General features: G+C 43.6%; 1 protein-coding gene and 1 long non-coding RNA gene across 2 annotated transcripts; both read right to left on the bottom strand.

The window, feature by feature from the left end:
- Positions 1 to 45,400: 45,400 nt before the first annotated feature.
- Positions 45,401 to 46,390, bottom strand: LOC116356193 (uncharacterized). The gene is made up of 2 exons (XR_004204670.1): positions 46,056 to 46,390; positions 45,401 to 45,677 (listed from the first exon to the last, which is right to left on the bottom strand). It is a non-coding gene; the product is annotated as an uncharacterized LOC116356193 (long non-coding RNA).
- A 1,776-nt stretch (positions 46,391 to 48,166) lies between these two features.
- trim67 (tripartite motif containing 67) lies at positions 48,167 to 71,395 on the bottom strand. The gene is made up of 10 exons (XM_020455576.2): positions 70,553 to 71,395; positions 64,876 to 64,971; positions 64,040 to 64,162; positions 60,948 to 61,058; positions 57,679 to 57,832; positions 56,502 to 56,662; positions 55,989 to 56,127; positions 54,447 to 54,750; positions 52,679 to 52,841; positions 48,167 to 50,792 (listed from the first exon to the last, which is right to left on the bottom strand). The coding sequence occupies exons 1-10, from the start codon at positions 71,309 to 71,311 to the stop codon at positions 50,742 to 50,744; spliced, it is 2,061 nt and encodes a 686-aa protein (XP_020311165.1). The 5' UTR covers positions 71,312 to 71,395; the 3' UTR covers positions 48,167 to 50,741.
- Between the last annotated feature and the right edge of the window lie 694 nt (positions 71,396 to 72,089).

Below are 72,089 nucleotides of genomic sequence, written 5' to 3'. Positions count from 1 at the left end.
CCAGTGAGCTGAGATAAGGTGGGGCTTTACCTAGCAGAGACTTGTAGATAACCTGTAGCTAGTGGGGGTGACAAGCACCATTTACATTATGAACAAAGAAAGGTATTTAAAACTGCATACTATGTATATTCATTTATTAATTATAGTAGGACTGTTATAATTGTATTTAGTATAATATGTTACATTAAGTTACATTATGAATGGAATAGCGGTCGTATAATGTCATAGAAATTAGAGGATGTTATCATACGTCTTGGAGCAGAAATGGTACTATTTGTCTTTTTCTGAAACCAGGTTGCTTGTTGCATTCTATCAACAAAGAAGAATTGTGGGAATGGTTAGCAAAAATGCTACAGTTGTCCCCGAAGCGATTTGAACATAGATGATTATGGATTACGCTGACCGATCCTCCCCGACCAACCAAACAACTTTAGTTTCTGTCTAAAGTAACTAGACTATTAGTAGGTATCATACTTGGAAATAAACACAGGACCTTGTCTTTCAAAGATAATTCATAAAAATCCAAATAACTTCACAGATCTTCTCTGTAAAGGGTTTAAACACTGTTTCCCATGCTTGTTCAAAGAAACATAAACAATTAATGAACATTCACCTGTTGTACGGTCGTGAAGACACTAAAAGCTGGTAGGCAATTAAGGTCACAGTTATGAAAACTTAGGACACTAAAGAGGTCTTTCTGCTGACTCCGAAAAACAACAAAAGAAAGATGCCCAGGGTCCCTGCTCATCTGCGTGAACGTGCCTTAGGCATGCTGCAAGGAGGCAAGAGGACTGCAGATGTGGCCAGGGCAATACATTGCAATGTCCGTACTGTGAGACGGGACAGACAGTGGCAGACCACGTGTAACAACACCTGCACAGGATCGGTACATCCGAACATCACACCTGCGGGACAGGTACAGGATGGTAACAACAACTGCCAGAGTTACAACAGGAACGCACAATCCCTCTATCGGTGCTCAGACTGTCCGCAATAGGCTGAGAGAGGCTTGAGTGATGGGCACAAACCCACCGCCGCTGGACCAGACAGGATTGGCAAAAAGTGCTCTTCACTGACGAGTCGCGGTTTTGTCTCACCAGGGGTGATGGTCGGATTCGCGTTTATCATCGAAGGAATGAGTGTACCACCGAGGCCTGTATTCTGGAGCGGGATCGATTTGGAGATGGAGGGTCCATCATGATCTGGGGCGGCGTGTCACAGCATCATTGGACTAAGCTTGTTGTCATTGCATGCAATCTCAACGCTGTGCGTTACAGGGAAGACATCCTCCTCCGTCATGTGGTACCCTTACTGCAGGCTCATCCTGACATAACCCTCCAGCATGACAATGCCACCAGCCATACTGCTCGTTCTGTGTGTGATTTCCTGCAAGACAGGAATGTCAGTGTTCTGCTATAGCCAGCGAAGAGCCCGGATCTCAATATCATTGAGCAAGTCTGGGACCTGCTGGATCGGAGGGTGAGGGCTAGGGCCATTCCCCCCAGAAACTTGCAGGTGCCTTGGTGGAAGAGTGGGGTAACATCTCACAGGAAGAACTGGCAAATCTGGTGCAGTCCATGAGGAGGAGATGCACTGCAGTACTTAATGCACTGCAGTACTTACTTAGTATCTGGCCACACCAGACACTGACTGTTACTTTTGATTTTGACCCCCCATCTGTTCTTTGACACATTATTCCATTTCTGTTAGTTACATTTCTGCGGAACTTGATGAGGAGAAGCGAGAAGGATCGGAGGACCAACACGCAGCGTGGTAAGTGTTTGTCATTTTAATTGAAAAAACTGAACACTACAAAACAACAAAATGACAACCGTGAAGCTAATAAACAATAGGGCTGACGCAAACACTACACATAGACAATCACCCACAATGACAAAACAGGCTACCTAAATATGGTTCCCAATCAGAGACAACGACTAACACCTGCCTCTGATTGAGAACCATATCAGGCCATACACAGAAATAGACAAACTAGACATACAACATAGAATGCCCACTCAGATCACACCCTGACCGAACAAAACCCATAAACATACAAAGCAAACTATGCCCAAGGTGCAGACTCCGGCCGCAAAACCTGAACCTATAGGGGAGGGTCTGGGTGGGCATCTGTCCGCAGTGGTGGCTCTGGCGCTGGACGTGGACCCCACTCCACCATAGTCTTAGTCTGCTTCTGTGGCCTCCTAGGAACGGCGACCCTCGCCACCGACCTTGGACTGGCAACCCTACTAAAGGGCCCCACTGGACTGAGGGGCAGCTCGGGACTGAGGGGCAACTCGGGACTGAGGGGTAGCTCGGGACTGAAGGGTAGCTCAGGGCTGGCTGGCGGCTCTGGCGGCTCTGGCAGCTCCTGGCTGGCTGGCGGCTCTGGCAGTTCCTGGCTGACTGACGGCTCTGGCAGGTCCTGGCTGACTGACGGCTCTGGCAGGTTCTGGCTGACTGATGGCTCTGGCAGGTCTTGGCTGACTGATGGCTCGGGCAGGTCCTGGCTGACTGGCAGCTCAGGACAGACTGGTGGCTCTGGCAGCTCAGGACAGACTGGTGGCTCTGGCAGCTCAGGACAGACTGGCGGCTCTGGCAGCTCAGGACAGACTGGCGGCTCTGGCAGCTCAGGACAGACGGGCGGCTATGGCAGCTCAGGACAGACGGGCGGCTCTGGCAGCTCAGGACAGACGGGCGGCTCTGTCAGCTCAGGACAGACGGGCGGCTCTGGCAGCTCTGGACAGACGGGAGACTCTGGCAGCTCTGGACAGACGGGAGACTGGCAGCTCTGGACAGACGGGAGACTCTGGCAGCTCTGGACAGACGGGAGACTCTGGCAGCTCTGGACAGACGGGAGACTCTGGCAGCTCTGGACAGACGGGAGACTGGCAGCTCTGGACAGACGGGAGACTCTGGCAGCTCTGGACAGACGGGAGACTCTGGCAGCTCTGGACAGACGAGACTCTGGCAGCTCTGGACAGACGGGAGACTCTGGCAGCTCTGGACAGACGGGAGACTCTGGCAGCTCTGGACAGACGGGAGACTCTGGCAGCTCTGGACAGACAGGAGACTCTGGCAGCGCTGGAGAGGAGGAAGGCTCTGGCAGCGCTGGACAGGCGGGACACTCAGGCGGCTCAGGACAGGAGGAAGGCTCTGGCAGCACTGGAGAGGAGGAAGCACCTGTAGGCAGAAGACGGAGAGACAGCCTGGTGCGGGGGGCTGCCACCGGAGGGCTGGTGCGTGGAGGTGGCACTGGATAGACCGGACCATGCAGGCGCACTGGAGCTCTTGAGCACCGAGCTTGCCCATCCTTACCTGGTTGCATGCTCCCAGTAGCCAGGCCAGTGTGGCGAGGTGGAATAGCCCGCACTGGGCTGTGCTGGCGAACCGGGGACACCATGCGTAAGGCTGATGCCATGTACGCCGGCCCAAGGAGACGCACTGGAGACCAGATGCGTAGAGCATGGCACCTGGCTCGATGCCCACTCTAGCCCGGCCGATACGAGGAGCTGGAATGTACCGCACCGGGCTATGCACCCGCACCGGGGACACCGTGCGCTCCACAGCATAACACAGTGCCTGCCCGGTCCCTCTCGCTCTCCGGTAAGCACGAGGAGTTGGCGCAGGTCTCCTACCTGGCTTCGCCACACTCCCCGTGTGCCACCCCTCATTTTGGGGCTGACTCTCGGGCTTCCAACTGCACCGCCGTGCTGCCTCCTCATACCAGCGCCTCTCTGCCTTCGCTGCCTCCAGCTCTGCTTTGGGACGGCGATATTCCCCTGGCTGTGCCCAGGGTCCTTTTCCATCCAACTCATCCTCCCATGTCCATGAGTCTTGTGATGCTGGCCGCTGCTGCTGCTACCCGTTACCACGCCGCTTGGTCCGGTTGGGGTGGGTGATTCTGTCACGGCTGTCTTCGTCCTCCTCATCTGACGAGGAGAAGCGAGAAGGATCGGAGGACCAATACGCAGCGTTTTACAGAGTCATTGTTCCACGTTGCTCTCTCACAGGAAATGATGAAGGGTCTCAGTCGGTAAGGGTACCTCCCTATTACACACACAACTCAGCAATTTAACAGACACTCTCCCCTGACATAAAGACTCTATCTTACAATATTTTCTCATAAACCTGAGAAAATGGCAGTATCTATCTGGTAATAATAGCTCCTCCTGCCATCTGTCAATGAGGAGACGAATAAACTGTGTGCAGACACATAACAGGAAATAACAGGAGGTTGGTGGCACCTTAATTGGGGAGGACAGGCGAGTGGTAATAGCTGCAGCAGAATAAATGGAATGGTTTCAGATACATCAAACTGATGGTTTCCATGTGTTTGATGCCATTCCATTCACTCCGTTCCAGCTATTATTATGAGCCGCCCTCCCCTCAGCAACCTCCACTGCAGGAAATTAATTTGAGAAAAAAAACGTGTTTCAATTTTGCCACACTACTTTTCTTTCTCACCTCACCTCATTTTCTCCAGAAGGAGGAGAGAGAGAGAGAGAGAGAGAGAGAGAGAGAGAGAGAGAGAGAGAGAGAGAGAGAGAGAGAGAGAGAGAGAGAGAGAGAGAGAGAGAGAGAGAGAGAGAGAGAGAGAGAGAGAGAGAGAGAGAGAGAGAGAGAGAGAGAGAGAGAGAGAGAGAGAGAGAGAGAGAGAGAGAGAGAGAGAGAGAGAGAGAGAGAGAGAGAGAGAGAGAGAGAGAGAGAGAGAGAGAGAGAGAGAGAGAGAGAGAGAGACACATGGCAGGGCAGTCGGAGAGGTAGGCTACAGTTAATCTGGGCTGTAAATACCCCCAGCGAAAGGACATTGGCTCTCCAGTTGGGCACAGCAGATTAGCAGAGGTCTTTTAAACAAGCGCAGGTCTCCACACAAGCCCAGAAGTATTCGTTTCATCCTAGGTTCCGTCTGATGTCCTGCCATGTTGGAGTCATGCTTGAATGATGAATGAGGAGATTACAATTAGACAGACGTCTGCTTTTACTGTATGAGAACTTTTTCCCACAAGTGGCAGCCAGTGGCGTGTATTCATGGAAGCCAGGCTTCCCAAAAAATGGCCAAAAATATATTTTTTTAAATACATAATTCATCTTTAGTCTCTCTCTGTTTTATAATTTTCCTTCAATTCGTAACAGGCTGAATGTATTTCACAGGAGAAAGCATCCGAGCGAGTGAAACAGCAGGCCTCTGTCTCTCGACGTGTAGGCCATCTAAATCAAATCAAAATCAAATCAAATTTTATTTGTCACATACACATGGTTAGCAGATGTTAATGCGAGTGTAGCGAAATGCTTGTGCTTCTAGTTCCGACAATGCAGTAATAACGAACAAGTAATCTAACTAACAATTCCAAAAAACTGCTGTCTTATACACAGTGTAAGGGCATAAAGAATATGTACATAAGGATATATGAATGAGTGATGGTACAGAGGAGCATAGGCAAGATACAGTAGATGGTATCGAGTACAGTATATACATATGAGATGAGTATGTAAACAAAGTGGCATAGTTAAAGTGGCTAGTGATACATGTATTACATAAGGATGCAGTCGATGATATAGAGTACAGTATCTACGTATGCATATGAGATTAATAATGTAGGGTAAGTAACATTATATAAGGTAGCATTGTTTAAAGTGGCTAGTGATATATTTACATCATTTCCCATCAATTCCCATTATTAAAGTGGCTGGAGTAGAGTCAGTGTCGTTGACAGTGTGTTGGCAGTAGCCACTCAATGTTAGTGGTGGCTGTTTAACAGTCTGATGGCCTTGAGATAGAAGCTGTTTTTCAGTCTCTCGGTCCCAGCTTTGATGCACCTGTACTGACCTCGCCTTCTGGATGACAGCGGGGTGAACAGGCAGAGGCTCGGGTGGTTGATGTCCTTGATGATCTTTATGGCCTTCCTGTAGCATCGGGTGGTGTAGGTGTCCTGGAGGGCAGGTAGTTTGCCCCCGGTGATGCGTTGTGCAGACCGCACTACCCTCTGGAGAGCCTTACGGTTGAGGGCGGTGCAGTTGCCATACCAGGCGGTGATACAGCCCGCCAGGATGCTCTCGATTGTGCATCTGTAGAAGTTTGTGAGTGCTTTTGGTGACAAGCCGAATTTCTTCAGCCTCCTGAGGTTGAAGAGGCGCTGCTGCGCCTTCCTCACGATGCTGTCTGTGTGAGTGGACCAATTCAGTTTGTCTGTGATGTGTATGCCGAGGAACTTAAAACTTGCTACCCTCTCCACTACTGTTCCATCGATGTGGATGGGGGCGGTGTTCCCTCTGCTGTTTCCTGAAGTCCACAATCATCTCCTTCGTTTTGTTGACGTTGAGTGTGAGGTTATTTTCCTGACACCACACTCCGAGGGCCCTCACCTCCTCCCTGTAGGCCGTCTCGTCGTTGTTGGTAATCAAGCCTACCACTGTTGTGTCGTCCGCAAACTTGATGATTGAGTTGGAGGCGTGCGTGGCCACGCAGTCGTGGGTGAACAGGGAGTACAGGAGAGGGCTCAGAACACACCCTTGTGGGGCCCCAGTGTTGAGGATCAGCGGGGAGGAGATGTTGTTGCCTACCCTCACCACCTGGGGGCGGCCCGTCAGGAAGTCCAGTACCCAGTTGCACAGGGCGGGGTCGAGACCCAGGGTCTCGAGCTTGATGACGAGCTTGGAGGGTACTATGGTGTTGAATGCCGAGCTGTAGTCGATGAACAGCATTCTCACATAGGTATTCCTCTTGTCCAGATGGGTTAGGGCAGTGTGCAGTGTGGTTGAGATTGCATCGTCTGTGGACCTATTTGGGCGGTAAGCAAATTGGAGTGGGTCTAGGGTGTCAGGTAGGGTGGAGGTGATATGGTCCTTGACTAGTCTCTCAAAGCACTTCATGATGACGGATGTGAGTGCTACGGGGCGGTAGTCGTTTAGCTCAGTTACCTTAGCTTTCTTGGGAACAGGAACAATGGTGGCCCTCTTGAAGCATGTGGGAACAGCAGACTGGTATAGGGATTGATTGAATATGTCCGTAAACACACCGGCCAGCTGGTCTGCGCATGCTCTGAGGGCGCGGCTGGGGATGCCGTCTGGGCCTGCAGCCTTGCGAGGGTTAACACGTTTAAATGTCTTACTCACTTCGGCTGCAGTGAAGGAGAGACCGCATGTTTTCGTTGCAGGCCGTGTCAGTGGCACTGTATTGTCCTCAAAGCGGGCAAAAAAGTTATTTAGTCTGCCTGGGAGCAAGACATCCTGGTCCGTGACTGGGCTGGGTTTCTTCCTGTAGTCCGTGATTGACTGTAGACCCTGCCACATGCCTCTTGTGTCTGAGCCGTTGAATTGAGATTCTACTTTGTCTCTGTACTGGCGCTTAGCTTGTTTGATAGCCTTGCGGAGGGAATAGCTGCACTGTTTGTATTCAGTCATGTTACCAGACACCTTGCTATGATTAAAAGCAGTGGTTCGCGCCTTCAGTTTCACACGAATGCTGCCATCAATCCACGGTTTCTGGTTAGGGAATGTTTTAATCGTTGCTATGGGAACGACATCTTCAACGCACGTTCTAATGAACTTGCACACCGAATCAGCGTATTCGTCAATGTTGTTGTCTGAGGCAATACGAAACATCTCCCAGTCCACGTGATGCTGTCTGGTCCAAATGAGTATTACATCGTTGCCGCCCGTAGCATTGAAGGTAAGGGAAGCCAGCAAGCATCTGGCCTCCCTTGGTAAAAAAAAAAGTATAAAAATGTGCCAATCAGCGTTGAGCTCAACTGTGAATGGTCCTGGCGCACCAACAAAAAAAGTGCCAAGGGAAGCCAGCTTGGATTTGGCGTCACTCCTATCAAATCCCATTGAGAGCATACGTCATTGACAGGAAAACTAGAATTGTTGCATCTTGTTGTGTTGTTGTCCTCTGGTGGCTAGCTAGCTAGCTAAAATTGTCCCTTTCCTAAATTAGCCATGGATGGAGATGGGGATTTGGACTTGTGGTTTTACTTAATTCTTCATACTAGCCAATGATTATAACAGTGATTCTGATCCAACCATTAATTCATATATTGTTATGCCACTGGCCTGAGAGTATGGAAGTTCAATATGTAGCTAGATGTAGAAAGCTAATGTTAACTAGTTAACGTTGAGCATCAATGGAAGTTAGGCTAGCAAGCAACCATTTTAGCCAGGTATTCTAGGGCAACAAAAAATAAAAGTGTGTACTGTATGGCAGCATTTCTCTACAAGTACGGTGAGTCATGTTTTTCTTCTTGCACAAATGCGCACACACATGAACACACATAGAAATCAGAACCATGGACAGCCACATATTTAGCTTACGTTGATTGGACTAAATAGTTTTTGTTATCTTTTAGTTGTCACTGTATTAGACTAAGAAGTGATTTAATGATGTTGAAATGTTGCTGGAATAATAGTCTTTGTGACCTGTGGTTACTCTCTTTGGTTCTGAATCAATAGCTGTTTAGTGGTGTGAAAATGTCAGAAACATTAAATTGCTTGACCATGCTGTAGGTAATGTAAATGTCTGTTACATGCAATATGTTTTGTGGACGTTGCTGGACAGAGGTTATTATCCGTGTTTGCGATAAAACAAAGGTGTGGTTTAATTTATTCTGCCACTGTCTTCTTATTGCCTCTAATTCAGTTAGATACATGCAAGAGTGTGCAAGGCGGTAATGAATGTGTCACTGTCTGTCATTTTGATTACTCCAATTTGTCTCTCGACCTATGCACCTACATTATAAACTTTCATTCGTAGGCTAGGTTGTAGCAACCTCATGACGGGTATAGGGTAAATTTGAGTATCATGTAGTAGCCTAAAACTATCGATGTTACATTGAGCTGGGTGAATGGAATATGAAATACGAAATAAGGCCAAGATCATTAAAAAAAATTGTCCTGCCTAATCTTAAACGGCACTGATCGCCGCTGATATATACAGTGCCAGACACACCGACTCATTCAAGGGTTTTTCTTTATTTCGACTCTTTTCTACATTGTACAATAATAGTGAAGACATCAAAACTATGAAATAACACATATGGAATCATGTAGTAACCAAAAAAGTGTTAAATTAATCTAAATATATTTTAGATTTCAGACTCTTCAAAGTAGCCACCCTTTGCCTTGATGACAGCTTTGCACACTCTTGGCATTCTCTCAACCAGCTTCATGAGGAATGCTTTTCCAACAGTCTTGAAGGAGTACCCACATATACTGTCCACTTGTTGGCTGCTCTTCCTTCCTTCTGCGGTCCAACTCATCCCAAACAATTTCTATTGGGTTGAGGTCGGGTGATTGAGGAGGCCAGGTCATCTGATGCAGCACTCCATCACTCTTTTTCTTGGTCAAATAGCCCTTACACAGCCTGGAGGTGTGTTTTGGGTCATTGTCTTGTTGAAAAACAAATGATAGTCCCAATAAGCACAAACCAGATGGGATGGCGTATCGCTGCAGGATGATGTGGTAGCCATGCTGGCTAAGTGTGCCTTGAATTCTAAATAATTCACTGACAGAGGTCACCAGCAAAGCACCCCCACACCATCACACATCCTCCTCCTTGCTTCATGGTTGGAACCACACATGCAGAGATCATCCGTTCACCTTCTCCGCATCTCACAAAGACACAGCAGTTAGTGCCCAAAATCTCAAATTTGTACTCTTCAGACCAAAGGACAGATTTCAACCGGTCTAATGTCCAATGTTTCTTTCCAGCAATCGACCATCAAGGCCTGATTCATGCAGTCTCCTCTGAACAGTTGATGTTGAGATGTGTCTCTTACGTGAACTCTGTGAAGCATTTATTTGGGCTGCAATCTGAGGCTGGTAACTCTAATGAACCTATCCTCTGCAGCAGAGGTAGCTCTGGGTCTTTCCTGTGGCGGTCCTCATGAGAGCTAATTTCATCATAGCGCTTGATGGTTTTTGCAACTGCACTTGAAGAAACTTTCAAAGTTCTTTAAATGCTTCCACACTGACTGACCTTCATGTCTTTTCTTTGCGTATTTGAGCTGTTTTTGCCGTAATATGGACTTGGTCTTTTACCAAATAAGGCTATCTTCTGTATACCACCCCTACTTTGTCACAACACAACACAACGCATTAAGAAGGAACAACATTTCACAAATTAACTTTCTTTAATAAAAAATGTAAACGTTTTATTCAGTTTTCTTGTTTTTCAACCAACACAACACTTTCCACATTCACAGATGTGTCAGGCTTAAAAATATATATATATATATATACATACATATATATATATACATACATACATACAGTACATATTTTACAGTTAGGAGACATGTCTGTTTTCATTCTATGGAGTCTCAACGGAGTGTAATAAAATTTGTACAAAAATGTGTAATTAGATTCTTTCATTTTTACATTAGTAGAGGTGCAGTATACCCTGTCGCAAACCTCCGCCCATAACTCATCACTGATAGTCAGACCAAGGTGCTTTTCCAAGATTATTTTCAAAGGAGTAAAGGAGGAGCCTCCTTTCTCAGAAAGGAGTCTATAGATAAGATATTTTGCCTTTAATGGATTGTGCTGTGACAAGAAGGGTTTCAACTTCCTTCAATTGAGTTCTAAACCTCCTCTTGGAGGTAAATGAGGAAATTACATGTCTAATTTGAAGATATATAAAAAAAAACATGGGATCTTGGCACATCGAATTCCCGGCCGAGCTCTTGAAAGGATTTCAGTGTTGTGGTTTTCTGATGAAATAGGTCTGAAAAGGTCCTGATTCCTATTGTATGCCAAAGATTAAAGTTGGCATCCCTCAGGGCTTTTGGCAAGTCTGGGTTGCCTACTATAGGCGAGTGAGAACATATTTGGGAGGAAATGCCCAGGTATTTCTTACAGTCCCTCCACGCTAGTAGGGTGCTGTAAATCACAAAGGTTTTGGCTATGTTGCCCACTTCACTAAAGTTATTAATGAATATAATTGAGCTTAAGGGCAATGAACCACAGGATTGGGCTTCTATCTGAATACACGTTGACTCTTGTCTGTTTGTGATCCATGTTAGCATGTTGCGGATTTAGGCAGACCAGTAGTACAATTGAAGGGAGGGAAGGGCAAGACCACCCTTAGATTCAGGTTTCGATAGAGTGGAGAACTTGATCCTAGGTTTTTTATTGCCCCATATAAATTTGGTGATGCTTTGGTTAGTTGTTTTGAAGAAGGAAACTGGGAGATAGCATGGGAGCATCTGAAATAAATAGTTCAGTCTAGGGAGGATGTTCATACGGATTACATTCATTCTTCTTACTAAGCTAATTGGGAGGCAGATCCAGGTTTGGAGATTGTTCTTGATTCGATCCAGGAGTGGGAGATCATTTTCCTTGAAAAGGCTATTCAGATCTGGTGTTATGAAGATCCCGAGGTATTGAAACCCCTGTGTTTTCCATTGGAAAGGACATAGTGTCTTCATAGAGCTGGTGAGTGTAATATTGAGAGGGCAGACAGTGGCTTTGTTCAAATTGATCTTATAACCTGAAAACTTGCCATACTGAGCAATTGTGTCTAAAATGAGAGGGAGGGATTTCTCAGGGTTGGATATGTAAAGCAAGACATCATCAGCATAAAGCGAAATCTTGTGCTGCAGGCCTGCAGAAACACCCATAATACTTGGATTGCTCCTTATCAACTCTGCCAGAGGCTACGCCCCCAACAAGTAGAGCAGGGAAAACAGCGAGCAGCCTTGTCTTGTGCCCCGTTCCAGAGGGAATCTGTCAGAGTTCAGTCCGTTAGTAGCCACCATGGCATTTGGATGAGAGTATAGTGATTTGATCCATTTAATAAAATGTGGGCCCATATTGAACTTTTCTAAGACTGAAAACAAAAAGCTCCATCCTGTCAAACGCCTTCTCAGCATCCAGTGAAGCCAGTAGGACAGGGGTCTTCTGTGCGTTTATTTGATCAATAATATCAAAAAGAAGGCGAATGTTATAAGAAGAGTATCTGTCACTAATAAATCCAGTTTGGTCCACTTTTATTATTTTGGGAAGAAGAGTGTTTAGTCTTTTGGCGAGCAATTTGGTAATTATTTTGTAGTCGAAATCCAACAAGCTTATGGGCCGGAAGAGCAACACTGAAATGCGAGCTGTGTGCATTGAGTCTGAGTCTGGGTGAACTCCATTTTTGCAAAAATCCTCCAGCATATGCATGAAGATAGGGCTGAGCTGGGGCCAAAAAGCTTTGTAGAACTCTCTGGGGAATCCATCTGGGCCTGGGGACTTTCCTAGATTCCCTCTAGGAAAGTGTGGAGTTCTGCCTCCAGTGTGTTTTCTCTCAGAGGTATATAGTTTGCAGTAAAAATCATCAAAAGTTAAATTGATATTTTTTGGGTCATATGGGGATTGTTTATGTACTTTTTCACAACATTCCAGCTCCCTCTCGAGATCTAGCCTGTGTGCTTCCATTGCTTTTTTCTTAGAAGAAGCATATGCAATTAGATGACCTCTTTGTGTGGCTTTAGCAGCGTCCCACATTGTGGCCGGAGAAACAGGAGAATCTTTGTTGTCTTGTGTGTAGTTGTCTATCCATGTAGTTACCAATGTATGGAACGCTTCGTTTGATAGCATGGAGGTGTTGAATTTCCAGCTCTTTGACCTCGGGATGTTTTTGCAGAGGTCAAAGAGGAGGTGGACAAAGGCGTGATCTGAAAGTGCTATGGGTCCGATTGTACACGTGTCTGAATTTATGAAACTCTTTGAGATAAAAATGTAATCTATACGGGAGTAGGTGTTATAGACATTAGAATAGTATGTATAGTCCATAGATGAGCTATTAGTCTCTCTCCAGATATCTATCAGTCCCATCTCTTTAGTAAGAGAGTTCAACATCTTTGCAGATCTAGGATTTGTGGTGGGGACTTGAGATGATTTGTCTAGGGTTGGGTTAAGGGTACAATTAAAATCTCCGGCCACCACGCCAAAGGAAACACAATGCTCATTGAACAGGGTTATCATTTTTGACATGAAAGCATGGGTATCCGTGTTAGGGGCATATATATTTAAGATAGTAATTGGTTGACAGGGACCCAGTTACCAAAATAAATCTCCCCTCCAGATCAGATATGTTTTTGTCAATTATGAATGGAACATTCTTATGTATAAGTATGGCTGTGCCTCTACTGTTTGATTTGAAAGATGAGAAATACACCTCTCCCACCCAAGCTCTGCGGAGTTTGGCATGTTCAGCATCACAGAGGTGTGTATCTTGTAATAGCGAGATGTCTGCTTTTTCCTTTTTTAGAGAACATCGTATCTTTTTCCATTTTATTGCATGCCCTAGACCATTGCAGTTCCATGTCAATAGATTTAAGGTACTAGTCATCGTCATCGAACAGTAATCGAACTTTAGTGCAAGTCATCGCTGGGTAAAAGTGGATAATAGTTACAGCTGCGTTCACATAAAAGGAAAATAAATGGTGTACATAAAATAACAACACTCCAGCCGAGTTCCCAAACAACTAGACACATCCCGTTGGATCTATTACCCCCCCCCCTGCTCAGTCTCAATTCTGTGTTCCGAAAAAAAGAAAAGAAAATGGGAACAGTTAGCAACGCACGACGTCTCCCCACCAAAGAAATGCCTCATCCTCTCCGCCCCGCATTGAGTAAATGACAACGTAGCCCCCATCCAGACCACACTAAAAGAGGGAGAAAATAAAATCAATAGCCCAGCCTACATATACCTCCCCCAAGGGACATAGGGAACCACAAGTAATAATAGCAACAAAAAACAGGGGGAAATAAAAGTAGGCTGAAACGTTAGTAGGCCTAGGTTAGGCTATAGAGCCTATCCCTCTCAGCTAAAGGAAAATAAATATAGATTGGACGGCTATAATGACATTTAGCGAGGCGGGTGGGTCTTTGGATATCGGCTATATGTTTGTTGTCTTACCTCCTTTAGTAATTGCATTAATTGCATTTAGTCATTGGTCCGTTTCTCATTGACCAAGATTGTCTTTCAAAAAACATTTTGCCTCTTCGTGAGTTTTGAAGTGTCGCAGGGCTCCTTGGTGAAGAATCATGAGCTCGTTTGGGTATTTAAATCCCCTGAAGATGCCTCGGTCAATGGTCTTCACCTCGTCAAACTCTCGGCGCGTTCGGCGTATTCCAGCTGACAGGTCCTGGTGTAAAGTGAGTTTGGCGTTTCCCACTGTGATGGTGTTGATTTTCGCCGCCTGTTGGACTTGTTCCTTGTCAGTGAATATCAGGAAACGTATGGTGATTGGGCACGGTGGTTGTCTGGCTGCTGGTGGGGGCCTCAGTGCTCGGTGAGCTTTCTCGAGTTCTATGGACCTGTCGATGGACAGATGGAGCCACTCGGGAAGTTTGTCTTACAGGTAGCGGATCAGTGGCATGTTTCCTTCTTCTTTTTCACCCAAAACAGAGGACCTGTTTTCCAGGTCCTCTGTTTTCTCTTCCAGATGCTCTATTTTCTTTTTAGCATATGCTATTGTTTCCATGGCATCTGTCAATAAGTTTTCCATGGATAGGATTCGCCCCTCTGCCTCGTCCAGGCGCCCCGCGTTTATGGTTATCTTGTTGTTGATGTCAGGCAAAGCGTTGTAATGTAATGTTGAGTTCTGTACGTTGGGATCTCAACTCAGAAAGGATGTCTTCGACAGAGTGCGAGGTTGGCATTCGTTGGGCCTCGGGGGGGGGGGGGGGGGGGGGGTGCTCTTGCTCCTGGCTCATGGCGCTAGCTTTTTCTGAAGCTAGTTTCTTCTTGGAGGCTTTTTCCGTCGCTAATGCTCGAGTCCGGGTAAAAATGTCACCTGTAGTGTCGCCTTTTGTAGCCGCCATTACTTTTTTACTAAAGCTAAAGGAGTTTAAACTTGAAGTGGAGTTAAGAATAGGAATTGGAAACTACCTGTGCGGAGCTCTTAGTTCACGCGGCCATCTCGTTCAAGGGACACGTGATCCCCCCACAAATGTACTTTTAACAAAGCACACCTGTTATTTGAAATGCATTCCAGGTGACTACCTCATGAAGCTGGTTGAGAGAATGCAAAGAGTGTGCAACGCTGTCATCAAGGCAAAGGGTTGCTACTTTGAAGAATCTCAAATATAAAATATATTTTTGTTTAACACATAATTCCATATGTGTTATTTCATAGTTTTGATGTCTTCACTATTATTTTTACAATGTAAAAAATTGTCGAAATAAAGAAAAACCCTGGAATGAGTGTGTCCAAACTTTTGACTGGTACTGTATATGTGAATTAATGGTTAAATTTCCAGTCAAACACTGCATATATCATGTGTATGCACAAAACACCTGGATTTATTAGCCCAAATGTTAGATCCATTGGACAAATCCATTATATCTTTGTTCCCATCTGCATTATGTTGCTTTCTCATACAGTGCATTCGGAAAGTATTCAAACCTGTCACACAACTCACGCCAAAGTCGGTCCCTCTCCTTGTTCAGGCGGCGTTCGGCGGTCGACGTCACCGGTCTTCTAGCCATCGCAGCTCCACCTTTCATTTTCCATTTGTTTTGTCTTGTTTTTTCCCGCACACCTGGTTTACATCCCCTCATTACTCTACGTGTATATTATCCTCTGTTCCCCCCCCATCTCTGTGTATGGTATTGTTCATTCGTTACGTGTGTGAAGCTACAGGCTGGTTTTGCGCCAGGTATTGTTGTAACTCGTGGTTTTGTTATTTTGTACCTGTATTTGTGTGATTTGTGCGCTATCGCTTCCTTGGGCTGGAGTGTTGGGACGCAGTTGCGTCCGGCTGTTTTCCTCTGCCTGATTAAAGTGTGCCTGTTCACTCATCTCAGCTCTCCTGCACCTGACTTCCTTCAACCAGTTGAGCACACTCTGACAAGACCACTTTACTTTTTCCACATTTTGTTACATTACAGCCTTATTCTGAAATGTATTAAATAAATGTTTTTCCTACTCAATCTACATACAATACCCCATAATGACAAAGCGAAAACAGGTTTTTAGAAATGTTTCCACATTTATTAAAACTACAAAACAGAAATACCTTATTTACATAAGTATTCAGACCCTTTGCTATGAGACTAGAAATTGAGCTCAGGCGCATCTTTTTTCCATTGATCATCGTTGAGATGTTTTTACAACTTGATTGGAGTCCGCCTGTGGTAAATTAAATTCATTGGACATTTGGAAAGGCACACGCCTGTCTATATAATGTCCCACAGTTGACAGTGCATGTCAGAGCAAAAACCAAAGAAAGAATTGTCCTTAGAGCTCCGAGACAGGATTGTGTCGAAGCACAGATCTGGGGAGGGGTACCAGAACATTTATGCAGCACAGTGGCCTCTATCATTCTTAAATGGAAGAAATTTGGAACCACCAAGACTCTTTCTAGAGCTGGCCGCCCGGCCAAACTGAGCAATCAGAGGAGAAGGGCCTTGGTCAGGGAGGTGACCAAGAATCCGATGGTCACTCTGACAGAGCTCCAGAATTCCTTTGTGGAGATGGGAGAAACTTCCGGAAGGACAACAGTCTATGCAGCACTCCCCCAATCAGGCCTTAATAATAGAGCGGCCAGACGGAACCCACTCCTCAGTAAAAGGCACATGCCATCCCGCTTGAAGTTTGCCAAAAGGCACCTAAAGACTCTATGAGAAACAAGATGCTCTGGTCTGATGAAACCAAGATTGAACTCTTTGGCCTGATTGCCAAGCATCACGTCTGGAGGAAACCTGGCACCATCCTTACGGTGAAGCATGGTGGTGGCAGCATCATGCTGTGGGGATGTTAATGTTATTTGTATAAATTTGCAAAAATGTCTAAAAACTTGTTTTTACTTTGTCATTATGGGTTATTGTGTGGAGATTTATCAGGGAAAAAACGATTGAATCCATTTTAGAATAACGCTGCAATCAGAATGTGGAAAAAGTCAAGGGATCCGAATGCACTCTATACTTTAAACTAGGTGCTTAATATGTCCACACCTGGAGGAGTCTTTGTAATTCACTGATGATAACCTAGTGTCATCAGACGGTTAGATCAACTGGGACAGTCCTCCCTGAAATGAACATATGATTCAGTCAACCAGGATTACTGTGAATATTAAAGTTAATAAAACGAGGACAAGTTCAGGCTCCTATACAGTAGAATGACTTCTATACAGTAGATATGTACAGTGCCTTCAGAAAGTATTCACACCCCTTGACTTTTTTTTATGTTACAAAGTGGGATTAAAATTGATTGTATTGCCATTTCTTTGTCAACAATCTACAAAAAAATATAGTTTTTTATAGTTTACAGTGTATTCGCTGTTAGTCAGCACCTCTACACTAAATAATGTCCTCTGGGTGTGCACCAGCTCATGTTTTGTATTAGCGCGACTCTTTTTTTTTAATTCTTCAAGCTCTGTCAAGTTGGTTGTTGATCATTGCGAGACAGACATTCTTAGTCTTGCCGTAGACTCTCAAGCCGATTTAAGTCAAAGCCGTAACTAGGCCACTCAGGAACATTCAATGTCGTCTTGGTAAGTAACTCCAGTGTCTAATTGGCTTTGCGTTTTATGTTATTGTCCTGCTGAAAGGTAGATTTGTCTCCACATTTTTTGCAGTTTTACTTTAGTGCCCTATTGGAAACAGGATGCATATTTTGGAATATTTTTATTCTGTACAGGCGTTCTACTTTTCACTCTGTCATTTAGGTTATTATTGTGGAGTAACTACAATGTTGTTGATCCATCCTCAGTTTTCTGCTATAACAGCCATTTAACTCGGTAACCGGTTTAAAATCACAATTGGCCTCATGGTGAAACCCCTGAGTGGTTTCCTTCCTCTCTGTCAACTGAGTTAGGAAGGACGCCTGTATCTTTGTGGTGACTGGTTGTATTGATACACCATCCAAAGTGTAATTAATAACCTCACCTTGCTCAAAGAGATATTCAATGCCTGCTTTTTTTAACCCATCTACCAATAGGTGCCCTTCTCTGCGAGGCATTAGACAACCTCCTTGTTATTTGTGCTTGAATCTGTACTTGAAATTCACTGTTCGACTGAGGGACCTTACAGATAATTTTATGTGTGGGGAACAGAGATGAGGTAGTCATTCAAAATAGCATTATTGCACACAGAGTTCGTCCATGCAACTTACTATCTGACTTGTTAAGCAAATGTTTACTCCTGAAGTTATTTAGGTTTGCCATAACAAAGGGGTTGAATACTTATCGACTTGACATTTCGTATTCATTTGTAAACAGTTCAACAAAAAATAACTCCACTTTGGCATTATGGGGTATTGTTTGTAGATCAGTGACACAAAATCTACATTTAATCCATTTTAGATTTGTGTCACACCACAAAATGTGGAAAAGGTGATGGGGTGAGAATACTTTCTGACGGCACTGTAGCTGTTGCCTATCGGATTGCATCACAATCTCAAGTATGCCTACATGGGTTCCGTAAATGTAACGATGGTGTCAAAACTAATACAGAAAAAAGAAAAGAACAACTCTGCCAATAACCAAGAGGTAAGATAAATAAAATCCATTACTCCTTGGCTAACAGGTGTTCCTTTCAGGGTGGGAATGACATGACCATTGGTTTTAACTATGGAACACTGATGTCAGTGTTAAATGCTCTTTCAACCCACTCACCATCTCTCGGGTGATGAGATATATATTCCCAATCAACCCTCCAGCTTTAATAGCTTTAGTATTAGCAACTCCTTTTAGATGATTTACATTCAACACCAGGCCTTGAGGTTTATCATACACTAAGCAACAGAACATAGAATATCTACCATACTGTTTGTCTATGGCCGTCCACTGAGGAGAGAAGGCAACAGAAAATTAATCAGTATTCAAATTGAAAGAATCAGGTTGTCATCACAGAGAAATTTGTGTGAAGATTGTATCTGATACTATTAAGCCCAAAGGTATATGTGGCTCAGCCGTCCACTGGAGAGGGTTCATTGTTATGCCTCAACATTCAATTTAAGAGTAATTTGTTTGGATTATCTCTTTTTGACAGCCAGGCTGGTGTTGTATCTAATTCTGATTATTTATCTATGTCGCATCGCCTTTCCTCTCCACCCTGTCCTGATAGAGGCCAAGTCAGTACGGTGCTGTGACTGTTTGTCACGAGAGCCTCACTAAATTAACTAGCCAGAGCCGACATGGGACCAAGCCTCTGCATACTGAAAGGTCAAAGTTTAGCTCTACCATTTTTTCAAACCGTAATTGTTCACCACTCAGAAAGACAAAAACAAAATGTACAAACTTGATGTATCCCATTTCTGTCTCCTTTTGAAATTAATCAAGGGCTTGTATATGGGAAATGAAGTGGCATTTCCCAATAATGAGAAAAACTATTTCCTGGCCCCAAAGACCAAGATTGGCATTTTCCATTACAAACTTAAAATGTACATATGTTCGTCCATCAGTGTGTTGGGTGCGGTTGATTTTGGCACACGGTGCTGGTCAGGTCATCAATCTTCAGTATCCAGACGCAGCCTTGCAGTGGAATGGAGAGGTGTTGCGATGATTTATTAAAAGAGTGGCGGTGGAAAACTGTGGTAAGGGAGCCCTGTAAATCCTGATAAAACTTGGATAAATGCAATTTAATGCCATCAATCATGCAATAGTGGGGCTGTAACATAACGGGGGGAGGGTCACACTCACAAAAACCTGAACTGAGAAGTATTCATTTCACCTGAACTCTACACAGCTTCCCATGTAGAGACACATACTGGACTCCTTGTAGCAGATTTAACAGATCCATTCACTTTGCAGGTTCCAGTTATTTTCTAGATAAATCACTTGAGTGTATGTATTTCTGTTATTCAATACAAGTGGAAGTATTAAACCTTTAAGTTAATAAAGGCTTAATCTTGTGATCTCTTGAGGGAATTGTTGGTATTCACATAGGTCCCAGGGTGATTTGTTGGATGACAAGATTCCGTCTATCAATGGATTTCTGCTTGGTTATCCTGGAGTTGAAGGAAAAATGTAGTATTTTCCTCCTGACTACAAAGTCCAGGGACTTGCATGCCTCATTTCATGCCTTAGTCAGAGCATATTCTCATACCAGGGATGAGCCACCACCTTGGCTTCTGTGTAGAATAGTATATATTCTTCCCGACAAGTTGCTCATCTGCTTCCCAAGCAGGATTTCTTTGGGGAGGACTTGCTTGGACAATGGGTCTTTTTATTGGACAAGCCAGAGTGAGGAGGTCTTGAGAAATGTTTTAATTTACTCTACCAGGCAGTAAATCAAAGTACCTGTGTTACCTATGCAGCTGGATCAGTGATGTGAAACATTTAGCACAATGCTACTTTCTCCTGCAATGCAAACAAGACAGATTTATACGAGGATTTAAGCAGCAGGCATTGAACTTCTGAGGCCTTTAATCCTAGTGTTTAATAGGGAGGCTCTGGGCCATGCCAGGATAGAGCGGAGCCTGATGGCAATGACACGTGAAGTGATTCATCCTAATAAACACACCCTGACATTAACGATACGAGTCAACCTGCTCGCTGCATGGCTGCAGATGTCTGAACCATGTGTGCACCAAATGTGTTCATTCTGCTCCTCATGTGTAGAACAATAGATATTCATATTAAGATGTCTGTCTAGTGGGCCTAGAGAGTATAGATTTCTTTGCAAAACCACTGCAGCCAGAGGGATGACTCTCAATGTGAGTCATGCTTCCCCAACGATTAGCTGATGTTTATCCTCGCCTCTTATCTGGCATCCTTCAATGTAAGGGAAGTCATGCAGAATAAACATAGTACCATCCCCTGCAGTAAGATACACACCTCCTTTGAAATGAGCCTGAACTGCCGCCACCTGTTAACATTGTAAATACAGACAACCAGTGATTCACACACCAACAGCTAATCACTCTTACCATCCCCCCAGCCCCTAAAGCACAGGTATTTCTTCCCCTGTAGGGGAGACTGGGGTTGGTTGTCTCAAGGGTTGGTTTTCATAATGCTAATTACTCCCAATCTAAATGGTGCAGTGTCATATATTTAAAGTTAAAATGTGTGAATTTGGGCCTCCCGAGTGGCGCAGCAGTCTAAGGCACTGCATCGCAGTGCTTGAGGCGTCACTACAGACCCGGGTTCAATCCCAGGCTGTGTCACAACCGGCCGTGACCGGGAGTCCCATAGGGTGGCACACAATTGGCCCAGCGTAGTCCAGATTAGTGGACTTGGTCAGTTATACAGTGTTTCCTCAGACACATTGGTGCAACTGGCATCCGGGCTAAGCGGCCGGGTGTTAAGAAGCGCGTTTTGGCGGGTCATGTTTCGGAGGATGCATGACTCTACCTTCAACTCTCCCGAGGCTGTTGGGTAGTTGCAGCGATGAGACAAGTTCGCAATTGGATATCACGAAATTGTGGAGAAAAAGAGTGTAAAATACACACAAAAAAATGTAATGTGTGAATTCTCTGAAAGAACTCATCCACCCGGTCAATTCATGTCAGCATCACAAAACATTGAGGTGAGGGGAATTTATGTATTTTTCATACAGTGCCTCAATACAACACATTACTGAGTACCACTCTCTATGTTTCAAAGCATAGTGGTGGCTGCATCATGTTATGGGTTTGCTTGTAATCGTTAGGGACTGGGGAGTTTTTCAGGATAAAAAATTCTAGAATAAAACCTGGTTCAGTCTGCTTTCCACCAGACACTGGGAGACAAGTTCACCTTTCAGGAAGACAATAACCTAAAACACAAGGCCAAATCTATACCGGAGTTGCTTACCAAGAAGACAGTGAATGTTACTGAGTGGCCGAGTTAAAAGTTTTGACTTAAATCTACTGGAAAATCTATACCTGAAAATAGTTGTCTAGCAATGATTAACAACCAATTTGACAGACCTTGAAGAATTTTAAAAAGAACAATGGGCAAATGTTGCACAATCCAGGTGTGGAAAGGTCTTAGAGACATACCCAGAAAGACTCAAAACTGTAATAAGATTGCTGCCAAAGGTGCTTCTTAAAAGTATTGACTCGGGGGTGTGAATACTTATGTAGTAAATAAGATATTTCTGTATATCATTTGTTATAAATTTGCAAAATGTTCGAAAAACATGCTTTCACTTTGTCGTTATGGGGTATTGTGTGTAGATAGGTGAGAAAGAAATTATATTTAAACTATTTTGAATTCAGGTTGTAAACGAAATGTGGAATAAGTCAAAGGGTAGCAAAACTTTCTGAAGGCACTGGAGGTGAAATAAATGTTTTTATATATTGGTATTTTCTTTGTAAATGTTTGAATTTTTATCCATGAACAATTATGTTTGTTGATAAAGGAAAGGGAGAGCTATATTTCAAACCTATTTTTGGGTCATGTGGTAACAAAAACATGCAAGCACACACACAAGCACAAGCACACACACATTTACTCAAAATGTCACATGTTATTCTCACGGCATAAAATGCTGAATTTTGTAAGGAATATCATTCGATCAAAGAAAGGCTATTTCTAAGACTGTATGCTATATTGCTTAATTTCCTGTTACAAAAGGAATAAGCTACTAGCACACAAACAACCCCACACTGTGTGACATCCAACTCTGCGATGGGGCTGGTTGTCACAAGTGGACAGAATGTTTTTGACAGCTTATAATTCCATGTTGGAATAAGATATGAGGATTAAAAGGGTGCCCATTTCACCCAAGACCTTGGTCTTTCTACTAATATTGAAAAGCGTCTTTTAAGATATACTGGTGCTGAAAATACACATGAGACTAAAAAGTGTGACAACCAACCCCGGTCTCCCCAATCTCCTGTAAACTACCTCTCAACCCTTCTTTGATTAATATTTCATGGTTCGTCTAACCTGGATGAACAGTGAGGAGACACACCCTGTTGGAGGGACACACTGTCAGACACAACCCTTTTTAACTGTCACTTCTGAGCTGAGGGCGCTGACAGCGCTGACAGCTGTCGCTTTGCCCTCCCCCGGGAGCACCATTACCTGGGAACCATCACACCGCCAGACGACAGCGTTCAACAAGGCCAAAAACTTTAGTGGAGTGAGACAATGATCTTGTTTGCGTGCTGCTTTTGAGGAATTCCCTGTCGGGTGAAACTCAGAGTTTCATTCTGGGTCAGGGGTACAGATTAGGAAAGGTTTTCTAGAGTGGAGAACTTCTTATACTGACAAACTTCCAAACTTGAACATTTCTGAACACCTACAAGTGTCTTTGTATTCATAGATTGATTCAAATGTGTTCTTGTGACATGTTCTTCGGTTCTCAGGACTACCTGACATGATGACTCCTTGCTGTCCCCAGTCCACCTGGCCATGCTGCTGTTCCAGTTTCAACTGACCTGAGCCCTAGGACCATGCCCCAGGACTACCTGACATGATGACTCCTTGCTGTCCCCAGTCCACCTGGCCATGCTGCTGCTCCAGTTTCAACTTCCACCTGACTGTGCTGCTGCTCCAGTTTCAACTGTTCTGCCTTATTATTATTCGACCATGCTGGTCATTTATGAACATTTGAACATCTTGGCCATGTTCTGTTATAATCTCCACCCGGCACAGCCAGAAGAGGACTGGCCACCCCACATAGCCTGGTTCCTCTCTAGGTTTCTTCCTAGGTATTGGCCTTTCTAGGGAGTTTTTCCTAGCCACCGTGCTTCTACACCTGCATTGCTTGCTGTTTGGGGTTTTAGGCTGGGTTTCTGTACAGCACTTTGAGATATCAGCTGATGTACGAAGGGCTATATAAATAAATTTGATTTGATTTGATTTGATTCTCGAGTCGCGCAGCGGTCTAAGGCACTCCATCTCAGTGCTATAGGTGTCACTACAGGACACCCTGGTGCGAATCCAAGCTGTATCACAACTGGCCATGATTGGGAGTCACATAGGGTGGCGCACAATTGGCACGGGTTTGGCCGGTGTAAGCCGTCGTTGTAAATAAGAATTTGTTCTTAACTGACTTTCCTAGTTAAATAAAGGGTAAATAAAATCAATAAATAAAAATGTAGTAACTGTGAATAAGCTAGTACAAGTGTAACAGATGCCCATCTTCATAGAACCAAGTTGATTGAACTGTCAAGTTGATTGAACTGTCACTTCCTGCGACACTGAGTATACATACAGGCTCATGCTGTACTATTAACCATGAAGTCATTAACCTATTGGCCTTGGAGTCATACAATAATAGCATTAATAGCATTAAGTGAAGTTTGAGGACGGGGAACGAGAGCGCAGCTGTGACCCTATAGCCATCTGCTCATGGTTTTACTACATGAGACTGAGCCCGGGGACTCGGCCACCTCCAGTAGTGTCCCTGTACTCCCCACACCACCTCAGCAGCCTGTCTTTTTACTGCTGCCGCTCACTTCACTGATGACAGAGGCTGACCTCTTGGGGGGGTGAGGCACATAGCGCACTGCTTCCCTGCAGCATTCAGATAACCTTGCCCTGTCATTGCATTTTTAGAACAAATCTCCTCTTATCGGAATCTTGTAGCAGCAGCAAATGCAATTTCCCAAGCTCTCCTGGGTGCATGCTTCAAATCCACCACAGACAATCTGGTGGTTTGATCTGACATCTTCAAGAGGGACCTGAACCGTGCCAGTATTAACCCATTTGACAACGTCTGCTGATGCGCCGGCTCGTTCGTTTTGTTCCAGCCCACAGATCACAGGCGCACATTAGCAACTGCAGAGACCCTGTCACTGTGTGTGATGGGAACACTCTCAAAGGTAGAGGAAGAGTGTATGTGTGTGAATAGGATTTTGAATGGAAATAAATGTTAGGTCCCCACAAGGATAGTAAAAAATATACTGTGTGTGTGCGCCAGGCCTGTGCGCATGTGTCTGTGCGTGGGCAGCAGGTAGGTTGCTGGTTAGAATCCCTGAGCTGACTAGGTGAAAAATGTGTTGATGTTGCGCCTGTAAGTCGCTCTGGATAAGAGTGCCTGCTAAGTGTGTGCACGAGGAACTCTTTGTCACATTGCAGAGCAGCACTTCATCTTCTGGGCGCCCCATCCTTCCATGAGAACAGCAAATCAGTCGTGGAGGAAAGAGTGATGTATCGGGTTGCATGCCCGGGGTGTTCAAATAAACAACTTGTAAAATTGACTTACTCATCATTTCTGGATTGTGCCAATTGCTTTTTTTTATGATTATTTTTTGTCATGTTTATCCACGTTTCCCTCAGATGAAGCTGATAAAGAATGGAGCCTCCTTTGTCATCAAACTACTATACACATACCCTTGTGGAATAACATTAAAATATATACTTGTTAACAAAATGTGTGCATCGTAAATTACATTACACTAAAACAAGCATTGAATTTAACAAACATATATAGCTTCATATTCAAATGTGTGTGTAATTGTCTCTTTACATGGCAAATAAGTCATATTTGCAGATGGAGATATCCAGTGGGAGCGAAAGTGATATCAATCAGGGACCTACTTCCTCGCTCTCCCACATACAGTCCCAGCCATTGTCCCAGGAGGAAGAATAGAGACCGTGTGAGTGACTCCCCATCAGGCCATCTGAACATTGATGATGACAAACTCATATTCCTCAGCATACAGGATGCAACGTCAAGTTGGAATGGGAGAATAGTAGAAGGCGAATTGTCTGCAGTGAGAAGACTTCACTATCTACCCCAGTCTACTACCAGAATGCATCACTGTGGCATCTGTTTAGCCTGTAGTCACTGGAGCTGACATAGAAAGGCTATAGGACCTGTGTTTCTTCTGGCAAGGGGAGTACAAAGTCAATTAAAACAGCCAGATGTTGTTAGTGGATGTATGTACTAACTGTACAAACAAGGAGAAACATGCTATCCTGAAGACTCTATTCAATCAAACAATTCAAATATCACCCAACCTATCATGTCTCTTGTCAGAACCATATTTAAAACTGATTACAATTTCTTCAACTGATCCAATTGAAACCCCTAGAGTCAATGCCCCCGCATAATAACAAATCCCCACAAAGATCCATCAGTTTAAGCAAGACATAGCTGGGTTTTTTGCATTGGATGCGTCTCAATCAGTGATGGTCGATGCTGTTTAAGATGAGGGAGGATGATACATTTTTTAATGAGCATGACCTTATTATATTACAGCATTTTGGATGACTGTCATTCCTATTCCATTCACCCAGTTCAATGCAACATCGATAGCTTTAGGGTACTACATGATACTCTAATTTTCCCTGTACTCATCATGAGGTTGCTACAACCTAGCCTACGAATTCAATTTTACAACGTAGGTGCACAGGTGACAGACAGTGACACATTCAATAGCGGCTTGCACATTCCTGCCTGCATCTAGCTGATCAAGGGTGTAATCATTAGTCCAACAGTTGCAAATTAGACTTTCTACTGGACAAATTCAGATATGTTTATCCCTGTTTCGTTCCATTTGCTTCCGTTTAAGAAACGTTTTCAACAGAATTGGCAGAATAAATACACCCCTGATCACAAGCAAACAGTTCACTTTCATAGCAGCCGCGTAAAAACAGCATGATCACTTTACTCGTTGTATATATAATTCCTTCTTGCAACTATCTACGTGCTCTCCTCCTCTCACCTTTTAATTTTGCTTGTGAACTTCATTGCACAACATATCAGCTGTCTGTGACCAGGCAAAGAAAACTTTCCAAGCCAAACCCTCATATCATGACCGATAACTTCCACGGGCGCCGAGGACGTGGACGTCGATTAAGGCACCTCTCAGATTCAGAGGGGTTGGGTTAAATGCGGAAGACACATTTCAGTTGAATGCATTCAGTTGTACAACTGACTAGGTATCCCCCTTTCCCTTTCCCTAACCACTACACACAGCTACATCGTTGTCACGTCATAGTCAACTAGAACTACTAGAACTAACACGTTAGAAAACCCGCTACAATCACGCAGTACAGTGTACAGTCAGAAAGCAGTTTAGCAGTTACACCGGTGGGCCCCGGGGGCAATAAATTAATAAAGCCAAACGCTTACCTTGACTAGGAATAGTTCCAGTGTTGGATAGCCATAGCCAGCTAGCTAACATAACAACCCTCTCTGTTTGAGCCGGGTGTTTCAGTAGGCTAAACTACCTAGATGCATAGGCAGTTCAGCAGTTGGCCTACAAACTATTATGGCCCCTCTATGGAAAGATGAGACTCTCACAAACAGGATGGTGCTCTACGACCCCCACAAGCATCTTGGGACTCGTCTGAAGTTCGTACAGCAAATCTGCCAACTTCTGTATAGCCAATCTGCCAACTTAAAGCGTCTGAACAGTTTGGGCAACACACTCATGTTGGTTGTTTTTCTCTAGGACACCCACAGGCCTCACAAGACTCGTCTGAAAGTCCCCTGGTACCAGTTGAAAAAATGGAAATTGTTGATCCTATGTTTCATGGGCTGAAATGAAAGATCCCAGAAATGTTCCACACACACAAAAAGCTTCTTGGCATATCAAGAAGCTGATTTAACAGCATGATCCTTATACAGATGATCCTTACAACTCTAAAATATGCAGTTTTGTCACACAACACAATGCCACAGATGTCTCAAGTTTTGAGGGAGCGTACAATTGACATGCAGGAATGTCCACCAGAGCTGTTGCCAGAGAATTTAATGTTCATTTCTCTACCATAAGCCACCTCCAACATCTTTTTAGAGATTGTGGCAGTATGTCCAACAAGCTTCCACACCTAGTCAGCTCAGGGATTCGAACCAGCCACCTTTCAGTTACTGGCCCAACGCTCTTAACAGCAGACCACCGCAGACCACATGTATGGCATCGTGTGGTCGAGCGGTTTGCTGATGTCGACGTTGTGATCAGAGTGCGCCATAGTGGCGGTGGTGTCATGGTATGGGCAGGCATAAGACTATGACAATGAACACAATTACATTTTATTGATGGCAATTTGAATACACAGAAATACGAATTCCTAAGGCCCATTATGAGGCCAAAAAAAGGGGTTAAATACATGTTTAAAAAAAACACACACACACACACAAAAAAGGTTCCTTATCTTTCTTATTTATTTATTTCATTTTGATGTCACATTTATTTAACTAGGAAAGTCAGTTAAGAACAAAATCTTATTTACAATGACGGCCTACCAAAAGGCAAAAGGCCTCCTGCGGGGACGGGGCTGGAATAAAAAATGAAAATATAGGACAAAACACACATCACAACAAGAGAGACACCATAACACTACATAAAGAGAGACCTATGACAACAACATAGCATGGAAGCAACACATAACAATGCAGCATGGTAGAAACAACATATGACAACAACATGGTAGCAGCACAAAACATGGTACAAACATTATTGGGCACAGACAACAGCACAAAGGCAAGAAGGTAGAGACAACAATACATCAGGTGAAGCAGCCACAACCGTCAGTAATGATTGAGTCTTTGAATGAAGAGATGGAAATAAAACTGTCCAATTTGAGTGTTTTTCGCAGCTCGTTCCAGTCGCTAGCTGCAGCGAACTGAAAAGAGGAGCGACCCAGGGATGGGTATGCTTTGGGGACCTTTAACACAATGTGACTGGCAGAACAGGTGTTGTATGTGGAGGTTGAGGGCTGCAGTAGGTATCTCAGATAGGGGGGAGTGAGGCCTAAGAAGATTGTATAAATGAGCATCAACCAGTGGGTCTTGCAGCGGGTATACAGAGATAACCAGTTTATAGAGGAGTATAGAGTGCAGTGATGTGTCCTACTGTATAAGGAGCATTGGTGGCAAATCTGATGGCCAAATGGTAAAGAACATCTAGCCACTCGAGAGCACCCTTACCTGCTGATCTATAAATGATGTCTCCGTAATCTAGCATGGGTAGGATGGTCATCTGAATCAGGGTTAGTGTGGCAACTGTGTTGAAAGAGGAGCTATTACGAAAGAGGAAACCAATTCTAGATTTAACCTTAGCCTGCAGCTTTGATATGTGCTGAGAGAAGGACAGTGTACCGTCAAACCATACTCCCAAGTAGGAGATCCTGAGTGGTACAGGAGTCTAAGGCACTGCATCGCAGTGCTTTAAGCATCACTACAGACCCGGGGTTGATCCTGGGCTGTATCACAACACGCTGTGATCGGGAGTCCCATAGGGCTGCAAAATTGGCCCAGCGTTGTCCGGGTTAGGGGAAGTTTTGGCCGGGGTAGTTAATCATTGTAAATAAGAATAGTTTTTTAACTGACTTGCCTAGTTAAATAAAGGTTAAATAAAAGTACTTGTATGAGGTGACAACCTCAAGCTTTAAACCCTCAAAGGTAGTAATCACACTGGTGGGGAGAGGGGCGTTCTTCTTCCTAAACCACATTACTTTTGATTTGGAGGTGTTCAGAACAAGGTGAAGGGCAGAGAAAGCTTGTTGGACACTAAGAAAGCTTTGTTGTAGAGCGTTTAAACCAAAATCCGGGGAGGGACCATCTGAGTATAAGACTGTATCATCTGCATATAAATGGATGAGAGATCTTCCTACTGCCTGAGCTATGTTGTTGATGTAAATTGAGAAGAGCGTGGGGCCTAGGATCAAGCCTTTGGGTACTCCTTTGGTGACAGACAATGCCTGAGACAGCAGATGTTCTGACTTTATACATTGTACTCTTTGAGAGAGGTAGTTTGTAAACCAGGCCAAAGACCCCAATACTCCTTAGCCGGCCCACAAGAATGGAATGGTCTACCATATCAAAAGATTTGGCCAATAAGTCAATAAAAATAGCAGCACGACATTGCTTAGAATCAATGGCAATATGTCTCAGATTCAGGACAGACATATTTTAGATTTTATTTTGTTCCAGGTAGGGAATATGTTATTCAATGCGTATGTATGGGCTAATAGCAGCAAGGCCAAATTCAAATATTATTTTATTATTCATAGGGTCTTAAAAATCACATAGCTAAATGATCATTGGCATCCTTCCGTCCTAGAATGTTTCAAATGAGAGTTGAGCAAACCACTCGGAAGGCTTATTTCTATATTTTATATATAATCACTCCACAACTGATATTCTCCTCCTCATATACTCACGCCTCTGGAGACTGAAAAAAAGAGGATCAATGTCAATGTCATTGTAATTATGAAAACTATTTTGGCAGCTGAGTGCACTCGTAAAACGAGAGGGGAAGTTTACCTATCCACTAATTTTAATTAACTAAGGTTTGCTATTCACTTAATGAAAAGGCTCATTGGGACCCAATGGAACTCATTTCGTCATGCTAATTGAAAGGCCACAGCCAGCGAGCCTAATGCTGTGTACCCACTAATTTGAATTGTGCTGATCAACCTGCTGCTTTGTAATTTCATAATTACATTTCCAGAAATGCAGTTCTGTTGCCTGAGGGTACAGCTAGGCAATGCATCATCAACAGACTCTGATTAAATATAGTGCTGGTATACAGGAGGTGGGAGGAGGAAATCTAGCAAAAGTTAACTCCAGGAATGTGCTGCATGTAGCCTACAATCATTGAGCCGGCTAGGAGAGAGGATGTCATATATAACTAAACAATCCAGAGGCGCATTTTTGGTTTTAGAAGTGGTGGGGGGGGAATATTTTAATCGGAGGCATCTGCATGGTCCTAAAGCACCCCCGTTGCCTCATTTTGTATCACATTCCAATTATAAAACTGGGGGGGACAAAAATGCTATTTCAGAATGTGGGGGGGACATGTCCCGAGTGAAAGTTGCACCCCTGAAACAATCTGAGTATTACCCACCAAATGACAATCTATGAGATCATTTCACTCTAAGAAATGGCTTCCTCTCCTCCTGAGCCATAGTGAATACAAAAGATCATTAGATGTAATTTCCTCTCTGTGGCTTATGCACTTAACATATACAACTCCCCATTGTGCCCAGCAATCTGCATTTTCCCTTGAATAACCAAAGCAGGAAATAGTTTGAATACGTTTTTTCCCCCTATACTGGGAGCATATTACTCCATAGGGTAGAATGAATATAGTGTATTTATTACAATGGGGGGTATGAGTTTAAGTGCAAAATGCAGGTGCCTTTACAATGAATAGATGTCATTCTCTCTACACATGTTGTACCTTCATTGTACCTTCAGAGCTGAACAGACTTCTGTGATCCTCATGTCTCAGTATTGGAAAGGAAATAACTAATTGAGGTGTTAGTTAAATAGTTAGCCAAAACTCACCACTTCAATTAGATTGTATTGAATTTTATTAAATCGTCTCCGGGCTCACTTCATTGCGGTCGCCATCCGAGGATTATTATTTATTTTCCTGTCAAACTGGCATCTCCAGAAATCCCTCATAGCTGAACGCTGCTCTGAGAAGAGAGAGGATTAGAGGACGGTGTAAGAAATGACTGCTAATGGATACACTCCCTGGTGTAATTTAATACAATGTGTTCGACAACGTGGGACATCCTCACTTGGAAGACATCTTGGAGTGGCTCTCTGCCAGGGGTGGACTGGCCGTCGGGAAGTGTGGGTCTATTCCTGGTAGGAGGTCTGAGCCGCGTGGGCGGAGCTCCTCGACTGGCCTTTTTATTTTTGTTGAACTCTATCTCTCTCTCACACACACACACACACGTGCACACACACACACGTGCACACACACACACAACGGCCTCTCTTGGATGGACCAATATTACAATATTTAAGGGGGTCCATAATTGAACTTGCAGAACGGGATTGGTCAATAGCCTAAGCAAAGTTTATTTTCGTATTCGTTCCGTCTTCCGTATGTTTTGCAAAGAACTATTCTGAGTAGCCGTAACGTGTTGTCGTAATGGAGAGGGGGAAAAAAGGTGGTGCGGAGAAATTACGAGAGAAAGGCAACGGTCTCGGGAGGCAGATGCTGCCAGGCGCAACAAGATAACGGACCGACCAGACATGTTCCGTAGGCCTAGGCTGGCTGCTGCCAATAGGGATTGCTAGGGAGATGCTTCTTGTTCCCAAATCAGTCAGCCCAAAGAGGAGAACAGATGAAGCAGCATAGATGGGACAATAAATATCACACTTAAATATTCCTCCTCACTCTGTCTGTCTGTCACTCAAGTGGCATGTGAAAGGAGTTTGTCTACTCTGAAGTTTGTAAAGAAGCACCATGTCCCAAGACCACTTGGCGGGGGTTCATGTTGATGTCTACAGAGAAAGAGATACTTCTAGCCCTAGACAGTGATGGGGTTATTGGGTTGCAGAGAAAACTGCACTGCTGCGCCGCCTGCTGACTTTGTAAGGTAGGACAGTCTTCCAAGGAATTTGGATGAAAATGCTGACTTTATTTTGAGATATGACTCTGTATAAAAGCACCTTAGATTTTAATTTAGAATCCTCTGAATTGAATTAGATCCACAAGGACACGTTATTGATCTGCCAGTATTTTCATTTAGAGATTCTGGTAAACTCTTTGACGTTTCCTTTCATGTGACCTACCAATTATTATTGGATTATTCACCATGGCAACCACGTGTTAGTATAAAAATGACATTTTCTCAGTTCGGTTGGCTTTTGTGGAGATTTTCATTTCCAGGGATATGTGTTTGTTTTTGAACAAATGTAAGTCAGAACATATACTTATTTCAATTTTATAATATTCCTGTTGCTATTGTTATATGTAAATACAATAAATTAGTGTGTAGAGGGGTAACTTTCTTCACCAGTTCTCTTACCATTTTGTACAATTATGTGATTAGCCTACCAGTTGGTGTAACTGTAGTATACATTCTCTTGAAAGGAATTATGGTGTGTTATTTTTCTCTTATTGTAAATTGTTTACAGAGATAGCTGACATTACCGTTTAATGTCATATTGTTTATTGGATTTACATTGTAGCAATTCTCTATTTATTTGATCCTGTTTGCCTCTGTATACAGACCACGTGTATACTCTGTTTCATCATTAAACTCCTAGACTGGGTTTCTGTGCCTATCATCACTCTCTCATGACCAGAGTGCATTTAGAGAGCACCAGACTCAGTTTTTGACTCAATTGAGTGAATGGTTTCTAGCATTGACAAATATGACAGAAATTAGTCTACCTGTGATTAGAATTCAATTTACTGTCTTATTATTAAGCCTGCTATTGACAGACCTACAGGCTAAACTAAGGGAGTACAACAGCAAACAGTGCCATGCCACTATCCGCTGGGGCTGGTACATTTTAAATTCCCGAGCCTATATCTGTTTCCAGCTTTCCCCTGCTCTCTGCCATATCAAGAACTCTCTCCTAATGCAATGCTGTCACTGACTGTTTCATGCAACAAAATTTGAGTCTTCAAACTACTCCCTGCTGCTACAACCATGGTGTGAGACAGCATAGAAAGGTTGAATCTATTCTTTCTCTCAACCGCAAAGCTTTACATCACTGTCATACATGCTCAGGTGGATATTACGGTGCAAGGTTACCTATGAAAATTGCCAAGGCTTACAGTGTTCATATTTATGCAGGAAGTACTCAAGAAAATGGAATGAAATCAGTCAGGAGACTGGCCAAGGTCAACTACAAGGCAACGACCCCTGGGGAGTGTTTCAGTGAATATCTCACATTAATGATGAGGCCACAACTCCCAGGAGCACACTACCACAAACCCAATACAGACCAAATCAAGAGGTGGGTCGGAAGAGTGGCCTAATAAGAAAAGCAAAGATTGGTGTTTAAAACAATAAACACCATAGATGTAGATGGACAACACACCTGGCCTAATCAGTTCTACACAGAGCAGCAGCAACCCAGTTGAACATAATTAATCTGGTTCAAGGTCCTTCAATAAAGTACGTTGTGAGAAATAAATAAAGTGCTGATATACTGTAGCTGTTAAAAGAGCTCAAGGGACTGGATTGAGATGGTGAAATAGTTTGTTTGAGGAGTGTGGGGACTTTAGAGAACCCAACAGTTTGTCAGAGAGAAATGGATGGAAGCTGGGGGATTGGCTGACAATATTTTCTTACTCAGCAGCATGACCACAAAACAATATGATGAAAAATACTTCCCTGATATGACACGCCCGTCCACATTACTTCCCTGGAAATCGACAACATTATTTAATAGAAAGAGGAACAAGCCTGCCATCTATGGGCAGGTCATAAATACATTTCTGCCTACAGATAACCACAACACTGGGGCAGTGGTCTAAGGCACTGCATCTCAGTGCTTGAGGCGTCACTACAGACACCCTGGTTTGATTCCAGGCTGTATCACAACCGGCCATGCTTGTGAGTCCCATAGGTAGGTGCACATTTGGCCCAGTGTTGTCCGGGTTTGGCCGTATTTGTGAAGAATAATTTGTTCTCAACTGAGTTGCCTAGTTAAATAAAGGAAACAATTTTTTAAATTATATTAAAACGAAATTGCAAAACATTACACAGAACTGTCAGACCATCTAACATTAGATTTCGAATCTTATTTTCTAAATGTGACATTTTCGGCCTGTAGATCTACTTCAAAAGGCATCATTGATCAAGTCTTTTTTAACAGCATCATATAGTTAAATGTTACTGTACAGAAACACACATACACATTGCACCATACTGTAACATGTACATATATACTTTGGCAGGAAACCAGGAGTCCATGTATCTGCTGGACTTGGTAACAAAGATCTTTGTAACAGAGACCATGGTAATATTCTTCATGTTTTTGTCAAATCTGCAGTTTAAACACAGTCATATCAAAACAGTTTAGAAACAGGCAGTATAGAATATGGCAAATCCTCAGTGGTCGGGTTACCTGTGTGATCTTAGGTCCTAAATTGTAATTGAGTATTACACCATATTACACAATAGTCGTCATATATCAGAGTAACAATGATGTAACAATGATGCTATAGAACCATAGCAGTTGGATATGTAACAGATGTAAACAACTCTCATGGAACATGTTTGGATTATTTCCCCGCAGCATATCTGATGACATCATCACAAAACTTTTGGCTTTGATCACAAGAGGGGGTGTCACTTATTCCAAATCTGTTTTTATAATATAATAAAATAGTAAATACAATGTCTTATCTAGCCAGTGTTTACTTTATCTTTAATAGGCTGGTATCCTCAATTGGGTCCATAAGCAACATGATCCGACCGACTTTTGGAACAACGGTTTCCCCGATAAACACATGCAAAGGCAACGATCCCAGTGGAGGAGAAAGGGAGAGGTCCACACCACCCGTAGCCACAGGAAGTAGGGGGTCTGAGGGTTCTGCAGCACCCCCTTAAAAATCATAATAAAACAAATACCCCCCCCCCCCCCCCCCCCCAAAAAAAAAAGTGGTGCACTGGGCCTTTACTAGTCCTGTATTAGCTGCCCGATATAACCATCTGTATTGCAGGCAAACATTTTGGTTGGCAATTTGGTTGGCAACCTCCAGAAATTATTCAAGCGTTGTCATATACAAAATTCGAAGAGCTTGTGTGTATGAAAAGTGTCCCAGATGGTAGCCCTGTGAAGTCCCTTTTAAAAAACGATGACAAACAGCCTTTGTAGTTGGCTAAGCTGTGCTCTCCTGGAAAATGTGGCATTATGGTAATGAAGGCAGAGTTTACTCTCCAGAGTTTTCATTGGCCCACGAAGTGAATGAATTACAGTCGAGCATGGACAGCTTTCTGAGTGGGACATTTTCTCCTGAACAGAGAGAGAGAAAAAATCTACCATCAGGACTCATACACTTGTGTTGTGTAATGGAAACCCACTATAGGTTAGCTGTCATGCATGTGCCAGTGCCACATCATCCAAAGTGGGTCATAAAAATTTATGTAACAAAAAGTGTAAGTAGGCCAGCCCTCAGTATTATCATAATGTCTTCTGAGGAGAAACTTATGCAGCCATTTGAAATGAAACAGCACTTAACAAGCCTATGTGACCCAAATAGCATGAAATACTGTATACCATCATCTTATCTAACTTCCTGTCAACCCATCTCTATACATCTCTTCGACTACAGTAATAAGCAGGAGACGTGGACTGATTTGACTCTGATTGATATGACTGATAATTCCACTCTTACCCAGTGTATCTTCTAAAGAGTTCACAGCCATCTTGTTCACTTTGAGAGTGACTTGATCAGCTCTGAAGTTAAATAACAACTTGTTAAAGAACAACTTATTCAATCAGTAGGGGAGAGTGGGGTAAGTTGAGCCGAAGAGTTAGCTGAGCCATCCCTTTTTCCTAGGGAACCATACACAAAATGAATCATGTGGCCAAATGCTCAGGAAGAGGTCATCATTTCATAGAGTCTGTGAAGGAGGAAACCCTATGGAAAAAATTATAAAAGCAAGTGCGGTAAAAAAAAAAAAAAACACAAAGTAAAACTAATTTGACTTAGGAGCTACAAAGATTGTTCATCCTTTAAAACAGCCATCCCTGAGTGACAGAGAGTTACACCCAACCATTGGCATGTTTAGTTACATAGTTACATCCAACCAATGGCATGTTCAGTTACAGAGTTACACCCAACCAATGGCATGTTAAGTTACACTTCAGACCATTCCATGACATCAGTCACATGTACTGCATCTTCACTACAATGACATGTCAAGTTACAGAGTTACACCCAGCCATTGGCATGTTTAGTTACAGAGTTACCCCCAACCAATGGCATGTTAAGTTACAAAGTTACACCCAACCAATGGCATGTTTAGTTACAGAGTTACACCCAACCAATGGCATGTTTAGTTACAGAGTTACATCCAACCAATGGCATGTTTAGTTACAGAGTTACACCCAACCAATGGCATTTTTAGTTACAGAGTTACACCCAACCAATGTTATGTTTAGTTACAGAGTTACACCCAACCAATGGCATGTTAAGATACAGAGTTACACCCAACCAATGGCATGTTAAGTTACAGCGTTACCCCCAACCAATGGCAAGTTACGTTACAGAGTTACACCCAACCAATGGCATGTTTAGTTAGAGTTACACCCAACCAATGGCATTTTCAGTTACAGAGTTACACCCAACCAATGGCATGTTTAGTTACAGTGTTACACCCAACCAATGGCATGTTTAGTTACAGTGTTACACCCAATCAATGGCATGTTTAGTTAGAGTTACACCCAACCAATGGCATTTTCAGTTACAGAGTTACACCCAACCAATGGCATGTTTAGTTACAGTGTTACACCCAACCAATGGCATGTTTAGTTACAGTGTTACACCCAACCAATGGCATGTTTAGTTACAGTGTTACACCCAATCAATGGCATTTTCAGTTACAGAGTTACACCCAACCAATGGCATGTTTAGTTACAGTGTTACACCCAACCAATGGCATGTTTAGTTACAGTGTTACACCCAACCAATGGCAAGTTACGTTACAGAGTTACACCCAACCAATGGCATGTTTAGTTAGAGTTACACCCAACCAATGGCATTTTCAGTTACAGAGTTACACCCAACCAATGGCATGTTTAGTTACAGTGTTACACCCAACCAATGGCATGTTTAGTTACAGTGTTACACCCAATCAATGGCATGTTTAGTTAAAGTTACACCCAACCAATGGCATTTTCAGTTACAGAGTTACACCCAACCAATGGCATGTTTAGTTACAGTGTTACACCCAACCAATGGCATGTTTAGTTACAGTGTTACACCCAACCAATGGCATGTTTAGTTACAGTGTTACACCCAACCAATGGCATTTTCAGTTACAGAGTTACACCCAACCAATGGCATGTTTAGTTACAGTGTTACACCCAACCAATGGCATGTTTAGTTACAGTGTTACACCCAACCAATGGCATGTTTAGTTACAGTGTTACACCCAATCAATGGCATGTTTAGTTAGAGTTACACCCAACCAATGGCATTTTCAGTTACAGAGTTACACCCAACCAATGGCATGTTTAGTTACAGTGTTACACCCAACCAATGGCATGTTTAGTTACAGTGTTACACCCAATCAATGGCATGTTTAGTTAGAGTTACACCCAACCAATGGCATGTTTAGTTAGAGTTACACTCAACCAATGGCATGTACAGGAGGGGACTAAGCACATGTGACAGGTTATAGGAAATATTCATAGCCTGTTATACATTCAAAAGTATTATTAAGTTCATAGTATGTGAGGATCTTAAAACATCTAAGGTTAAAAAGATGCATTCAGTATCAGTTGATAGAGATTGATAACATTCATATAATTGTGTTAAAGTTCAAATCTGTCAAAGGGTACGAATTGTGAGAGTAATGTGTAAATGTTATATTGATTACTTGATTTTGTAGTGCCTAAAAGTGTTAATCTGTGATCTACGAAATGCTCTTAATCTATGAGCCGGAGATCGATTGCTCTGGTCTCCACCCATATTCCTGGGGAAAATCGCAGGTCTTTTCTCATTACACCAAACGTTGAACTGAGAATACAACACCGTATCACTCTCGTGATTATTTCTCCCCTGTTTTCAGGGGCGTAACACACGCACCCCTAAGGGTACCCCGTGTTGAGGGTCAGCATGGCAGATGTGTTGTTGCTTACCCTTGCCACCTAGGGGTGACACATCAGGAAGTCCAGGATCCAATTGCAGAGCGAGGTGTTCAGTCCCAGGGTCCTTAGCTTAGTGATGAGCTTGGAGGGCACTATGGTATTGAATGCTGAGCTGTAGTCAATGAACAGCATTCTCCCGTAGGTGTTCATTTTGCCCAGGTGGGAAAGGGTAGTGTGGAGTGCAACAGAGATTGCATCATCTGTGGATCTGTTGAGGCGGTATGTGAATAGGAGTGGTCCAGGATTTTTTGGGTTGATGGTGTTGATGTGATCCATGACCAGACTTTGAAAGTATTTCATGGCTACGGGTGTGAGTGCTATGGGACGATATGCATTTAGGCAAGTTACCTTGGTGTTCTTGAGCACATGGACTATGGTAGTCTGCTTAAAACATATATATATTAAAGACTGGGTCAGGTGGTCAGATAATGATAATCCATTTAGCCCTGCAGCCTTGTGAATGTTAACCTGTTTTACCCACATAAGCTACCGCGTGATCACACAGTCGTCCGGAACAGCTGGTGCTGTGTTACTTGCCTTGAAGCGAACATAGAAGGAATTTAGCACGTTTGGTTGGCTCGCGTCACTGGGCAGTTTGCGACTGGATATCCCTTTGTAATCAGTGATAGTTTGCAAGCCCTGCCACATCCGACGAGCATCAGAGCCGGTGTAGTAGGATTGGATCTTAGTCCTGTATTGACGCTTTGCCTGTTAGATAGTTAGTCAGAGGGTTTAGCAGGGTTTCTTTGTATGAGTCTCTGTGTAAAGGTGAACTAGAGATTTCTTTTCTGTAGTTGCACACTTGTAGAAATGAGATCAAATAAATGTCAGTTTTCCTGTATTAAAATCCCCAGCCACTAGGAGCATTTTCTTCTTTGCTTATGGCCCTATACAGTTGAGTGCAGTCTTAGTGCCAGCATCGGTTTGTGGTGGTAAATAGACAGCTATCAAACATATTGATGAAAACTCTCTTGGTAAATAGTGTGGTCTACAGTTTATCATGAGATACTCTATCTCAGGCGAGCAAAACCTCGAGACTTCCTTAATATTAGAGATTGCGCACCAGCTGCTGTTGACAAAGAGACACACCCCACCTCCCCTGATCTTACCGAAGGCTGTTATTCTGTCTTGCCGATGCATGGAAAAGCCCAGCTAACTATATATTATCCATGTTCTTGTTGAGCCACAATGCAGTGAAACATAGGATATTACAGTTTTTAATGTCCCGTTTATAGGATAGTCTGAAATGGAGCTCATCCAGTATATTCTCCAGTGATTGCACGTTTGCCAGTAGAACGGAGGGTAAAGGCCAGTGATCCACTCGTCCCGCTCACCGCCCTCTTTTAATGAATGACGGGGACTTGGGCCTGGTCCAGGAAGAGCAGTATGTCATTCGCTTCCGACTCATTGAAGAAAAAATTTGTACTCACTGTTCTAATGTCCAGAAGTATTTAACACTAAATAGCACAATTAGTCAGGAGTCCGTAAAACGGCGGCAATCCCCTTCAGCGCCATCCAGTGTTAATATTGTTAGCCATACAGTATGTCAATGTTCTAAAAAGAGTGCCCCAAAGGACACTGTTAAGGTCCTAAGTTATTTGCAAGACAACTACTGGTATTATTTAGTCACGGTACACGTGTTTCACTCAAAACCCTCTTCTCTCTCTCACTCTGTGTGTCTCTCTCCCTCTCTCTTCTCTCTCTCTCTCTCAGTCTCTCTCAGTCTGTCTGTCAGTTTGTCTGTCTCTCTCCCTCTCTCAGAGCTCAGGGGACACAGAGAGCTTAGTGAACTGGCAAGCAGCCTGTTGAGAACCAAATGAGCTTCAGTCTCAAGCCTGAAGAGGACACTGGGTAAAAACAACTCTGTTTATACTGTTTACACTGTGCAGGCCTTGGTCAGATGCATTAAGGGAATGTGCCACCACTTACAGGCAAGACTGCCATGACGCTCCAACTTAACAGAAACTGTGCCAACACTTCTAATGCATTTCAGCTATGTAGTATGATTTGAAACATTTAGTAGGTACCCACATCCCATCATTGACCCTCCTCTCCACCACTCCACCATCTAAACCTCTCTCTGTCCCCCATCCTAACCTCTACCTCTCTCTTACTCCACGTTCACCCCCTCTCTTTCTCCTATCCCCCACCCCACTTTCTACCTCGCTCCTCAGGTTCTCTGTGAAAAAATACTACACCGAATGCTCACATCTGAGAGTTGGCAGTGGCAGTGTCATCTACAGCCACTAGACGGCAGTTTTCATTGTGTCATATAAACCAAGAGCAAGAGTGTAGACATGAAGCCAAGGTAAGGGTAATAGCTATGGCTACGGTAAGGGTTCAGTTAGGGTGCAGACATGAAGCTAGGATTAGGGTTACGTCTGACCCAGGATGTGGACATAAAGCTAAGGTCAGGGTTAGGGCTAGGGTTAATGGATAGTAAGTTGTTGTTGACAGATGAACATCTACTGAACATCTTCAAACTATTAATTTTGGACTATCCAAACGAAGTGATAACGTTCAGGTTTGTTGTAAACTAGAGTCGTCGTCCAGCTGACTGAACCCAGACCACACTCAAAACTTTTCAGAGAGTGAATTGAAGGTACCTGCTTGGATGAGTTATACAGCGAAGCTGCGGTCTGCAGGGATGTACTGCTTCGCTGTAAGGCCCTCACTGGCCTCCTCACAGAGGTACTGACATACCACCTACAGAGGACACACACACACAGGAATTCAACACCACAGCCACTGAAAATCACACACAGCCACTGAAAATCACAGAGTGGCACGATGCAGAGGAATGTGTAAGTGGAGTGCTGATTTGTCGACACCCAGTAGCAACACTATAATATGACAATGCTCTGGTTACAGAGCTCCCTCTACTGGAGACTGAGCATGAAACAAGTTCATATTTCACAATATAGGCTAGACAGTTTGCCACTGTGAAATGCATATTGAAGCGTTTCGTACCTCTATCAATGTCCACAAAAGTGCTCAATCATCAGGTCACTGCAAGTCTCTTGAGCGCTTTGAGTGAAATGTACGAAAAAAATGTCATAAAAGTATTAGAAAGCTATCATGAAGTATCATGCCCAGATAGAAACATTACATCAGTGCTAGTCAGAGGGCCAGTGTACCTGGTAGCGTTAAAGGAATGGTTCCAGCAAGCCATTGAAGAAGGAAAGTAAGGGCTGACCTCTGTCTGTCATCACTATGTCCTGCTGCAGCATCTGAACAGCACCAGTCTTCACCAGCAGGTAACACGGCACCTCAAAGTCCTACAGGGATATTCCCATAGGCTGTTGACAACATGTAAACTATCCTTGAAAAGATAATTACATTTGGACAATGAACACTTGTCTTCTCTCAAATACATCATTACAGTTGTTGGTTCGCTAGCTAGCAAATTAGCATAGACATGACATCAGTCAACACACCTCAAAACAAGACATGCGTCAATAATAACAAGATAGAACGAGCTGAAACGAGACACCCTATGATTCCCCACATGGCAGCTTCTTGTCATTGTTGCTAGCTATCTGACTGTTCAGAATCGTAACGCACGCCTTCCAGACACCATATATTACACAAAAATCATCACTCTGCATCTAAGTATTTCCTGGACAATGTCCACAGGACAGAGGATGAAAGAGACCATTTGAAAAACACACATTCAAAACCTCAGCCATGCACCCTCTTGGGACGACATAAAAGCAGGTATGTTGAGTGGACACAAACAGGGACTATACATTTATTTCGACCCTAATCAAATATTTCTAGTAAGTTTCTTCGGGTCCATGGAAAGCGCTATATAAAACCTGTGTATTATTACAAATGAGAGCAACAGCCAGGCTTTCACCTTTCCTTTTTGAAGGAGGCGTGACTAGCCAGGCCCCCTGAGACACACACCAAGCTCCTATGAAGAGCCAGGCTGGACGACACCACCTTAGTTGCGGGAGCACGGTCTGGAGGAGAGAGAGAAAAGACAAAGACAGAGACAACAAGAGACAGATAGACAACAGAAAAGGGAGTCAGACAAAATAACAAGGTGACATGAGGCCCAGCAGTGAGCTCCGTCTGGACGGGCACGCATAGGGTGTCTAACTGAGACGATCCTACAGACACAACATGTTGTCACAACACCAGTGACTCATTAAGGATGGCAGGTGACATCCCCAAAGCAATGACAAGGGACTCATCCGAGGCCTTGAAGGGCCATGAGAGCACCATCTGGCTCTGGTTAGCAAGCCGAGAGGTTCACACTGAGCTAATGATATATTTTGACATCAAAGGGAACTGGATATCAAACATCATATTGCATCTGGAGCAATGGGTGTAATAAATAATATGAGTCCAATCAAAGTCAATGAGAGAACTGAGATTCTGAACATTCAGATGGCTCCGAGAAAGACTTCGGCAAGGAAATGAAGATTCATTCCCTGGCTGCTAAATTCCAATACGACCATATTGCAATCAATCCCCTGATTACATATCTTGGGTTTTTGTGGGGCAAAAAAAAAAAGATCATTACATCGCCTTTGATCACATTCTAAAGCAATGTGTATGACATTCACTTGTTGCCTGGAGTGGCGCCAGATGTGCTGCATTTATATTTAGGCTAAGTTGTGCTGAGGCTACATCAATGACAAAACACTAAGCAACAGCAACAAGGAGCTTACTGTATCATTTGAGGTCAACTGGAGAGTTAAAGCCAGAAGCACAATAAACGTAGAGTTCAGAGCGAGTTAGCGTTATAAAAGGAAGAGTTACACTGGGATCAATGTGCATTGCCTTTGGCTGGGTGTGGATCCTACCAGGCCAGTCTAGGAAGACACCATAGGACAGGGCCAGGTTCTGCAGGAGAGAGGCCATCAGGACACAGGGCTTCAGCACCATGTTGTCCTCCTGCAGATGCACTATCCTGTAGGCCGTGTCGTTCACAAACTACTGGGTCTCCTCCAAGGGCTTCATAGGGACGTGTCTGTAACAGGATAGGACTCAGTGAAGGGAGACCCGTGATTACTGAAGACCATGACAAACCAACTCAAATTAAACAGGGTCTCAATTCAACAACAACAAAATACAAAAAACTGAGAGAAAAATACACTTAAAGTGTTAGTAGAGAGAGTTATCAGTTGTCAAAGTTATGAGTGTAAGGTTTGTCTGACTTAGCCCGTGATATGGGTCCGCTAATACAGGACTATTAAAGGCCCAGTGCACTACTTTTGTGAAGTATATATATTTTTTACAAAATATACAGTCGCAGTCAATAGTTTGGACACACCTACTCATTCACAGGATTTTCTTAATTTTTACTATTTTCTACATTGTAGAATAATAGTGTAGACATCAAAACTATGAAATAACACATATGGGATCATGTAGTAACCAAAAACGTGTTAAACAAATCAAAATATATTTTATATTTGAGATTCTTCAAAGTAGCCACCATTTGCCTTGATGAAGGCTTTGCACACTCTTCGCATTATCTCAATCAGATTCATGAGATAGTCACCTGGAATGCATTTCAAATAACAGGTGTGCCTTGTTAAAAGTTAATTTGTGGAATTTCTTTCCTTCTTAATGTGTTTGAGCCAGTTGTGTGTGTTGTGACAAGGTAGTGGTGGTATACAGAAGATAGTCCATATTATGGCAAAAACAGCTCAAATACGCAAAGAGAAACATTACTTTGAGACAAGAAAGTCAGTCAATAAGGAACACTTCAAGAACTTTCAATGTTTCTTCAAGTACAGTCGCAAAAACCATCAAGCGCTATGATGAAACTGGCTCTCATGTGGACCACCACAGGAAAGGAAGAACAAGAGTTACCTCTGCTGCAGAGGATAAGTTCATTAGAGTTAACTGCACCTTACATTGCAGCCCAAATAAATGCTTCACAGAGTTCAAGGAACAGACACATCTCAACATCAACTCTTCAGAGACTGCGTGAGTCAGGCCTTCATAGTTAAATTGCTGCATAGAAACCACTACTAAAGGTCACCAATAAGAAGAAAAGACTTGCTTGGCCCAAGAAACATGAGCATTGGACATCTTTCCTTTGGTCTGATGAGTCCAGATTTGAGATATTTGGTTTCAACCGCGATGTCTTTGTGAGATGCAGAGTAGGTGAGAGGATGATCTCCGCATGTGTGGTTCCCACCGTGAAGCATGGAGGAGGAGGTGTGATGCTGTGGGGGTGACACTGTCAGTGATTTAATTAGAATTCAAGGCACACTTTACCAGCATGGCTACCACAGCATTCTGCAGCGATACGCCATCCCATCTGGTTTGTGCTTAGTGGGACTATAGTTAGTTTTTTTGTCAACAGGACAATGACCCAACACACCTCCAGGCTGTGTAAGGGCTATTTGACCAAGAAGGAGAGTGATGGAGTGCTGCATCATATGACCTGGCCTCCACAAACACCTGACCGCAACCCAATTGAGATGGTTTGAGATGAGTTGGACCGCGGAGTGAATGAAAAGCAGCCACCAAGTGCTCAAACTCCTTCAAGACTGTTGGAAAAGCATTCCAAGTGAAGCTCGTTGAGAGAATGCCAACAGTGTGTCATCAAAGCAAAGTATGGCTACTTTGAAGAATCAAAGTTTCTTGGTTACAAACTTTTTTGGTTACATAGTTTTTTGGTTCTTGGTTACTTGGTTACAAACTTTTTTGGTTACATAGTTTTGATGTCTTCACTATTATTCTACACAATGTGGAAAATAGTTTAAGAAAATTAAGAACAACCCTTGAATGAGTCGGTGTATCCAAACTTTTGACTGGTACAGTAAATATTTATTTTCTATTCTGATTTTTCAAGGGGTCCTGCAGCACCCTCAGCACCCATACTTTCCGCGCCTATGATGACAGGCAGGGCAAGGTCATAGGTGTACAGAATGTAGGACATCAACGGGAAGTCCATGTAACTACAGTGACTGGGGAGCAGCACCACAGGATGCTCCTGGATGGCCTGTTGGAGCTGAAGAATTGAAGAATGTGTGGATATGAATTAACTTTATTAACAGGGAAAATAGTTAATATCCCACATGCCCCATAATCCTTAATGTACTACTTTGCATTAGATTCATAACAGACCTCAGACTAATTAATACTACATGTTAATATAGACATGTTGCAAGAGCATTTTGAAGTCCTTGCTGAGGGTGAAGGCAAAGAAGTGGACGGTGCTGATCTGGAGCCGATAGGCCATCTCCTCCAGAATGACACAGGACTCTTCCTGGCTGATGTCAGGGGCTTCGCCAGACTCTTGTGACACCTGGGCATGATCATCAACCAGAAGACAGAGGTTATGAATAATACATGCATTGCCTAACCCCAAAGACAGTTTCAGAGAAAGTTGTCAAGACATTAGTCATTGGTGGTCAAACTGGTTTAAACACTGAAGGGATGGAATTAACCCTTGAGTGAAAAGGTCAAGTATGACCCTGCATGCAAAGCAATATAAAGTTACATTCCTGCACACTTTGATCAACACATTTTGTCATCTACACATGTTGACTAAAATTGTGGATCAGAGGGGTCGAGATGTCACTGTGGTGTGAGGCTCAATAGAAACACTGAGATTTTAACACTTCACAACCTATAACAACCATGAAAACCTTTGCACATGCGGCAGATAGTATTAATTACTTACCTGATTAATCACATAGCGTAGCTGATCAGAATAGACGATATTCTTGAGCATGTTTGCGTTGCAGGCAGTGAGTCCCTTGTAAAGAACCGGTGAATAGCACCCGAATGCATATTTCAAGTCGCTGGAGTTCCTCCTCTCTTCCAAAATGTCTTCATAGTCATCTCTCTTTTTTTTGCGTCGGTTCCCTTTGCTGTGACGTTAAAAACACAATGGCAGCTAAATATGTTCTCAAATCCGATCCAAGAGTTGAACGAGCACTAGATGGCGCGCGCGATCAAGATGAAACATCATGGCGCGAGAAAACACAATCGAGAGAAGAAAATGGGCATTCGAGCAGACGCGTCCAGCGAGTGCACAGGTCAGTCAAGTGTGCACATTAAACTTAAGAGCTTTATTGTCACAGATCAAAAATAACACTTTCTCAATTGATCAAATTACTCTCTCAAGTCTTCACACCTTTGGGTTTGGATTTCAGGCTGATGGAGGGTGGGTTTAACGTGGATGGGTGTCTATAAACCTTCGATTGGTCACTTTCACTGGAATGATGGATGAACAAAAAAAAATGCCTACCATTGGCCAGTCCAGTCTGTTTGCTATGCACTGCAGAAGTTTCTGTTTAGCTAAGTGTTGCCATGTTAATAGTTTTTCAGTCAAATTGGGCTACTTTGAAAAAGATGTCCCGGGTGAACAAGTATTGGTCACGGGTTGCGGGTTTTTGGTATATTTTTAGATTGCTATGAATATATATATAAGTTCAAAAGTTTGTGGCCACATAGAAATGTCCTTGTTTTGAAAGAAAATCACATTTTTTGTCCAATAAAATAACATAAATTGATCAGAAATACAGTGTAGATATTGTTAATGTTGTAAATGACTATTGTAGCTGGAAACTGTTGATTTTTAATGGAATATCTACAAAGGCGTACAGAGGCCCATTATCAGCAACCATCACTCCTGTGTTCCAATGGCATGTTGTGTTAGCTAATCCAAGTTTATCATTTTAAAAGGCTAATTGATCATTAGAAAACCCTTTTGCAATTATGTTAGCACAGCGAAAAACTGTTGTACTGATTAAAGAAGCAATACAACTGGCCTTCTTTAGACTAGCTGAGTATCTGGAGCATCAGCATTTGTAGGTTCAATTACAGGCTCAAAATGGCCAGAAACAAAGACCTTTCTTCTGAAACTCGTCAGTCTATTCTTGCTCTGAGAAAGGAAGGCTATTCCATGCGAGAAATTCCAAGAAACTGAAGATCTCGTACAACGCTGTGTACTACTTCCTTCACAGAATAGCGCAAATTGGCTCTAACCAGAATAGAAAGAGGAGTGGGAGGCCCCGGTGCACCACTGAGCAAGAGGACAAGTACATTAGAGTGTCTAGTTTGAGAAATACACACCTCACAAGTCCTCAACTGGCAACTTCATTAAATAGTACCCGCAAAACACCTGTCTTAACGTCAACAGTGAAGAGGCGACTCCGGGATGCTGGCCTTCTATGCAGAGTTCCTCTGTCCAGTGTCTGTGTTATTTTGCCCATCTTAATATTTTATTTTTATTGGCCAGTCTGAGGTATGGCTTTTTCTTTGCAACTCTGCCTAGAAGGCCACCATCCCAGAGTCGCCTCTTCGCATTTGACGTTGAGACTGGTGTTTTGCTCTGATAGGTTGGATAAATAAAATGTGAAGAATTGAAAACAGTGATGAAGAGTTGCATTTTTGCTGCATTTCTAGGAGTTTTGCAGAGTTCATATGAAGATACAGATTAGACAATTGATGTCCAAGCCTCAATCAACATAACCCCAGGAAGACTACAGAAAAAGATATTGACGAGCCCATTCATATTCCATCACAGTTACTAATTTATTAATTTTAAAAAAGGAAAAAAAATACATTGCTTTTTGCTTTTCTTTTACACTGTATAATATGAAAACAATGCCAAGTACAACGCATTGCATATACAAACCACTTAGAAGTACAAAACGTTTACATTGTAGGAGAGATGAGAACTAAAGAACATACATACACATGAACAGAATTCTAGAAAAAGAAGCACAGCTTTTTGTGGACGCATACTGTGGACATAGATACAGTGTCCTAAAGGACCAGTTGACATTCCCCATGAGGTTTGGTGGTGCACCCAGCCTAGTTCTCTGGTAGTGTGGCAGTGAGGGCAACAGGCACCCCAGGGCATGAGATACGTGCCTGCCTTTAGAAGAGAGATGCCCCACAGACACTGCAACATCTCCTCCCCCCACATGCCATAGTCAGGGTGGGAACAGTAAATATGGGGAAAATAAAAAGATTCAAATGCAAACGTAATCTGACAGTAGTGACTTTCTAGCACTATTTTTTTGTTATTTTTGGGGGGGTTCACATTCAGAAGCAGGCTACCATGTTGGGGAGGGGAAATCCATGCCAAACACACAAATAGACAACACTTAGAGAGGATAAACTACTATCTGCATTTACTACTAAGGTTCTGTTGATATTATGGTCTGCACCTGCAGTGTTTTTTTTTGTGCCATTTCCATGATTGCTGAGAGGCTACATGGACACCATTTTGTTTGCCTTTTGTGGTTTCGTTACACCTCACACTTCCCTATACTGTAGTTGCCGTCACAAGCACTAATTCAGTTTTATACGAATGTCTTCATAAAAGGGATGGTTCTGTAATTGACGACATTCACTTGGAGCCACTTAATAACTCAATACATGCTGGAACCTGATGCATTGGCTTGTCTTTATACAAAATGGCTCTAGCCAATTATCAGTCCAGCCTAACAGCTGTCAACATTTCATGTACATTTCCCATCCATTTTATTTACCCCGGGAATGGTCATCTCCACATTTTAGCTTTGGACATACTTCAGTTCCATCAGACAGTCTGCTCTACATCATATCAACATGTTTAATGTACAAGGCAATGGTTCTGTTCAGAAAACACCATTAACACAGCTAAATAACCCCCATATTAGATTTAAAGACTATAAAAAAATGCCAGTACTATATTTGGTGTTTTTACAAAGAGAAAATATTACAAGAGCAGTACAAATCATTTTCACCAATAGTGTACCACAGTGCTTCAACACAGACTCTGAGCAGAATGTTCCTCTAATGGCAATAGCTTTGGTATCCTTAATCGAAAAACATATTACCATTTTGGATAAAGGGCACATTACTTTGAAGCAACACTTTTAGTAGCAGAAAGAGATCAAGATGTTCACAAAATTATAATTAAATAATATAATACAAAACTCCTAACTGCATCGAATGCAGATTAATGATATACCAGTGTGTGAACTCAAACATAATGAAGACATGGTCAGATGTAAATGTGGGATAATAAGCCTGCCTAGTATCTACAATTCCATAAAGATTCACTCTGACAAATCACAAATGCACTGCTTAACCCTCTTCATTCATTTTGTCATCTGACATGGCATATTAATATGCTTTAGCCCCATAAAATGATTTAACTTGTCACATAAAGGTAAAATACATACTGTGGTGAAATGAATGTGACGCTGTAATCCTAACTCAAACTCTAGGGGGCAAACTGTTATTATACTGTAATAGGTCGTTTGAAAGGCTTCCGCATAGCACTGTTGTGCGTTGTTTTACTATATACAGATAGAGTTTTAAGTAAACTAGTTAGCTTAGAATACATGCTTGGGAGACAGTCGTATTTACAGTTTCCTTACATATCATGCAAACTTGACCCTCTGGTGGTCTGTCAATACAATACTTTTAACAGATTTAAAATACCTTTAACAATACCTGTTCATTCAAACATCACATGAGCATACACCCTCTTAATAAATATTTCAATAGTGTAGTAAAAGTCAACGCATTAAACAATAAATACTTTGAAAGAAGATACTATCTACTGTATGTAGATCGTTTGACAAAATAATACATGGCAATGTTACATCTCAATGTCACAGTGGTTTGGCTTCACTTCGAACCAAGATTTGTCCTCTAGCGACAGAATTTTGTGTTTGATAAGATACAGTTTGTCCTCTGATTTGTCCCTTATACTGATTTGTCCTTTATACTGATCTGACCACCTTTACTCTCTTATTGAAAGCGAGGCTGGGGTGAAATCCATTTCAATTTCATGAAATTGAATTTATAGGATATAAAATCCCCAATACGTCATTTTCAATTGACCAGAATTGAAACTGAATTTACTCCAATTCTGGCAAGGCTTTGTAAAGTTGAAAAGATAGTGCAGTATATCACCAATAATATGTCTGAGAAAAGCTCTATTAATATCTACTTATGAGTTAGATAGGCTGACGTTCAGTTTCCTCTAAAGAAATAGGGGTATACAAACTCTCTATGAACTAACCTGAGAGAAGAAGATGAATACAGTAGAGACATTGTACTGTAGGGCATCTCATGACTCTACCCTAGTATGGGATTTTGTTTCAGAGATGCACTTCATTAAAGCACCCGGTGGCATTTTGACTGTAAACACAGAATCTGATTGTACGGATTGAGATGAAAATAAGACTTGGAAAATTATAAAAAACAATATAATTGATGTACAAAAGTCCCTTGTATATAAGATTCCCTCTAAGGGTGATATTTGATCATAGGCATTGAACAGTAGTAGTACTAAGGGGGGGGAGCAGGAGGAATCCATGTTGACATTGGTGGGACTGTGCCTAGACACCTTGGGAGGCTACTGCTGCTTAATATTCTTTGGCACCTCCATTCCTGTTAGTAGGGTCACCTGCGAAGGACAAACAGTTCCAAATGAGTTCATGACAGATTAAACTGCTGACTCGAGGTCCAGAATTTGAACCACAGTGCTCATTAACTCAGCATGATGTATATTTCCTGGTTAGTAACAATTCAAAAATACAGTGGGGCAAAAAAGTATTTAGTCAGCCACCAATTGTGCAAGTTCTCCCACTTAAAAAGATGAGAGAGGCCTGTAATTTTCATCATAGGTACACTTCAACTATGACAGACAAAATGAGAAGAAAAAAATCCAGAAAATCACGTTGTAGGATTTTTTATGAATTGATTTGCACATTATGGTGGAAAATAAGTATTTGGTCAATAACAAAAGTTTATCAAAATACTTTGTTATATACTCTTTGTTGGCAATGACAGAGGTCAAACGTTTTCTGTAAGTCTTCACAAGGTTTTCACACACTGTTGCTGGTATTTTGGCCCATTCCTCCATGCAGATCTCCTCTAGAGCAGTGATGTTTTGGGGCTGTTGCTGGGCAACACGGACTTTCAACTCCCTCCAAAGATTTTCTATGGGGTTGAGATCTGGAGACTGGCTAGGCCACTCCAGGACCTTGAAATGCTTCTTACGAAGCCACTCCTTTGTTGCCCGGGCGGTGTGTTTGGGATCATTGTCATGCTGAAAGACCCAGCCACGTTTCATCTTCAATGCCCTTGCTGATGGGAGGTTTTCACTCAAAATCTCACGAAACATGGCCGCATTCATTCTTTCCTTTACACAGATCAGTCGTCCTGGTCCCTTTGCAGAAAAACAGCCCCAAAGCATGATGTTTCCACCCCCATGCTTCACAGTAGGTATGGTGTTCTTTGGATGCAACTCAGCATTCTTTGTCCTCCAAACATGACGAGTTGAGTTTATACCAAATAGTTATATTTTGGTTTCATCTGACCATATGACATTCTCCCAATCTTCTTCTGGATCATCCAAATGCTCTCTAGCAAACTTCAGACGGGCCTGGACATGTACTGGCTTAAGCAGAGGGACACGTCTGGCACAGCAGGATTTGAGTCCCTGGCGGCGTAGTGTGTTACTGATGGTAGGCTTTGTTACTTTGGTCCCAGCTCTCTGCAGGTCATTCACTAGGTCCCCCCGTGTGGTTCTGGGATTTTTGCTCACCGTTTTTGTGATCATTTTGACCCCACGGGGTGAGATCTTGCGTGGAGCCCCAGATCGAGGGAGATTATCAGTGGTCTTGTATGTCTTCCATTTCATAATAATTGCTCCCACAGTTGATTTCTTCAAACCAAGCTGCTTACCTATTGCAGATTCAGTCTTCCCAGCCTGCTGTAGGTCTACATTTTTGTTTCTGGTGTCCTTTATCAGCTCTTTGGTCTTGGCCATAGTGGAGTTTGGAGTGTGACTGTTTTAGGTTGTGGACAGGTGTCTTTTATACTGATAACAAGTTCAAACAGGTGCCATTAATACAGGTAACGAGTGGAGGACAGAGGAGCCTCTTAAAGAATAAGTTACAGGTCTGTGAGAGCCAGAAATCTTGCTTGTTTGTAGGTGACCAAATACTTATTTTCCACCATAAATAGCAAATAAATTCATAAAAAATCCTACAATGTGATATTCTGGATTTTTTTTCTCATTTTGTCTGTCATAGTTGAAGTGTACCTATGATGAAAATTACAGGCCTCTCACATCTTTTTAAGTGGGAGAACTTGCACAATTGGTGGCTGACTAAATACTTTTTTGCCCCACTGTATATATGTGTACAGCCTATGCAGTTTAGCACATCCTTAATCTGGAGATTCATTTCATTTCTAAATAAAGCCGATAATCCTTGAATTTAGAGACAAAACTATCTGAATGAATTTCTGAAACCTAATCAGCTCTGTCTGACTATCAGTGCTCACCTGGACATTTCTGTTGATGCTGACAGCAGGCATGAAGACACCCTCCAGGTTCTCAAAGGCCACGGGGCCATGCTGCTCTTTGTTGATGAAGAACGTTAGAGTGTACTTGTTCAGGTCCAGCAGGATGCCCACAGTGGCACCCTTGGAGATGCCCCCCTCGGCCCTGCAGAACACACACACAGAGTCTAGACCTAATGTACTACATCAAAACAGCTCACACAGGCCCTTTGAGAGTGGTCTGGGATCTCTGATGGGTAGAGGGATCCCAATGAGTCCAAAAACACTATGGAGCAAATGGCTTTGAGCGGAAAATCGTTTTCTCTATCCAAGACATTAGATTTGACCTAATTGCTAAATATTTCGTGTTCGTATGTAGGCTATGTGTGATTTGATGTACAGTAAATCCCTAATATATTCGGAATACTTGTAGTCCAACAAATATGTGAAAACATTCCCAAGCTTCTCCTTCAGGGTGTATATCTTTTCTCCCTTCCAATGGAATAAAGAAAACAACCTGAGGCACTAAGTCCATAAACGCATCCATATCCAAACATCTGAAACACTTTGGCAGTGCAAAGCCATATGTAAATAGTTACACTCAAACCAGTCAAGTCATTGGAAACCCCAAAAGCCAGCAGTGTTTTCGTTTTTGAGAGTGAGCAGCTCAAACAGTCAAACAGCTATGTCACAAAGTTAACTGGGTTCTACAGGGGGTTCCAGAGAAATACACTAGGCTAAAGAAACAAACAAGCAGGATTGCAGCACGATCAGCCTTTGGTGATTACCTGACATACAGTACATACATGTATCGTTGGCACTTTAATGAGGGAAATGAGTGAGTCATTGTGGTTGATAGGCTCCAACGTACCACCTGACAGGAAGATAAATAATGAGGTTGGAGAAACCAAAAGATGATGTGCTATGAAAGACAAAAACAGGGAAAATCTTTAATCAACGACTGAAAATAGTAACTACTACTGTATTTTTGGTTTAACGAGGAAGGAGGATCCTGCTCTGGATATTCATGTCCCTGGGGCTACTGTAGGTTGCTAAGCCTGTGGCCTCTTTGTCTTTGAATCTATGTGTAATATTACTCTGTTACCCTGTGTAAAAGTAAATAAAAACGGATATTCACAAAACATAAGAGCACTGCCCTGAGAATAATCTCTTCCATTTCCAACTAACTGCCTGTCACACCCTGGTCTGTTTCACCTGTCTTTGTGCTTGTCTCCACCCCCCTCCAGGTGTTGCCCATTTGCCCCATTATCCCCTGTGTATGTATACCTGTGTTCTCTGTTTGTCTGTTGCCAGTTCGTCTTGTCTCGTCAAGCCTACCAGCGGTTTTTCCTGTACTACTGTTTTCGCTCTAGTCCCTGTTTTCTAGTTTTCCTGGTTTTGACCATTCTGCCTGCCTTGAACCTGCCTGCTGTTCTGTACCTTGTGACACTGCCCTGGATTACTGACCTCTGCCTACCCTGAGCCTGCCTGTCGTTCTGTACCTTTCGGACTCTGCTCTGGATTACTGACCTCTGCCTGTCCTTGACCTGTCATTTGTCTGCCCCCCTGTTTTTGTAATAAACTTTTGTTACTTCAAACTGTCTGCAACTGGGTCTTATCCTGAGGTCTGATACTGCCTACCAAGTATTGCAAGTGTGTACGTGTTTTAGTCCTGACAGTATGACACACAAAGCACATGATGGCTATTTCTAAACTCTGAAGCTGTGGAGGAGCAGGAGTCAGCCTTCCTCCCCAGAGATGTGTCACCTACCTGTTGGTGTGGGAGTTGTTGTGCATGAACCAGCTGCGGTTGTTGTCCACGTACATGGCCCAGGCCTTATCATCCTTCCCCAGCATCATGTCCTTCATCGTATTGATCCTCGCCACCCCGAATGCAGGGTCCGGGTGGTTGTCATAGCGATCCACCCTGAGCTCCCAGTAATGGACCCCCTTGGAGAAGGCGGCTGTCCCCAGGACCACACGGTCATCGTAGCTGTTGCAGCTCACTGTCCGGTTCTCATTGGTCAACATGATGTCCCTGTGAGCCGAGGTGGGGTCGAAGGTGAACCAGGCCACTGCAGGAGAGACAAAGTAGAGCAGTAGGAGGAGTCAGAGCAAGATAAGAGCATTTCCAGGTCTCTAGGGCATGGTTGTCTGAGTGAACCTCATTGGAGGATGGAGCCCCATGAGAGCATGAAACATGATGCCAGTATAGAATGGCACGATCAGCTAGGACCCCATGCTGGGCAGCATACTGTGAGATGACACATGAAATATTCACAAAGCAGCACAATGAAAAATTCTACTTCTCATTTAAAAGTCAAGCACTGGATTCATTTTCATTCAGCAGCTCCTTGCCCATAAGGCACTGCTGTGTCAAACCATTGCAGTGTATTGCCTTAATTAGCCCCATTCCTCAAAGAGGCACTGCTATGTTAGAATAAACAGTTAACTGGCACACGACAGGCACTCACTAAGGCCTCCACATGCAGAGATCCATTGTTATTGCAGCTGGCAGAGCCAGAGCTGGAGCCGCCTGTACTCTGCTCAGTCTAAACTCTCTCCTTGTCCCGCTGCTCTGTCAGCTCAATCAATGGCATCAACAACCTATCCTCTCTCCCTCTCCCTGTCCCTCCCTCCACTCCCCATCCCAGTAATGGGAGGACAGGGAGAGGGAGGAGAGGGAGAGAGGATAGGCAGTTGATGCCATTGATTGAGTGCAAGGCTGGGATGGGGAGTGGAGGGATGGACGGGGAGAGCACGGCAATGCGCTGACAGCTGGCAGGCTAGAGTAATCACAGTCTGGCACGCTCTCGCTGTGATACTTTGCTAAACTGCGAAACCACTTCCACTGTCTGTCAGCCCTATATCAGGACTGGACACCTCTTTAGTGGAGCTCCTTCATCTCTGGCTCTGCCATGGTGTTTACTGCTCTAAACCTGGAGGTTTCTGGGGACCCAGAGCTGACTAGTACCACCACACCCAGCCAGGACAGTGACAGATTGCACCAGTCTCCTTCCATTAAAGTGAGATCTGGGATACCATTGCTGTGGATTAGAACTCCGTAGTTAAGGACACAAACAAGAGCGTTGATGGGAGGACGAGGCTTTGTCGGCAAACAGCAGGCCTGGATGTCCCAGAGGACGAGCTCGGCTCAGGAGCGGTGAATAAAGAGTATCATTCTGTACCCCGGGCACTAATTAAGCCTGGTGTCCCCTGGTCCCCAGTTGGGTGGGGCGGGGGGTTCTTCTCTTCCTTCCCTTTCATGTCTACAGTTAGGTCAACACAAAGTGAGAGAACACAGAACACCCACCATCAGATGTCTTCAGCACCACAGTCTTGCTATAGGGCCCCACTCCGGTGGAGTTGTAGGCCTTGACTCTGGCATTGTAGGAGCTGTTGAAGTGGAGGCCGTCCACAGTGCACACAGTCTCCTTCCCTACATACACCTCCTGGGACACAGAGACATACAGTACAGCACAGGACCATCTGGCGTTAGTTAGAGCTCTGACTGCAGCATGTGCACTATGAATAATAAAATACGTGGCATAGGCGACAACTGTTATCTATAGGAAACGGGTAGGACACCCTACTGCACATAGAATTACAGTGGAACTGTATTGCACATATTGAAATGAGCCTGGCTAAATAAAACACAGCTCATGCAAACCTTTTATTGCATAATGAGCATCAAACGTTTACATTCTTTGACTTAATCTACTGTTAAAACACCCGCCCGTGAAGTGCTCCACCCTAGTGTCAGACTACATGGAGCGTCGGACATGATGACACGTTCTCTAATGTGTGAAGTGAAGGATTATCTGACCCTGTATTGACCCCCGTTGCCGTCGTCCAGCTCCAGGATGTAGCCTTCGATGGGGTTGCTAGGGGGCACAGTGACCCTCCAGGCCAGGGTGGCACTGTTGTTGCGGGTGCAGCACTTCTCCAGCTGCAGCAGGGGGGCCGGGGGCACCGTGGCAGACTCCACTTGAATAGAAACAGATGGCAGGAACACCACAGAGAAGTTAACATCTATCTCTGCATGGATAGGTTGTGGTTGATAGTTGTTGTTGTCAGGCAGGTAAGAATATTGTCAGGGAAGAGTGCGGTAAAACATGCATGGGAGGAGAGCACTCTATCCCCTTAACGTGGTGGGCTGGTGTGGGCTGGCAGGTCTCAAGGAGGAAAGGGGGATTTGGATGATCATATAGCAACTCTGAAATACCTCCTGCGCTCTCCGTCTCTTTCAATCCACCTGCATGCATTTGTTTCAATAATGGAGTCTCCTGTATATCTGAAACATGATATTGGACATGGGTTGATGTGTGGTGCTTGACTTAGTTTGCAACATAGTGGAACTGATCAACTACTGTGCTTTCTAAGAGGAATGCTGGTTACATTTCCCCTGGTTTCAAATCTCATTTGGTTTTACATGACGTTGTATTTGGAGCAGACTAAGTTGGTAACTGTGTACGGGGAAATCTTGTCTGCTTCAGTAGACAGATATGGAAAAGTGTTGGAGCGAAATGAAATACATCGTATTTATATGACAAATATATCCTGGTATTCTAGGACATTGTCAGGGGATATACTGTGCACTACAAATCTTCCTCAGGTTTAGTCAAGCACAATATTTAAATAGACTAATGAAAAAATTTCTCTGGACACATAGTATGTCTTAATCAGATACTCAGAATATTGAACATGTGTGAAACATGGAAACCTTTTTGGTCAGTTTTGCAAAAGCATTTTTTCCACTTCACCAAGGTATAAAGCACAGAATGAGTGCAGGTGATGCATATCGCAAGAGACAAGTGCATCTACTTAACTGCTGAACAGCCATACAAAAATACATCACAGGCACACTTGAAAGAGGAGTCCACTGCAAGACTATCTAACAATGTAACAATATACTGTATGAAAATGTGTACGAATAGACTCAACACTACGCAAACAGTAGCAAGTATATGAATATGACTTAGAAATGAACACATATAGGTTACCTTTGCTCTGGACAAAGTCCAGCTGTAGTATGGTCTGCAGCAGGGGGTCTGTGTTCAGGGTCAGGTCAAACTCAGGGCCCACCTTGGGCTCCAAAGCCCCTTTGACCCACTGGTCCTGAGACGACGTCACACGTTTAATCAGCGCATCTGAGATCTACATAGAGACACACAGCAGGGGAGAACCGCTTCAAACCAGCTACAACTCCACTAAAAGGTTCAGCTACAGTGTAATATACTATTACAAAGTGCAACATGGTTTTAATGGACTTTTTATGGAAAAATGCCAGCTGGAAATGTGCTGCATTAAGGAATAGCCAACCCTGTAGGTTACCAGCTTTTGTAAGGATTTATATAAGCTTTTATGATACAGAGCACAGATTTTGTTCAGGGGTTATAAGAAACTGTACAATCCATATCACCATAAACATTTCAAGGGGGGAGAGAAGCACCAATTTACAGAAGAGAGTCTTTCATCTCTATTTCATCCTATTCAGACTGTTCTTTAAAAAAAAAAGAGGAGAATCAATGGCTTCCAGCTAATGGTGAGGGGAACTAAATACGACAAGTCGACGTTTAACTCGATGAGGGTGTCACATACCAATGTTAACCATTATCAGGTTAACCTTTAACAGCGCAAGTCAACGAGTATTGGTTTGGGATGACCTATTTATTACCTATTAAGTATCAATATCTTCATTCACATTTGGCCAACAACACATTTTAATCAATATCTTGCTACAAGCTTATCATATGCACTCTGAATCAATATTTATTAGTATAGTAAAATATATAAGCAGTTCTTTCAAAGGTCTTGATGTTAAGAATTTTTATGGCAAGAGTTTTCTAATGATCTTCAAATTATTTGTTTTCAACCCGTTTTAGGAAATATATTTGAGAAAAATAGTTGTTGGCCTTAGCATTTAGCAGTAGGAAACAAGGACATCTGAGGGGAATGTGAGGGAAGTCAAGCAGGCTAGCCTCATCCACAGCCTGTCACGCACTGATCTGTTTCACCTCTCTTTGTGATTGTCTCCACCCTCCTCCAGGTGTCGCCCATTCCTCTAACCTACCAGTGGTTTTCCCCTTGCCCCTGCTTTGTCTATATTCCTGTTTTCTAGTTTTCCCAGTTTTGTCCTTTCTGCCTAACCTGACCCTGAGCCTGCCTGCCGTCCTGTACCTTTGCCCCACTACTCTGGTTTACCGACCTCTGCCTGACCCCGAGCCTGCCTGCCATCCTGTAACTTTGCCCCACTACTCTGGTTTACCGACCTCTGCCTGACCCCGAGCCTGCCTGCCATCCTGTAACTTTGCCCCACTACTCTGGTTTACCGACCTCTGCCTGACCCCGAACCTGCCTGCCGTCCTGTAACTTTGCCCCACTACTCTGGTTTACCGACCTCTGCCTGACCCCGAGCCTGCCTGCCGTCCTGTAAATTTGCCCGACTACTCTGGTTTACCGACCTCTGCCTGACCCCGAGCCTGCCTGCCATCCTGTAACTTTGCCCCACTACTCTGGTTTACCGACCTCTGCCTGACCCCGAGCCTGCCTGCCGTCCTGTAACTTTGCCCCACTACTCTGGATTACCAACCTCTGCCTGACCCCGAGCCTGCCTGCCGTCCTGTAACTTTGCCCCACTACTCTGGTTTACCGACCTCTGCCTGACCCCGAGCCTGCCTGCCGTCCTGTAACTTTGGACGTCTATAAGTACCTAGGTGTCTGGCTAGACTGCAAACTCTCCTTCCAGACTCATATCAAACATCTCCAATCGAAAATCAAATCAAGAGTCGGCTTTCTATTCCGCAACAAAGCCTCCTTCACTCAAGCCGCCAAGCTTACCCTAGTAAAACTGACTATCCTACCGATCCTCGACTTCGGCGATGTCATCTACAAAATGGCTTCCAACACTCTACTCAGCAAACTGGATGCAGTCTATCACAGTGCCATCCGTTTTGTCACTAAAGCACCTTATACTACCCACCACTGCGACTTGTATGCTCTAGTCGGCTGGCCCTCGCTACATATTCGTCGCCAGACCCACTGGCTCCAGGTCATCTACAAGTCTATGCTAGGTAAAGCTCCGCCTTATCTCAGCTCACTGGTCACGATGGCAACACCTATCCGTAGCACGCGCTCCAGCAGGTGTATCTCACTGATCATCCCTAAAGCCAACACCTCATTTGGCCGCCTTTCGTTCCAGTACTCTGCTGCCTGTGACTGGAACGAATTGCAAAAATCGCTGAAGTTGGAGACTTTCATCTCCCTCACCAACTTCAAACATCAGCTATCTGAGCAGCTAACCGATCGCTGCAGCTGTACATAGTCTATTGGTAAATAGCCCACCCTTTTCACCTACCTCATCCCCGTACTGTTTTTATTTATTTACTTTTCTGCTCTTCTGCACACCAATATCTCTACCTGTACATGACCATCTGATCTTTTATCACTCCAGTGTTAATCTGCAAAATTGTAATTATTTGCCTACCTCCTCATGCCTTTTGCACACATTGTATATAGACCCCCCCTTCGTTTTCTACTATGTTATTGACTTGTTAATTGTTTACTCCATGTGTAACTCTTTGTTGTATGCTCACACTGCTATGCTTTATCTTGGCCAGGTCGCAGTTGCAAATGAGAACTTGTTCTCAACTAGCCTACCTGGTTAAATAAAGGTGAAATAAATAAAATAAACTTTGCCCCACTACTCTGGTTTACCGACCTCTGCCTGACCCCGAGCCTGCCTGCCGTCCTGTACCTTTGCCCCACTACTCTGGTTTACCGACCTCTGCCTGACCCCGAGCCTGCCTGCCGTCCTGTACCTTTGCCCCACTACTCTGGTTTACCGACCTCTGCCTGACCCCGAGCCTGCCTGCCATCCTGTAACTTTGCCCCACTACTCTGGTTTACCGACCTCTGCCTGACCCCGAGCCTGCCTGCCGTCCTGTACCTTTGCCCCACTACTCTGGTTTACCGACCTCTGCCTGACCCCGAGCCTGCCTGCCGTCCTGTAACTTTGCCCCACTACTCTGGTTTACCGACCTCTGCCTGACCCCGAGCCTGCCTGCCGTCCTGTAACTTTGCCCCACTACTCTGGTTTACCGACCTCTGCCTGACCCTGAGCCTGCCTGCCGTCCTGTAACTTTGCCTGCCCGTGTTCGAATTAATAAACTTTTGTTACTTCGACATTGCCTGCACCTGGGTCTTACCTTCAAACATGATACAGCCTACTAGCAGAGCTCTAGCCCCATTCATCCATACATCACTACTGTACCTGCAGGAAGCCACTGGGGTCGTTCTCTTTGATCACCTCCAGACAGTACTCCATCATGCCCGTGGTCTGACGCAGCTTCATAGTGCAGTGTGTGATCTGGTCACGCACCACCTGAACACAGGAGAAGCCAGGAGGACACAGACGAGCACCCTTTAATGTAATATTAATACTGGGCAGGCATTTCACACCAATACAGACACACACACATGCACACGTACACACACATACGCGCGTTTTTCCTTTTGGCTAAACACAAAGCACTGGGGAAAATGGATTTGGGCGGGTGTCAAAGCCATTCATTCACAGCTAATTGAAATTCAGTGGACTGTCAACATTTTATGAGCCTTTGTTTGGGTAGACCACTTATACTTGCTCATGTGTTTAACTTATCTTTGCATTTTTGTGAAAAAGTATGGATTTTTGTGTTTATAAGATTATACATTAAAAGGTCAGAAAAGGTTGATTAATTGGAAGGTATTTAATCACTCTATCAAATTAAGCCTTAGAATTCAAAACTAATGTATGAAATAATTAGATTAAGCCACTGACACATTCAGGCCATTAGCCTATCATTAATTAAATGTTCATAAATTATTCACCTGTCAACCGGTTTCATTATTTAAATAAATCCATTAAAATATTAAAAATTAAATAAGCATAAAATGAACAATCCTGAATGGTAGACAGAATAAAATAACCCCAAAACATAAACAAACCAGAGGACAGTCAGGAACAGTCATGTCTATCAAATCATAATTAATATACATTTAGGTAAATCAAATGATATATAACAACTCAGATTGAATTTACTATATAATCCTTACATTATGCAACATTCAAACAATGCCACTCCAGCGGTCTATGGATTATGCCTGGACTAGTCTGTCACGAGTCACAAAAATGACTCTCTCCCTGGGAATGTGTAGTGTGGTCGAAAGAGGCCACTGATAAAAATACTGCTGACAGATTAATGGCTCGGATGAATTTAATTAGAGTAGAAAATGACGTTCACCGGCACACAAACACAACACTCCAGACCATTGAACAGGGGGAAACAAATGCCCTCCATCTGAGATTGCAGGGTAAAAAACAAACATTGTCCTGTAGATGACATAAAGTAGTTATTCTCAACAGATTACCGTCACAACTGCTCCTAAAAAAAGGGATTTCAATCAAACAAAGCTCACAATCCAGGCTCTTTCGGCTGAGAGTTGAGGAAAGACTGACTGCATCGCTTCTTGTTTTTATAACAAACAATAATGTGTTGGAAATTCCACACAGCAACACACAGCACTGACACACATGCCACCAGACATGCCACCAGATGTCTTTTCACAGTCCCCAGGTCCAGAACATATTCAAGGAAAAAAACAGTATTATACAGAGCTGTGATTGCATGTAACTCCCTTCCATCTCATATAGCACTAGTTAACAGCAAACCTGGTTTAAAAAAACAGTATTATACAGGGCTGTGATTGCATGTAACTCCCTTCCATCTCATATAGCACTAGTTAACAGCAAACCTGGTTTAAAAAAACAGTATTATACAGGGCTGTGATTGCATGTAACTCCCTTCCATCTCATATAGCACTAGTTAACAGCAAACCTGGTTTAAAAAAACAGTATTATACAGGGCTGTGATTGCATGTAACTCCCTTCCATCTCATATAGCACTAGTTAACAGCAAACCTGGTTTAAAAAAACAGTATTAAACAGGGCTGTGATTGCATGTAACTCCCTTCCATCTCATATAGCACTAGTTAACAGCAAACCTGGTTTAAAAAAACAGTATTAAACAGGGCTGTGATTGCATGTAACTCCCTTCCATCTCATATAGCACTAGTTAACAGCAAACCTGGTTTAAAACAACAGTATTATACAGGGCTGTGATTGCATGTAACTCCCTTCCATCTCATATAGCACTAGTTAACAGCAAACCTGGTTTAAAAAAACAGTATTATACAGGGCTGTGATTGCATGTAACTCCCTTCCATCTCATATAGCACTAGTTAACAGCAAACCTGGTTTAAAAAAACAAATATAGCAACACCTCACAATGCCTTTCCCCATGTGACCTACTTTTTGTGCTTATGTACTGACATGTATGTGCAACTGATAGATACACACACTACATGTTCATGTTCTTAAATGTATGTGAGTTGGATTTTGTCTGTAATGTATTTTTCTTTTGTATGACGGTATGACTAGCTGTCGCCATTGGCATTGGCTAATGGTGATCCTAAAAAATGTCAGAAATCCAAGTTAATCACCAACCATCTATCTCCACCATACTGTGGGAGAAGAGATGTTATTGATACCGAATGCTGTCAAGACAATTGCTCTTTACTAGCGTTACCATATGGTTGTGTACTAAACTCCATAAAGCTCTTATTTTCCCATTGTAATCTTCTGAAAAGGACACATCAGTTTGACAGCCTTCATCATAGTGAAATGAAGAGACCTTTTTTTCTGCTGTGTGATGCTGCAACAGTCCTAGCTGCTCTTTAGCTTTAGCCCTGCTAAACACAACAGCTGTCCTCTGGAGCCCCAATCCCCCAGCCTGCACATTGAGCCTGGGCTTGGATCCATGTGACCCACTAAGAACTTAACACCAGCCAGCCTGCAGGCCCAGGCCCTCAGCTGAGGCTTCAGGGGGAGAAGAGAGGACAGGGATGCGGAGAGGACAGAAATCTGTATCCAGATGCACCTCGACCTGGGCCAAGACAAGTTCACAACCTTGGATGCCCTTTGTGTCATGAAAGAGCTGCTAGCTGAGGTAAAAGAGGCAGTCTATCACTACTTAGGATTGTAATATGAATAATATGTAACTATTGATCATCTGTGTTAAGTATGCAAAGTATGGTTAACATGTCTGATGCAGAGAGAGTACTGTGATTATTGTTATCAATAAACCATGGCCCTGCTGTGTTTGTCCGCCCGTCTGAATCCTGCCACCTGTATGTTACAGTCAACATGACCTTGTCCCCAGGATAATGGTGCACATACAATCTGAGCTTGGGAAGAAGTGTCTGGGGCAGTCAACATGACATTGTTATCCATCAGCCGTCGCAGCGTCCATCCTTCTAACCCACCTTGAGCTTGTACTCCCTCTCCTTGGTGACCTTGGTGAGGAGCTTGGCTTTCTGCCTCGTCAGAGCCTCAATCAGGGCGTCACACTGAGCCACCAAGCAGGCCTCGAACTCCACCCCGTTCTCCTGCGAGGGACACAACACATCACATCGCTCAATAAAAGAACAGGGAGGTACAGGAAGGTACAGGGTGCTAGGGCCAGGCACAGAGGGGACGGGGGATGGGGGGCAAGGACACTAGCGGACTACATATGATAACACCACAGTGATTACTGCTAAATCTTCCATCATCACCACTGCATATCAATAATTTACCTAAGCGCAGGTGAGATAGTGAATTCTATTCGAGCTACACTCTGCACCTCGGTTCAAGGATGAAGAAAATGGTTAGAGACTCTAACTCTACTGAGCTGAGCAGAGCTGGGATTTTACTCAAATACAATCCCCTCAACCCCAGAATAAGAGTCTTAATGCACAGACTGATAAGACATGGTAGTGCAGTAAGTGTATAAAAGCTGTGACAGGCTGGGGCAGTCCGTGTGGACAGCAGCCCTTTCCTACTTTAGCTCTTAGCGTGGTCACAAACAGAAACCTTTGTTCCCACCGGGCGATAAGAAGTGCTTTGGATGTAGTGCCGGTGTTCGTTGCAGAATGAAAAGAGTCCAGAAAGTGACATTGTATGATTCCGGAGCATCCTTCCTCTTTCTTTTGAGTGTTTCGTTAAAGCCGACAGGCACAGGTAAGTAGGTTATGGAGAATACAGGTTACATTGACATTTCTATAACGTTTTGACGTTCTCATTTGATCTACCAGACACGTAATCAAATAGAGAATGTTACCTGTATCTGCTGAAGCATGTTCTTCAACTGCATTAGGAATTCCTTGGCATCCTTGGCTTTATCTGACACACCGTTCAAAGCTTGGGAGAGTTGACACTGTGAATGAAAAACGGGCAATTATTAATCCAAAACTAATCAAAACACTCTCCGTGTCACTTCTCTAACATGTTATGATTAAAGCCAATTGTCCCAGAAATATACAGTATGGGCAGTAATTTATACTAATTAACCCCGTACTTAAGCCCAACCACACAGCAACGACCTCTGAGGTCATAGTAATCAAGGAGATTACAAATTCAAACGAGGGCCTCAAAACCATGTTTAGAGGTCAAACCTTTCAGCAGATCTGCTCTGAGCTGAGGCTCATGGACCATGAGTGAAGGGTAATCATGGTGTACACCAACCCTGCTGTGATCAATCTGGCCCGGATCCACACCTCCCTCCTCCCACCTCCCTCCCGCTCCTCCCACCTGCCCCTATTCCTCTGGGCTTCTCTATCAGTCTCAGTCAGGGCTTCTCTGGGGCTGGGCCTCTGTGGGCTGCGTGCGTCGGGTTCAGGAGGGACACAAATCAAGCCAGCCCTCCACGGTTCATTAATGTGCCATCTGGCCCAGCAAGCTGTCTGTCCGCGCTGCTAACAAGGGGATGAGTGATTCCGCTCCCCTGTGTGGTTTCTTTCCACCAGGGCCCCAGCCACAGCTCCTGACAAGACAAGGGGGCAGTGCCAGCCCAGTGTTTATCGGCTCAGACCTTTTTCTCTCTGTGACACTTTGTCAGGGTGACCTCCAGGGGTCAGGGGGAGGGGTCTGGTGGCCCTCCTATGGGGAGAGAGCCTGTCACTTGACAACCTCCTGCATATCACCAATTAATGTCCTTTCACTGGGTTGTCCTCGTTTATCCTAACAGTGTATAATGTGAGAGTTTGATTCGATATGGACCAGAAGGATGCTACTGCTTAACATGAAAACATTACCAAGGGACCCATAGCGTCAAGGTCTTATCAGTCTTGTCATGAGCCCCCCTTGTAAGATGTAGTTATTCTTTATGAGCTAATATTAAACTTCAGTGTAATTAGGATCGGGATGCTGCCCTCGTGTGGCTCAGAACTGGCAGTGACCTCATTAGTGGTGGTGGAATACAGCACCAGCCCCTTCACTGTCACTAAGGATGACAGGTCAGTTATAGCAGGAGAAACCTGTTAGAGTCATTTCCACTAGGCAGAGTCGTCAATTCAACGTCTATTCCACGTTGGTTCATCGCAACTTCGTTGAAATGACGTTAAAAAAAGCGTTGATTCAACCCGTGTGTGATCAGTGGGAAGGGTCATAAAATGAAAGGTGAGGCTCTATTTAAACGACTCGTTTTAAAATGTACCCTTTATTGTAAATGTATTTCCTCCAGACAAATAGGAAGAGGCGTCCTTTTTCCTGACAGCAGCATTCTTCCTCAGTAATGTCATCAGAGAGAGAGAACACTGAAGTAATGTGCGTGTCATTCAAGAGCAGAGGGTTTCAAGTAGGGGAGAAGGTGTGTTATCCATTTCTAACCCAGTGTTAAGGGATCGGAGTAAGACAATTACATACAGTAGCTGCAGTGTTGATCTGCGGTGTTGACCTTGATTCCAAATGGGTCCTCAGGGACATGCCAGGAGGACTGGGTCAGATTCAGGAAGCCCCACCGCCTCCACCCCTTTCTCTTCCCCCTCTTTTTCCTCCATCTCCTCCATCTTCTCCTCCCTCACTCAGCAGCTGTGTCATTAACGCTCCACATCTGGATGAGAGCAGAACCAATCTCCCTCCCCTGCTCAGCCTCACACAAATCCTCTGGCCGTGTGGCACACTGCTCCACCACTGATATTTTACAACATGGCCACAACAGCCATCACAGCCCAGCATGGTCAGCACAGACCCCCAGGCAAATTAAGAGCAACCCAAATAAAGCATGAAATCAGAGCACAAACAATATTTACCAGTTTAGGAAAATCTCCAGAGGATGATTCAATTGAAAATGTAGTAAAAGTAATATTGCCTTAACAATTTATCAAATATTTATAGGATTTGCTACATTAATATATTGTGTGTATGAATATGCATAATATGGACACATTTTATGATATTAAAAAACAGCACAAATGACATTTGCAAGGAATAATTAATTATTTCTTTTTTTCATACTGTGACAGTGTTACAATCATTGACACACGCAAAGTATAACATCTATTTGAGATATCGCATATTGTGAAGCTCGTTACATATATTTCAAAAGGTAGAGTCGTGATATCCATTAGGCCTCATTTTCAGCAACAGTCTGGTAACTTGCCTCCATGTATCCATGGTAACCCTTGAGGTATGCGCACACAGCACTACACTAAGGTCTTGTCCAAGCACTCATTCTTGCCTCTAAAAATAGCTCAAAATGATTCTCCTGTTCCTATGCCTTTGGTTACAGTAGTTGCACACATACAGTACACTCATCCTTTATGCCTGGCTACCCCATCACCAAACGCTTATTCAACACAACATGAACCAAGTCTAGTGTACTGGGTACTATGCAGCTAGAGTATGGCACAGCACAGATATTCAATGGGATGGGAGATACCGCACTGTACTTAACCTACATTCTGGAGCCAATGCTGTTGCAGGGTCTGGGAGAGGGGATCTGTATGCCTGGGGTAGCAGAACAACCTGTCATTAGCTACATTACCATCTGAATCTAGGCTAGCCAGCCAGCCAGCTGACCCGGCCAGACTCTGTGCTCTTACTTGGCTAGCCCCTTCACGTACTGTACAAGCTGGGGGCATCCTCTCCTATATGAATCTCTTTCAATGGTCAAAACCACAGACTTCTGTATCTATTCTTATCCACATAACCGCACTGGAATGTAGCCCCATCCTCCATTATCCAATAGTACTCTACAAATGTGCTGATCAGATTCTATCCATGACTATGACATTGGTCCATAAATAGGTTGATGTAGTTCAAATGTAGGCCTTCCCAATATGTCATCCTTTCTCTTAATGACAGGATGACAACCCCATTTAACAAAATGTGGAATTGAAAAGAGAGGAACCATGGTTTCTTTCATCTCCTAAAAGGTTATTTGTGGTCATGTATAATGTGCGGTATTTGGGAATTCAGGACCAAACTAAAGGACCTGAGTCTGTTGTACTGCTGAGTGATTAGTGCTTTTTGAGGTCAGTTCGGTTTCGGTTTTATAATTTTTTTAAAAATTAAGTTTTTTTCCATTTCGGATTAAAAATATTTTTTGGCACATTAAATGCACTATGCATTATGTGGGTTGAATGCTGTAACAACACAGAATAAAACAATGAATCCAATCCCGTGATGGTAGTGACTGCCCATTACTGCTTATCACTTATTGACCATCATTTATTCACATTACTTTACTTCTGTTGTTGTGTATATTACATTTGTGTTATTTGATGACTTTATCATTTCATTCCATGTCATCATCTCATCTCTATAGAGCTGCTGTCTGTGCCGTCTGACAAAGTCACCATTTTAGTCGTTCTTCAAAGGAAATAAGGCATACTTTTATGACTGCTGAATACCAACTATCAAATCACTTTATGTATTTTCAGGTAGAGATACAGTAGCTCGTGAAGCAACTGCTCTAATTCACTCTCAATCGTCTTCCGTCTCTTTACTGATGTCGGGTCAATAAGTTGTTCAAACCTATTTTTAAACACTGACATTTCGGTTAATTGCTCAGTACTAGTCGGTTGGGCCCTGCACTGGACTTGGCGGGGCCCAAATGCTCATGCCTGCTGCAGCCTGGTGAGCAATGCCCTGGCCTAGTGTACGCATGTGCAGAGTTTGGTACCAGTGTGTAGTGTGTGTGCGGGGGCATTAAATATACTATACACTGAATCTGGGTGTTTCTGCTTGGCTGCCCATAGGACATCCATAGGAAACTTCACTACCGTGACTTTTCATCCAATCGCTTATCTGAGGCTTATCGGCTAGTAAATACATATTCATGATGTATTCCCAGCAAGCATTTTTGTCACTCACTCACACTGTCACTGTTAAAGGGGAGACAAATGCCATTGATACCCTAAGGCAGTCCCTTGTTTTCCGTTTGTTCCATTTGACATACTGTAAATAACATCAACACAACTTGACATTACTTTCAAATCAGGTTTGTAAAAGCATCCCCCGAGGAGGAATATAAGATTGACTACTGAAGGTCCAGCAAAAAACGAATGGGGGCTCTCATTCACAGTGGACGTGGGTCAGCACACACAGGCGTCTCCATTATCAGTATCTCTGCAGCATGGAGGATGACAATTGCCTCTGAGACACAATCTATCTGTGGTCATAAAACAATCCTCGGAGGAGTAGCCGTTCTCTCTCTCTCTCTCTCTCTCTCTCTCCTTTCAACACTGCAATCTCCAAGCCCTCCTACCCTAACTAACAGACTGGTTGTTGAATCTGTTCAACTGAGTTTTCTGTCAGATCCTAGAAGAGGACAGTCGATAGGAAAGCATGTCAGAGCTCGAGGGCGGATCTGGAGCTGTGGATAGGAAGGATTGTGAGTAATAGGTTTGTATTAGTCCCCAGTGTCACAACAAAATCCCATCCAAGTGACAGTGACATAGATAGCTGCCTGGTGCAGTGGAATCATTCAAGGGGAGGCATGCAGAGTAGACCCAAGCCAATATCTACAGTGAAGAGGGATAGTGTAGCTTCAAGAGGGCTCCGAGATCATTTGCCATAATAGTAGGCCAATACATTTGTGTCCTTTTCATCACCTAATGTCTCCCTCCCTCCATCTCTCCCTCCATCTCTCCCTCCCTCTCTCTCTCTCTCCCTCTCCCTCCCTCTCTCACACACACACACACACACTCCCTTCAACCTGAGCAGAGCTCACTTGACCATCCCATTCTTGCCAATACAGATCGTTGGCCATAAAACACAGCACAAAATGGACAGCATGCTGGAGTGTATTCGATCTCACTCGACCAGGAAATATATTAACGAAGCACTTCTGCATCTTGTATTTATAGGGCTCATCACTTATAAACACCGCTTCACACTTACAGTATGCGATTTTCATGGTCCATTTGTGGGACAGTAGGCTAGTGTGACAAAGGTCAACTGTACTCATAACAACCCTTATCAGTGAGTGGGAAGGAGGCATGCTGTTTGATGGGAAGAATACCCCAGGACTCTCCAAATCACACAACATGTACGATTAGTGGCCCAGTTTGGCTTTTAATTGAATTGGTGAATTTGGGTGTGATAGCTCAATGTCCATCTCTACTATCTATCAAAGTGTCAGTCTGCCTATAGGCATCCTATGCCTCTTCACCATGTAGTGGGCGCTGAGGAAACCATGTGGCACTGTTACACAGCGCCGGTGACCTATTCGCAAATTCAAATGGCAAACCCAGAGCTGTTGGCAGGAACAATCTGAGATAGAAACTGGAGAACAGTGACCTGACACTGGTGAGTCAGGCTATTGGGCTGCTTTGTTTTCTTTCTCTGTGATTAGGCTATACGGTGTTGCTGCCTGGTGACTGTCAGTAAAGGCTACCACTGATGCACTCAGTTGGAGTGATTTAAATGGCACTGATGACATGTGATGATGTGATGCTGCAGAGCAGCTTATTATGATGCTGGCCAAGGCCATCCCCACCAGCCTTCATCCTTACCTTGTGCTGTTTCCACATGGCAGCTAAAGGTTTTAAATCATGACTCCCGTGCTTGCCACCCTCAAGACACTTCATACACACTGGAGTCTTGCAGTTGACGCAGTACATGCTAAAGTTCTCCATGTCATGGTCTGCACACGTTCCCTGTTTGCGTATGGTGCCGGCGGGCATCTGCTGGCTTCCAGCCGCGGGCGATTGGGTCGGTGGCAGTAATCGATGTTTGGCCAGCGGTCCACGGGAAGGGTGGCATCGCTGCTGGCATGGTGTGCAGTAAAACACGTCGCACTGTTCGCACATCACAGTGGCATCGACAGGGTTGCGGTCACACAGCTGACATTTCACGTTGGCAGAGCGGTTCTGCTGATAACGAGACACTATCGCCTCCAGTAGCCGGTTACGTGGGAAGCCCCTCAGTCCCCGCTCATCCAAAGAGACACTACGGTGACAGAGAGGACACGTTATGGAGCAGTGGCGGTGCACCAGAGTCGGAGGAAACACCCGTATCCCATTTGGAGACTTGAGGCACGGCGTGTATGATCCATAGCCGCTGTCCGTTTCACTATACATGCTCATTTTGTCCATATCCAAATAATCGTAGTCCGAGTTCCCGGAGGCACGGTTTTGCGGAGGTGTTTCGCCTTCTGGGGTCTGTACAATGATATTTCGGGCGCACGCCAAACACACATTGTGTGAGCAGGGTAAAAGAATAGGATCCTTGAAAAGAGAGCCGCAAACGGGGCATTTTAATTCTTCATCCATCGTGTCTTCTATAAAACGCTCCTCACACAGTGCACAAGAGCAGCGATCAATGAAAACAGACCAGCACCATATGACACGAACAGCTCCCTCGACTGGTTTACGCAGGCGCGGGCGAGGGGGGGTTGTAGTCAGAGCGGATGGGTTCTGAAAACGCATCTTCACAATAACAAGTTCACTTTGAACAAAAAAACTACAAGACCCGTAATCCAAGTGAGCAGCCGTGAAAAGTATTGTGGAGCCAAGTCACACCTTGGTGATAAAACTGTTATTAACCAGTATCTAATCCAAAGGGTAGCAGTGGCACCTGCCCTGCACATTTCCGAGGCTATAATATGCAATGCATATGTTGGTGGTGATTTTATTTTATTTAGAGTTTCAACCTAATCTTTTAATGAAATACAAGATGCATGTTCTGAATGAATAAAATTGGCAATTTACCCAGAACTTTTCCCTTTTCTCACTAACATACATATAGACAGAACTACACTATGTATGCAAAAGTATGAGGACACCACTTCAAATGAGTGGATTCGGCTATTTCAACCACACCCGTTGCTGATAGGTGTATAAAATCGAGCACAGGTCATGCAATCTCCATAGACAAAATTTGGCAGTAGAATGGCCTTTGTGAAGAGCTCAGTGACTTTCAACATGGAACCATCATAGGATGTCACCTTTCCAACAAGTCAGTTCATCAAATTTTGGCCCTGCTAGAGCTGCCCCGGTCAACTGTAAGTGCTGTTATTGTGAAGTGGAAACATCTAGGAGAGACAACGGC

The sequence above is a fragment of the Oncorhynchus kisutch genome, linkage group LG21, assembly GCF_002021735.2.
Source record: "Oncorhynchus kisutch isolate 150728-3 linkage group LG21, Okis_V2, whole genome shotgun sequence".
Lineage (NCBI taxonomy): Eukaryota > Metazoa > Chordata > Actinopteri > Salmoniformes > Salmonidae > Oncorhynchus > Oncorhynchus kisutch.
Note: the sequence above shows the minus strand (reverse complement) of the source record. Positions and strands in the feature narration are given on the sequence as shown.

What these genes read in the sequence shown, in the direction of transcription:
- trim67 (XM_020455576.2), bottom strand. Translation starts at nt 71,311, where the DNA reads ATGGATGAAGAATTAAAATGCCCCGTTTGCGGCTCTCTTTTCAAGGAT. An exon ending in AGAGGGAGTACAAGCTCAAG is followed by an intron (nt 61,059 to 64,039) that starts GTGGGTTAGAAG and finishes TCCTGTGTTCAG; the next exon opens with GTGGTGCGTGACCAGATCAC. An exon ending in GGACTTTGTCCAGAGCAAAG is followed by an intron (nt 56,663 to 57,678) that starts GTAACCTATATG and finishes TTTCTATTCAAG; the next exon opens with TGGAGTCTGCCACGGTGCCC.